Raw genomic sequence first — 60,950 nt, 5'->3', positions numbered from 1 at the left:
TTAGTGTTTTATAACTTCCTTAAACAGCTAAAAAGTGGTTAAAAGGAGTGTAAAGTGACAGCATACCTTGCAGAGTGAACAGTAGTTAAGTAAGACACAAGTTGATTCCATGTAAGTACATACTTTAAAGTTTTATTATCTTTATTCTCTTTATAATGTTTCAACAAAAGTGAAATTTAGATTCAATGTAGAAATTTTGATCTCTTGTTCAAGTTTTACCTATACATTTGAATGCCAGAATTTCTAAATAAATCCATTGATCAGAAAATTTTTTTAAGTGAAAACTTAATTTCTTCAGCTACCACCTCTTCTTATATTGGTTGACTGATTAAATCATAACATTCTTTAATTTCTCATTGTTACTTTCTTTACAGGTGGTCAGTATTTTATTAAACCTTATTTTTACATTGTTGTTTCATTACTTAGTCGTGTTCAGCTCTCTGTGACCCCAGGGACTCTAGTGCTCCAGGCTCTTCTGTCCATGGGATTTTCCAGGCAAGAATACTGGAGTGGGGTGCAATTTCCTTCTCCAGGGGATCTCTGCCCCCCCACCAGGGATTGAACCCAGATCTCCTTCATTGCAGGTGGATTCTTTACTGTCTGAGCCACCAGGGAGACACTTATTTTTTGTTCTACTTTATTCTCAAGTAGCCATAAATCTTTGCTGTTTTTCTCTTAGGGATCTTTGCTAACTAATGTTACAAAATCTTACTTGTAACACACATTATTTGGGGTATCAGTAGTGTGGAAGCTTATAAGTGTGTTGTGCGGTCTGTGTTGTACATATGTGAAACAGAGTGAGAATAAACTGCCTGAAGCTCATAGACTCAGTATTTCTTTGATACTATGTGCAAAAAGGTGGGAACCTAAGGTCTATCCCTAGAGGCTTTCTGTTAAGCCTGGCCTGAGCTCACCAAGTAAGATATACATTAATTTTTGCAGCTTTCTAAATCTGAGTAATTCAGTGGATGTACAGGCCAAAAAAATCTTCCTGAGAGAGCAGTAAGACTACAACTAAACATCTGAAATTATCGTATTGTTATACTAATTATAATTATTACTAGTTATTAAAGTCAGTGTGCCTTTTAGTATACTAATTTATAGTCTTATCATATATAAACACAGAGTTTTGACGAAGTCACAAAGACGTAATACAGAGCAACAATAAAGTAGTCCAGAGAAGTCCTTAATATATGTAAGAAGTTTGATTGGACTAATTTGTTATATGTAACAATAATAATAATCTTCTAATATATTTCTTCAGGGGAGGAAGAGCAGAGGAAACAAAACTGGGGTGGTGTTGGTATAAGGCAACCTTATATCAGGCTACCTTCCAATATGTAATTCTCAAACTGATACTGGCACCGTTTGAAAATGCTTTCACTCACCAACAGGTTGTTAACAAACTGACACCTATGCTACCATTCTTGGGCAAACATGAGCTCTGTCTCTGTAGCTTTCAATATAAGGATTCCTGAAAAGGCAGGTGTGAGGGGTGGAGTCACCTTAATCATATTCTGGTAGAACTCAGGAAATTACCCAATACCTTAGAAAAACTTATGTGAGGCCTAGGGCCCCATTCTTAGCACATGTATCTGTTACACAGTATATGCCTTAAGTTTTAGGAACAAATCCCCATCTTCCAGGATAATTGCCCTCAGGTTTTGTAGCCCATCTTAGTTGGGGCTTGGTCATGCCACTGAAAATCAAATTATCTGCTGTACAGATCCATTAGTATGTTGGGCATTCCTACAAAAAGTTCTTTTTGGTCCTTAGAAGCCTTTGGGTCTAGATCAGTCTAATTGTATGTGACTAGAATGTAAACGCATATGGACCAGAGATTTTTGTCTCTCGTTCGCTGATGTGTCTACAGCTCCTAGTGTAGTGCCTGGCACATAGTATGGATGCAGATGTTGGTTTAATGAGTGACAAGCGAGTTTCAAAAATTACTATTATTGGTTCTGTTTTGACACTTTGATCTTTTGGAGAAATTAGTCAAAAATAGTTGCAGTTTTTATCCTCATCTAACTGCTTTTTCTGTCTTACAAGAATGCTGAAATAGTCTCAGGAGAAAATTGATTTGGATCTGTATGGCAAAAATAGTTTGTTTTCAGAACTATAATCCTTATTTGGTAAAACATTGGTAAATAATGATAAGTCAGTGTTCAGTTGGTTGAAGGAACATTTCTCAGCTAGTTGCTCACTGGGGAGCACTGGGGAGATTGTCTCTTGTTCAGTATCAAACTTTGCAATATCCTTATGGTTACTTTCTTGCCTCCCCTTTGCTGCATTTTATTTAGGTTTTATTTTATTGACCTTAAAGTCATCTTTGTTGTGAGCCAGTTGAAACATTTTTAGGAAGGTGATGTAGTTTTGTGTGACACTTTGTCTTTCAAAAGTCAACCTAGTAAATGAACACTTATAACCAGGAATCAAAACTTGAAAGTGGACAGGCTGTTGCCTCAATTTAACAAATAAGGATTATGTCATAAGTAGAAGCTAGAATGAGGAGAAATAAAAATAGGTATTTTCATTACTGAACAGAGAAGTGAGGTACAGTGGAGAAAACTGGAGAGAAGTTTTATCTTTTTGATTACTGCTCAATGCTAATACTTCTGAAGAGTTTTTAACCTCTACCATATAAAAGAGCAATTAGCTGTACTTGGTCATAGTACAAAATTCCAGGAAGCGAATTCAAGCCCAGCTTGAATCAGTGGCTGGCCCTTAAGATTAATCTTTGTCACACTGTCTGAAAACATGATGTTGGTAAAATGTCGACAAATGGAAACTCTTACATAAAATTAGTACATACAGTTCCTTGGCAAATGAATTTAGTTAGCATTGATAATCTTGCTTAGTTGAAAATGTGCATACTTGAAAAGCCAACAGTTCACTTTAAAGCATTTATAGAAAAATTCCGTGTGTGCCCCATGGGGCATACATACATAAATATAAGTAGTAGTCAAAATATTTGACTTTAATACATGTGCACTGATCAGTCAGCCAACCAACGAATCAGAGCCTGTGCAAGCTATCGATAACTTAAGTGGCCTTACAGAGACAGCACAACAGATAACCAGGTCTGTGTATGGGAATACTCAGAGCAGTCATAGCAAAAAATAACCCAAACGACTTGACAGGAGCATTGATTCATTATGGTATATTTATAGAACAATCCTATACAGAATGAAAATGATTCACTGTCATGCATTAGCATGTCTAAGTCTTAAAAGTATGGAGAATAAAGAGGATGTTAAGTTTTCAAACAAGATTTATGCTTGGGAATATGGTAAATCTAAAAAAAGTGGAATGGGGGAATTCCCTGGCAGTCCAGTGCTTAGGCTTTCAGAACCCCTGGGAGGAGGAGGCGTATGGAGTGGGAGAAACAGAAGTCACCTCTTCTGGGAAGTAAGGGAAGGGAGGAGGAGCATACAGAATCTCAACAGTATTATGTTCTATTCCTTGGGTCTTAGGTTTCATGCTTTTTCGGTGGGTAGTGGTTTCTTGTGTGTTTATTTTATGATTAGCTTGCAAATATATTACTAATATTTTTGCACATATCAAATATTTCATTTTTTAAATGTGTATACAATCCCATTTATGTAAAAAATGCCTGGATTTTGATTTAAAATGGGAGACATCCAATTCTATCTTTCACTTAAACACTGTGGAGCCGCTGTAAAACTTTAACTGGACTGATTTCAATTTTGTTGTGTCTCAGGGAAAAGGCCCAAGGAAAGGGAGTGAGATGAGTGAATGGCTGGTTAGTGGAGCAATCAAAACACATTTATAGATGGGCTCCCTTTGTGACACCTCAAAATAATTAGTAACATCAAAGATCACTGATCATGGGTCACCATAACAAATACAATGATAATGAAAATGTTTGAAATATTGCAAGAATTACCAAAATGTGACAGAGACATAATGTGAGAAAATACTGCTGTTAAAGCCACGCTAACAGACTTGCACAGGTCTGTTAGGGTTGTCACAAACCTTCAATCTGTAAAAAAGAAAAGCAGCATGCCTGTAGTAGACATTCAGTATGCAGTAAACATTCTGTACCCAAGGCTGGAAACTAGTAATCACAGTAAACCCTGATATCTTGGGGAGAACCACCAGAGAAAGCGGGATGAGGCTTCAAGCAGTGTATCCTCAAGAGAATCAGTATTTAAGGTTTTCACAGCCAGTTTGTTCTTGGTTCACTCAAGAAAATGTCCAAGATGCTTAAAAAGAAAAATGAATTCCCAGATTGTATCCTCTTACACGTAGGTGGTTTTTGCCATCCTCTAAAAGGGTGAGAGCCCAAGAAAGAAGGGAACTAAATAATCGTTCTTCAGAGTTGCTGACTGAGGAACTAATTGCTAGGAAGTACCACAAATAGGGCGTTTCCCAGGCTGCTCAGTGGTAAAGAATCTGCCTGCAGGAGATTCGGTTTCGATTCCTGGGTAGGGAAGATCCCCTGGAGTAGCAAATGGCAACCCACTCCAGTATTCTTGCCTGGAGAATACCATGGATAGAAGAGCTTGACAGGCTACAGTCCATGGGGTCACAAAGAGTTGGACAGGACTGAGCTTGGATATACCACAAATAGGCAAGGCCAAATTCCTTTTTAGGTGTACATGAAATTAGAAGCAATGGCTGACTTTATGTTTTTGGGCTCCAAAATCACTGCACATGGTGGCTGCAGCCATGAAATTAAAAGACGCTTACTCCTTGAAAGGAAAGTTGTGACCAACCTAGACAGCATATTAGAAAGCAGAGATATTACTTTGCCCGCAAAGGTCTGTCTAGTGAAAGCTACGATTTTTCCAGGAGTCATGTATGGATGTGAGAGTTGGACTATAAGAAAGCTGAGTGTCAAAGAATTGATGCTTCTGAACTGTGGTGTTGGGGAAGACTTGAGAGTCCCTTGGACTGCAAGGAGATCAGTGTTGGGTGTTCGTTGGAAAGACTGATGCTGAAGCTGAAACTCCAATACTTTGGCCACCTGCTTCAAAGAGTCGACTCATTGGAATAGACCCTGATGCTGGGAAAGATTGAAGGAGAGAGCACGACAGAGGATGAGAAGTCTGGATGGCATCCCCGACTCAATGGACATGAACTTGGGCAAATTCTGGGAGATAGGGACAGGGAAGCCTCGCGTGCTGCAGTCCATGGGGTCGCAAAGAGTCAAGACACGACTTTGTGACTGAATAACAACAATGGTGGTAGCTGAAAAATCTAGAAGCAATGCAAATATCAAAACGGTTTAAACTTGGTCCATCCATTCTGGAGTAGTGTGCAGTCATTCAAAATATTTAGAAGACTACAGCAATGTGATGTATCAGAGGGGTGAGGAAGCAGGTTATAAATTAGAAGGGAAGAGGAAAAGATGTCAGGGACAAAATTAAAAAGCTATGAAGAATCCTTTTACTTATTGAACAAACATTAAGCACCTTACATCCTAGGCACCAGGCCAAGGGCTAGAATGCTGCCATAATGAAAAGGTTCCTGTAGAAGTTAGAACAGTAGATTCAGCAGGATAGAAGAACATTACCCCTTCTCACAGTGAGCCACGGTATTCACACATTTTTCAGTTTAAGTTGCCTTTTCCTGTTTTTGTAGTTATTTAACATAGCAGCTAATTTATAATTACTGCTGCAAAGTTCCTCTCTGATTCTTCGTCCTCCAGCTATTGATGTCTCCATTTTTCACATACCTGCCAGTGTATATGTTTGGTGCATTGGGGCAGAATTCCCGGCCCAGCGGTGCCTCTCTGTCTTGCTAGTGGGGAGATAAATGGCTCTAATCCAAGCCTGACTTTGGTATGTTCCCAGGGGAAAGGGATTGTATTAGAAGGCAAGAAGAGGCTGGTAGGGTCCCGCCTTTTTACCAGGCCCTTTTCGGGAGGGGAAGCAAGGAAGTTCAGTTCAGTTTAGTCGCTCAGTGGTGTCCGACTCTGTGACCCCATGAATTGCAGCACGTCAGGCCTCCCTGTCCATCACCAACTCCCAGAGTTCACTCAGACTCAACGTCCATCGAGTCGGTGATGCCATCCAGCCATCTCATCCTCTGTCGACACGTTCCCCTCCTGCCCCCAATCCCTCCCAGCATCAGAGTCTTTTTCCAATGAGTCAACTCTTCGCATGAGGTGGCCAAAGTATTGGAGTTTCAGCTTTAGTGTCAGTCTTTCCAAAGAAACCCAGGACTGATCTCCTTTAGGATGGACTGGTTGGATCTCCTTGCAGTCCAAGGGACTCTCAAGAGTCTTTTCCAACACCACAGTTCAAAAGCATCAATTCTTCAGCGCTCAGCTTTCTTCACAGTCCAACTCTCACATCCATACATGACCACAGGAAAAACCATAGCCTTGACTAGACGGACCTTTGTTGGCAAAGTAATGTCTCTGCTTTTGAATATGCTATCTAGGTTGGTCATAACTTGCCTTCCAAGGAGTAAGCATCTTTTAATTTCATGGCTGCAGTCACCATCTGCAGTGATTTTTGGAGCCCCCCAAAATCAAGTCTGACAGTTTCCACTGTTTCCCCATCTATTTCCCATGAAGTGATGGGACCTGATGCCATGATCTTAGTTTTCTGAATGTTGAACTTTAAGCCAACTTTTTCACTCTCCTCTTTCACTTGCATCAAGAGGCTTTTTAGTTCCTCTTCACTTTCTGCCATAAGAGTGGTGTCATCTGCATATCTGAGGTTATTGATATTTCTCCCGGCAATCTTGATTCCAGCTTGTGCTTCTTCCAGCCCAGCGTTTCTCATGATGTACTCTGCATGTAAGTTAAATAAGCAGGGTGACAATATACAGCCTTGACGTACTCCTTTTCCTGTTTGGAACCAGTCTGTTGTTCCATGTCCAGTTCTAACTGTTGCTTCCTGAGCTGCATACAGGTTTCTCAAGAGGCAGGTTAGGTGGTCTGGTATTCCCATCTTTCAGAATTTTCCACAGTTTATGATGATCCACACAGTCAAAGGATTTGGCATAGTCAACAAAGCAGAAATAGATGTTTTTCTGGAACTGTCGCTTTTTCGATGATCCAGAGGATGTCGGCAATTTGATCTCTGGTTCCTCTGCCTTTTCTAAAACCAGCTTGAACATCTGGAAGTTCACGGTCAAGCAAGGAAAAGTAACGGTAAAAGGTCGGCAGGCGTCGCGCGCAGCCTCGGGCTAGCCCCGCCTCAAGGGGCGGGCTCCGGGCGCTGATTGGACTGCGTTGGCCTCGCTCGGGTTGGCGGGAGGTCTCGGGGCCCGCGGTGCGGCGGTGGAGCGAACTGCGAGTAACCGTCTGAAGCGTAGGGCGTCTGTGAAAGGCTGGCCGCCGGTCCGGCCCTCGCTCACCAGGCTCAGGTTTCCGCAGGTACCCTCCGCTCGCTCTCCGGCTTACGGCCTCGCCGGCGACTGTACAATTTAGGTTGTGCCTGGCTCCTCCGTCCCCTCTTTCCTCCAACCCCGCCGGCCTAAATGTGTGAGGCTATGGCGGCGGCGTCTTGACCCCTTCCTCACACTTCCGCCCTTGAGTTTCCTCAGGTGCTGGTGGGGAGGCGGAGGCGTAGCGGTAGGACTGCGCAGAGCCGGGAGGAGCGGGGTGGAGGACGACGGTGCAGTAGAGAGAGGAGGCAGGGCGCTCCCCTCGGCCGTGTTTGTTGGAGTTTGCCACACTTTGCCCTTGGGCCCACTAGTCGGCGGGGGAGAGGACAACGGAGACGTGTCCCCAAGGGCTCGTCGTGCCCTCTCCTCAGCGGGCGCTTCCCCCTTCGGAAAGGAAGGCCTTTAGGAAAGAGCTCGCGCCTCGCCGCAGCCCGCCGGTCTTTTTACAGCTGAGCGTGGGATAGCAGTGTCTTTAATTCATCTTGCCTCTTGTGTCCCATTAAACGCATCTTTTTTTTCCAGGAGCATCTGCACCAGAATCCTGAGACCTGAGTTGCTGTATCTCAAGGCTATGCCCTTAGCCCATTTATCAAAATTTACAAATGTCCTTTCCTAACATTTCCAGTACGACTGTAGGACAGCTAGCTTCAATTAAAAAAAAAAAAAAAACAAAAAAAACTTTAGAAGTAATTGAGAGCCTGTCTCTTTACAAACTTTATTCTTTGTCGTAAGCACATTAAAATATACCTATGGTGCCTGTTACCAATAAAGTCTTAACATTTAAATTACGTTTATTAGTTGAGGTGAAATTTGGTTATCTGTCATATTGGGACTCTTTCCTTCAAAGACACTTTCTGTAAAAAAAAAAAAAAAAATACAATAATAGTGCTGCCATAGGTTGAGTTTTTGCCAAACATTCAGCACTGTGCATTATTCATATGGTTCCTTTCCTCATTAACCCTCCAAAATATGTATTATAACAATACCTGATAATAGGTAACTTTAAATGAATACTTACTATGTACCGGCTTCTAAAAAAAATAAGTGCTTTTATTATCTCAATATCACAAGCGAGAAAAGGGAGACTCCCAGAAGTTAAATAACCTAAGATCATATCACTGGTGAGAATCAGGTCTTAATCCAGGTCTCTTGTCCAGTATTTTAACATTTATTCTCAGCCAGTTCTGTCCCTTTGCCTTCAGTCATACTTTAAAATCCTGTCTTATATATAGTATGGAGAGTCCTTTAAAAATTAGGAATAAACCACCATATGACCCAGCAATCTCTTTCCTAGACATATACCCTGAGGAAACCAAAATTGAAAAAGACACATGTACCCCAGTGTTCATTTACAATAGCTAGAACATGGAAGCAACCTAAATGTCCATTGACAGATGAATGGATAAAGAAGTTGTGGTACATATACATAAGGGAATATTACTCAGCCATAAAAAGGACTACATTTGAGTCAGTTCTAATGAGGTGGATGAACCTAGAGCTTATAAAGAAAGAAGTCAGTCAGAAAGAGAAAGATAAATACTGTATACTAATGCATATATGGAATCTAGAAAGTGGTACCAAATAATTTATTTGCAGGGCAGCAGTGGAGAAGCAGACATAGAGAACAGACTTAGGGACACAGGGAGAGGAGAGGAGAGGGTGAGATGTATAGAGAGAGTATCATGAACTTATATTATCATATGTAAAATAGCCAAAGGGAATTTGCTGTATGTCTCAGGAAACTCAAACAGGGCCTGTGTATCGACCTAGAGGGGTGAGAGGGGTGGGACGGGGAGGGAGATGGGAGAGAGGTTCAGGAAGGAGGAGATATATGTATACCTATGGCTGATTCATGCTGAGGTTTGACACAAAATTCTATAAAGTAATTATCCTTCAATTAATTTTTTAAAAATTATAAAATTATCCTGTCTTAAAAAAAATTCTCATTTGACTTGCCATTCTCTTAGTATGTCTAAATGAAGAGCAAAAATTGAAGTTACCTAAAGTTGGATTTTGAACAAAAATGTGTCATTGATAGCTGCTCTCCTTAAGCTCCTTCTCCATAACTCTTTTGCCAGTGTTTGCTTATTAATCTCAACGAATTGCCTCCTGTTCCTCTTTTCTCAATTTTTATATGAGGCAGAATAATGTAAAATATGATCATTATTTTTTGATAGAAAATTTGCATTCTGTTTCATCATATATCCCAGGTTGTTTTAATAAAGCAACACTTTTTAAATTACTTAACATTAAGTAAAAATGACATCCTGGGAGAAGTTCCACCATTATTCTATTTTCTGGCACATCTGTCCCCCGCTCCCTAAGCCTAGCCCTCACACCCCAATGTGAGAAGCGTGACTAGTTTTTTTCCATCTAGATTGTAAAGCTGCTCTTTCTTTTGGGGGAAAGAAGATACAGATGAGGATCTAGGAGGAAAGAGGAGTGGAGAGGAGGGAAGCAAAGTAGAGGAGAAGGAATTATATATAAAAGTAATTGAATATAACTTAGTCTGCCTAGTTCTTCGTAATCTAGCCCTGTGCTGTCTAATATGGGTAGCTGCTAGCCATATGTGCTTATTAAACAGTTGAAATGTGGCAGGTGCAACTGAAGAATTTTTACTTTACAATTAAATATTGAAGGAATATAAAATATTTTTCCCTTACCTCCTAGATCATTGTTTTGGCAAGACTACATTTCACTAACTGTTGCAAATTTTAGCATTCAAAATTGAGATATAAGTATAATACAAACCAGATTTCAAAGACAGTGTAAAAGAATATAAAATGTTGTCTTAGTTTTTATATTGAGTACATGCCAGAATTGTATTTTGGATATATTGGGTTTCATAAAGTATATTTGTAAAATTAAATTGACTTGCTTATTTTTGCTTTTTTAAATGTGGCTTTAAAATATAAATTTATGTATGTGGCTCACTTTATATTGGGCAATTCTGATCTAGCCTCACTATATCCAATTTTATTTTCCATTCCTTCCTTCAGCAGGGAAGTTTCTAAGGGTCAGGAAGGAGAATCTGGACCTAACTCACTGAACATCGAGGGGGGCACGACTGCCTGGGTCACTGTGAGTTATGGATTCAGAGATTCTCATTAGGGTCTTAAAATAGTTTGCTGCTTTGGCTATTCATACTGCATTTCCTATTACCCTATAAATACTTTGATCATAAAAGTAATACTAGTAATTATGTGAACTAATTACCATCTAATGTAATAGTGATTATGCATATCATTAAATATTGATGGGTTAACTTTCAATTTTTATTAGACTAAAGCAGTTTACATTCATATACACTGGTAATCAGCCACTCAAATAACATAGTCATACACTCACAACTTTAGAAATTAAAGTGACCAATTTATGAGAATCCCTCAATGCATGCATTGCTTTGCTAGAATTGTTTTTAACTTTTCAAAAATATCAATAAGCAGTTGTTGAATCAGTGAGTTTTATAACATATCCAGGAATTAACCAGTTAGAAAATGTTTGTGTGTATGTGAATTGCTTTTTAACATAATAATGATATTGATAATAATTAGTTCTTAAAGCAGTTTGCCTTATTCTATAAAAAATTTGAGATGACAGGAATCATATAAAATTTGTCAGTACAAGCAGAATAAAAATTATCAGGAAAAAAGAATACCACAAATAGATTATAAACTCAGCACAGTTTCTATAATTAACTTTAAAATTTGGTTTTTAGTTCCCTAGTAGTCAAAGCAAAATAGTATGCAGTATCTTATTATTTGGGAATAGAGACATACCAGACCCAAAGGAAACATAGCTTTTCTTGAAGTGAACAAGAGTGTGATAAATAACTATGTGTTTTATTTTTACAGGAATCGTGGGAAACCAAAATGAGACATAATCAGCTGTGTTGTGAGACACCACCTACTGTCACTGTACATGTAAAATCAGGGTCAAATAGATTGCATCAGCCTAAAAAACCCATTACCCTGAAGCGTCCTATTTTCAAAGATAGTTGGCCAGCATCTGAAAAAAATGCACATAATAGCAACAAGTCTAAACGCCCCAAAGGACCCTGTCTAGTTATACAGCGTCAGGAAATGACTGCTTTCTTTAAATTATTTGGTAGGTTTAAAATATTGTAATAGAGGTAATTATAAAGTACTTAAAAGTGAGAGAATGTAAGTTTTGTTTTATCGTTTTCATGATAATCAAAAAGGATGCTGTTATTTTCTGTGTGAGATTTTCTATCTCAAACCAAATTTGTTTTTGCCTTAGTCTGTTTTGTTTTCTTCCCCAGTGCTAGATTTTTGTTTGTTTCTGTTACTTTGAGAGTAGAAATTCTGACTCATCTAGCGTCTAGACTACTTAATTCAAGTGTCAAATGTAAATTCTGGGCAATTCAAGGTCATAGCATGAGTTTTATTTGACCTAAAGTAAATACACATAAAGTCTCAGGTGAGCTAACTGACTCGTGTCACCGAGCCTGAGGGGTTTCCCAGGACTCAGTGCTAAAACTGAGCAAACTGGCAAGGTTAGTCAACCTAGAGAAGTTTCAGTATAATCTCTGGGGAATATTATTAAAAATTAACTGTGCTTTATCATAATGCTCATATAATTAAATTTTGTTCAGATCTTGAAACAGTGCTTCTTTTCTGATAATCTTAAAAATAGCCAAAAAGAAACTTTGTAGTATTTCTACTGGCCCAAGAAAGAGGACCTTTTTTTCTTTTTTTCGAGGTAAGGTAGTAAGGTAGACAGAATAAAGGGTTGGATAGATAGATTCTGGTACTTAACCTGTGGGACTGAATCAAGTAGCTATCACAGACTGGTAGATTGAGGTAACAACCTTCCTTGCTTATAGAGGAAAGGAGATGCATAAAAGAAGAGAGAGGGACAAGAGTATTTGCCCTTCTGAGAGGACAGAAGTCTTTAAAAAATGGGGGAGGGGGGTTCCCTCTCAGTTAAGAGTAGAGCAAAATTATTACCCACAAACTTTTTTGTTATTCATAACTGAATGTGGGAAATAAGGAAAAATACATGGCTCTACCATTTTAGGTGATTTAAGAAATAGAAATGGAATTAACAAGGCAGAGATTAATTATTCTCAGAAAATTGATACATATTAGAACTTTCCACTTATTTGACTACACTGATAAAATTTCTTGGATATAACAAAAAGTTATACTTAGTTATTTAACTAAAAATGAAGGGGGAAATGGAAAAAAGTGGATTTTTTTTCCAAATTATTTTCTGACAGCTACACATACATTTTGCTATTATGTACTTGAGCCTTTATTTGAAGTGAGTGCTTTTTACCTATTTTTTTGGATGTTATTCTTTTTAACAGTATTTTTGTCTGTTGATCTTTTTGTCATAACACTGTCTTTCCAAAATTAAATGTTAGTTATAAATAACTAATGAATTTTAAATCTTCCTTACATAGACATTTTCATGTGTATTTGGATAATAGATAATTGGACAGAGGTGAGATAAATATGAGGATAGAAAAAGAACTCAAAACTAAAAATATCCTATACATAAAAGGATAAAGTGTTTTAAAAAAAAAAAGATATTTAGAAAACAGTATTCATTGAGTCATTATTTCTTAATGACTGAGTTATCTTTTATCAGATTCCATTTCCACCTGTTAGAGATTTGTTTTGGAAATTAACAAAGAGCCCATCTAGAGCTACCCAAAACATTCCTAAAAGAGCTACTGGAATATTTAGTAAATCAGACACTTCTGGCATTCCCCCTCTAGTCTGGGCTATATATTAAGGCAAATCAGATAGGAAGCCAAAAAATAAAGTGGTAGTTTTCTGTACAGTGCTTGCAGTGGTAAACACACCAAAGAACCAAAAACTGTTATACTTTGTACAACACCAGTCCAGCCATTTTGTGTGATTTATAAGCATTGTTTATAATCTCCTTATGTAAAAATTAATTCTTCAAAAGGAAACCTGTTTTCAAAAGACAAGTCATAGCCTTCTTTTGTTGTAGATGACGATTTAATTCAGGATTTCTTGTGGATGGACTGCTGCTGTAAAATTGCAGACAAGGTAAATTTGATAACAGTATAATCATTAACTAGCATTTTTATGTTACTGGACTGTCCGGACTTTAATGAACCTTATAATGATTTTCTATCTTATTAATTAAGGTTAAGGAAAGAACTAACTTAACGTTGTTCCTTCAAAATGGAATCCTTATACGTTAGTATACAACATACATTCATTCCATCTATACTCAAGGAATTGTAAAATATTGATTTAGGTTCATATGATCTTAAACCCATATTTGTTTGATTTAAAACAAGAATCAATATAGACGTAATATGTTTTTTGTTTGGTTGGTTGGGTGTTTTTGGTTTGGTTTTACTTTTTATTCTTTTTTAATTGAAGTTCAGTTGATGTACAATACAGCTGTACACTATGATTTACAGTTTTTAAAAGTTACACTCCATTTATAGTTATAAAATATTTGCTGTATTAGGCTTAATATGTTTTGATCCAAATTGTTACCTTTTATAAGGTAATAACATCTGATAAAAGTGGTTGATTATACATTTTAATATTTTGTAGATAATTTAAATGAAACAAATCCCAGTAATCTTGTAGAGTAAAATTAGTCTATCTTATTCTTTATATAGGAATCAGTGTTTCATAAAAGAACATCATGATGCTGATTTATACCGTAGAGATTGTGCTATCTCTGTACTCTTTAGGTTTAGCCAAACAGTTAGAATTTCAGCTTTATAAATGTCATCTTAGACCAGTTAGTCATATCAGAAAATGCAGCATGACTTCATATCCCATTTAAGATAATGTGCCAACCAACAGAAAAGAGAATGAACAGACTACCTCAAGATTAAATACCCATTAATTTAATATTGATGTAAACTCTTTTAAGCTTAAGATAACAAAAATAAAATTGGAGGTTTTCTTTTAAAGTTTGAAATTTTAATTTTGTAAAATTTCAAACATGCGGTAGTACGTTTAAAATTATAATAGAGACAATAGAACAAAGACCATCTGTGTACCTACCATCCAGCTAACACAGTCATTAACTCATGGCCATTCTTGTTTCTTCTCATTTCTCTCCCTAAAACTGAATTATTTTGAAGCAAAGCCCAGACAGCCTAACATTTTATCCATAAATATTTAAAGACGTACTTCTAAAAAGTGAGATCTTTCTAAACGTAATCAATGTCACTAATACCTTTAAAAATTAACAGTAATGCCTTAATATCAAATATCCAGTTCATGTGGACTTCTAAAGTTTAAATTTTAGTTTTAAGTGTCTTATTGGTAATTAAAGTTGTTGGACAGCAGGGTGCAGTGCCTCTAAAGTAATTAACCAGGAATAGTGTATCTTAACAAACTAGTATCGAGTCCTCTACTGAAAGTTACCTTGAATAACTTGGAATCACCTTTGTGGTCAAACCTGCAAAGGTAGGATGAATTAGCTATCTTACGAGAAGGAGTCTAATATATTTGTATTGTAACTTGTTTTTAACTTGAACAGGCAGAACCTGGCATGGATGCTAATAACAGGCTAGACATGTCTTCCTATTAATACATTTAAAACACTTTTCCCAGTGAAAATAGAGCCAGGTGATTCTAATTTCTGGTTAGAAGTTATTTTTTAAATTATTTTGAGTATTTTGAGTATGGATGTCTACAACTAACTCAAAGAGTTGAGAGGGAAAAAATTGCATATACACATAATCAAGCCAGTGTGGCAACAGAGTAACAGTTGATGAATCTTGGTAAAAGATATATAGTTATTCACTTGATTATTATTTCAGCTTCTTTATATGTTTGAATAATAGGGAAAAAATGAGTTTGGGGTTCAAAAGATATTGGCAAGAATAAAATTTAGGAGTTGATTCCAATTATGACTTAATCATAAGTGATCCAGAACTATTTTTCACTGTTCATATGGATTAAAGGAAGCCAAAAAATAAGGACTCAAATAGGTGTTTCTGTAATAAGGATAAATAATGCTTTATTGTTTTAGCATAGAAAGACAGCTAGTTTAAAACAGTTTTACTTATGAAAGCAAAACATTAATTTTAACTTCTAACTTTTTTCTCTATAGTATCTTTTGGCTATGACCTTTGTTTATTTCAAGAGAGCTAAATTTACTGTAAATGAGCATACCAGGATAAATTTCTTTATTGCTCTGTAAGTATGCTTTCTACTAAGTGATTTTTATGGTAGTTATTTATAAGTCGTGTCAGACTCTTTGTGACCCCATGGACTATACAGTCCATAGAATTCTCCAGACCAGAATACTGGAGTGGGTAGCCTTTCCCTTCTCCAAGGGATATTCCCAACCCAGGGATGAAACCCAGGTCTCCCGCATGTGGGTGGTTTCCTTATCAGCTGAGCCGCCAGGGAAGCCCAAGAATACTGGAGTGGGTAACCTTTCCCTTCTCCAGAGGATCTTCCTGACCCAGGAATTGAACCACGGTCTCCTGCGTTGCAGGCAGATTCTTTACCAACTGAGTTATCAGGGACGCACAATATATACAATACCTCATTTAAAATAGAGGCTGTTTAAACCCTGGTATATATCTTTGAATAGGCCTTCCTGTTTAAAGGCTGTATGGTTTTTTTTTACTTTAATAGGATATTCTTATGTTCTTTTCATTGATCTTATGCCTAAGATTTATTTTTTAATATTCCACTTGAGTTTATATTGTACCTTTCACATTGTCATACTTTACATAGTGTTCCATATAAATTATCCCCAAAATTTCCTCTTTTGGACTTAGAGACTTGTTAAAAGCCAGAATATCCTCTTTGAAATTTAATATTTAGTAAAAATCATAACTATTGCCCTTTTAAGTTGAACAGTTTGTGGGAAATACTCTAGACAATCTCAGTATCAAAAGCCCACTACCTGGATACAATGCTACAGTTTGAAATATATGAATATAATTTTAAGTACCTAACTAAGGAGCTACACATAAACATATTGAAGTTAAATATCACAGCAACTATTAGCAATGAGGAATTTAAAGTCTGCTTAATTCAGAATATAATTCAAGAAATAGGACTAGAGGAAATTGATCTTTGGATGTTTTCAGGAGATACATTTCCCCATGCATAGGGAAAAATGAACTCAGTATAGAATTTGATGAGGATTGCTAAATTGGAGAAACATAATAGTATTTGCTAATTTGAGTATCATGTGCGAGGCACCAGAAAAATGTTTTATATAAACTCATTTCATTTTCCTATGAGATATATTTTTAAATTGTCTCCATTTTACAGATAGGAAAAATGAAACTTAGAAAGATTAAGTGCTTTCCAAGATCACAAAAGTTAGTAAGTAGCGGAACTGGGGCACAGATTTAGGTGTGATTTGCCAATGGCCAAATCTAGCCATTTGACACTAAGCTGTATTGCTTTTAATGTGTCTTTTAGTATTATATCGGTATATTGATGCAATATATATTTTGTAGTTTTTTTCTCACTTGAGAGTTGAAAATAAGCCAAAATAAACTTTATTTAAATTGAACCACATGCCCAAAATTGGATTTGACCAGCTTTGTAAAATTATTACCAGCAAAGCACTTTGTTAGCTTACACTGTGTAGTAGCATGTCAGGTTTTATTGCATGTTGTATTATAAGCTTCATATTAAAAGTAACATGAATCATAATTTCTACTTTTATATCTAATCGTACTTTTGATATAACCCCACTCAGTGTGAAGTAAAGTGATAGTCGCTCAGTTGTGTCCGACTCTGTAGTCCCATGGACTAGCCCACCAGGCTTCTCTGTCCATGGAATTTTCCAGGCAAGAATACTGGAGTGGGTTGCCATTCCCTTCTCCAGAGGATCTTCCTGACCCAGAGATCAAACCTGGGTCTCCTTCATTACAGGCAGATTCTTTACAATCTGAGCCATAGGGGAAGCCCACCCAACTCAATAGTTCTCATTAAATATTTTCTCAGCCACAGTTCTATTTCAAGTTATTTTCTATATATTCTTTTAACACTCTGAACTTCTACTATTATTTTTTACTCCAGTATTTTTTTCATGTTACCTTTTCTACTGGACTGTAAACTCCTTACAGGCAAGGAACGTGTACCTTACTTTTTTTGCATACCTCAATGGCTAATGTAGAATTTCTTAATTCTTTATTTGAATAAACATAATTAACCCTATGCAATATAAATGGACTCTGCTCCAAGAAAAATCTATTTCAAATTAGAAGACAACTTACATGTGTAAGATACAGACATTTCATTGCATGGAGCCTGAAAAATTGTTAATGTGGAATGGAATCATAATGTGGTCCTAATACAATATTGAAAAGTGAAAGTGAAGTTGCTCAGTCGTGTCCAACTGTTTGTGACCCCATGGACTGTAGCCTACCAGGTTCCTCTGTACCATAGTGTGTTATCAGTTCAGTTCAGTTTAGTTGCTCAGAAGTGTTCAACTCTTTGCAACCCCATGGACTTCAGCACACCAGGCTTCTCTGTCCATCACCAACTCCTGGAGCTTGCTCAAAATCATTTTCATTGAGTCGGTGATGCCATCCAACCATTTCATCCTCTGTCGACCCCTTCTCCTGCCCTCAATCCTTCCCAGCGCCAGGGTCTTTTCCAGTGAGTCAATTCTTCACATCAGGTGACCAAAGTATTGGAGTTTCAGCTTAAGCATCAGTCCTTCCAGTGAATATTCAGGACTGATTTCCTTTAGGATTGACTAGTTGGATCTCCTTGCTGTCCAAGGGACTCTCAAGAGTCTTCTCTAACACCACAGTTGAAAAGCATCAATTCTTTGGTGCTCAGCTTTCTTCATAGTCCAACTCTCACATCCATGCATGACTACTGGAAAAACCATAGCTTTGACTAGACAGACCTTTGTAAAGAAATGTCTCCACTTTTTAATATGCTGTCTAGGTTTGGCATAGCTTTTCTTCCAAGGAGAAAGCATCTTTTAATCTCATGGCTGCAGTCACCATCTGCAGTGATTTTGGAGCCCCCTAAAATAGTCTGTCACTGTTTCCATTGTTTCCCTATCTATTTGCCATGAAGTGATGGGACTGGATGACATGATTTTAGTTTTTTGAATGTTGAGTTTTAAGCCAGCTTTTTCACTCTCCTCTTTCACTTTCATCAAGAGATTCTTTAGTTCTTTGCTTTCTGCCATAAAGGTGGTGTCATCTGCATATCTTAGGTTATTGATATTTCTCCCAGCTTGTTTTCATCCAGCTTGGCATTTCGCAGGATGTACACTGCATATAAGTTAAATAAGCAGGGTGAACAATATAGAGCCTGACGTGCTCCTTTCCCAATTTGGAACCAGTCCATTGTCACATGTCCAGTTCTAACTGTTGCTTCTTGACCTGCATACAGATTTCTCAGGAGGCAGGTAAGGTGGTCTGGTGTTCCCATCTCTTTAAGAATTTTCCACAGTTTGTTGTGTTCCACAGTCAAAGGCTTTGGCATAGATGTTTTTCTGGAACTCTCTTGCTTTTTTTATGATCCAACAGATATTGGTAATTTGATCTCTGGTTCCTCTCCCTTTTCTAAATCCAGCTTGAACATCTGCAAGTTCAAGATTCACGTACTGTTGAAGCCTGGCTTGGAAAATTTTGAGCATTGCTGTGCTAGTGTGTGAGATGAGTGCAATTGTGCAGTAGTTTGAACATTCTTTGGCATTGCCTTTTTTGGGGATTGGAATGAAAACTGACCTTTTCCAGTCCTGTGGCCACTGCTGAGTTTTCCAAATTTGCTGGTGTACTGAGTGTGGCACTCAATATGTGCATTATAGATTTTTCATAATCAGCAAGCATGAAAGGGGCCAACCTCTTCCAACTCTATCTACAGTTTACTAACAATTATTAGGGATACTAAAGTGAGAAATTACTTGATGTAATTTCACAAAGGACACAATTTGACTCGAATAACTGAGTTTAACAATGAGGTACTTTATGATATTAATAATGTACATATAATATAAAATAATATTAAAATATATAATTATTTTAAGGGAGAATAAAAATATGTAACTACTCATATTAATGTAACTAAATATGAATGGGTACTTTTCAGGTGGCACCAGTGGTAAAGAACCTGCCTGCCAGTGCAGGAGATGCAAGAGACTTGGGTTCGATCCCTGGGTCAGGAAGATCCCCTGGAGGAGGGCATGGCAACCCACTCCAGTATTCTTACCTGGAAAATCCCATGGACAGAGGGGCCTGGTGGGCTACAGTCCATGGAGTCACAAAGAGTCGGTCACAGCTGAGACACACATACACACACACACAAATATGAATATGTGCATGGTTAAAAAGACTACATAGGAGTGTATACAATTAAAAGTGAGTCTTCTCGTACCTCAAAATCTTGATCTCCTTCCTCAAGGATAATTAACAGTTTCATATATATCTGTCTAGAAATAATTTTCTATATATGAACCAGTATGTATGTTACATGAATAGAAATGTACTCACACTTCTGTGTGTGCTTTTAAAATTTTTTTAATATGAAATATCTACAGAAGAGTGATTGGAGTGTATATGTATGTGTGTGTGAAAGAATAAAAGCAAAACAAACATTCATGTACCCCTGACTTAAGAATAGAACATTACCAGAATCTTAGAAGCTCACAGCACAGTTTCCCAATTAGAGCCTCTTCCTTCCACAAGTAATCATTTTTTTGCTTTCCTTTATTCTATGTATATACCTCTAAATAATATATTATTTGGTTATTCCTATTTTGGGGCTATACAATAAAAATTATATGTACGTGTCTTCTGTAAATTCCTTCATTTGCTTTATGATATTATTCTGAGACTAATTTCTATTGATATGTGTGTAGCTGTAGTTCACTTTCACTACAGAAAAAAATGCTCTTGTTTCTTATATATTTGCATTTTTTCCCACCATCTTGTTGTGTACTTTGTAAATATTCCTTTTTTTTTTTCTGTTTCTTCTTTCCCTTCCATTTTTATCTTTTTTTTAACTGAGATTTAAAAATTTTTCCCTTTGACACCTTTTTTCCTCTACTTCTTTGGAAATCTTACATTCTGCACCTATTCTTTCAGCAATTACCCTAGTTATTTTTAATTACAAGACCCAGTTTCTGTTCTCTTATCTTACAATTCCATTAGTTCTACATGATGCTCTCTAAAAAGTTAGATATTATTATTGTTGTTTTATAAATTCAACATTTGTTTAGATTTACCCACATATTTATATATCTTTCATTACTGTTACTTCTTGCATCTCACACCTTCCACTTGGGATCATTTGCCTACCTTTCTGTTTGCTTTAAGACCCCCTTTTATTGGGTGTTTGTCTATTTTTCCAGTATCTTCACACTTCACAGCCTGTTTCTGTTCATTTTGCCTTGTTCCCTTATATGTTTTGTAAATCCTTTTATTACAAGTTGCCTTTTTTTTCTTAGAAAATCATCTATGGACCTTGCATTGTTTCCAGTGAGAAATCTGCTTCATCCTTATCTCTATTCCTGTGTAATTTAATGTGCCTATTTTTTTCTCTGACTGCTTTTAAGATTTTCTCTGTATCACTGGCCGTAAGCAATTAATCAGAGAAGGCAATGGCACCCCACTCCAGTACTCTTGCCTGGAAAATCCCACGGACGGAGGAACCTGGTGGGCTGCAGTCCATGGAGTCGCTAAGAGTCAGACACAACTGAGCGACTTCACTTTCACTTTTCACTTTCACACATTGGAGAAGGAAATGGCAACCCACTCCAGTGTTCTTGCCTGGAGAATCCCAGGGACGGGGGAGCCTGGTGGGCTGCCGCCTATAGGATCGCATAGAGTTGGACATGACTGAAGCGACTTAGCAGCAGTAGCAGCAAGCAGTTAATTATGATATGTTTTGGTGTAATTTTCTATATGTTTTGTGCTTTGGAGTTTATTCAGCTTCTTTGTGGGTTTATAGTTTTCATCAAATTTCAAAATTTTTCAGTAATTATTTCTTCAGGTGTTTTTTCTGTCCACCCACCACCCTTTAGGGATTCCAGTTTCAACTTTATTAAGCCACTTGAAGTTGTCTCACAGCTTATTAATGCTCTTCATTATTTTTGTTTCATTTTCTCATTATGTTTCTTTTGGATAGTTTATATTGCTATGTCTTCAGTGCACAAAATCTTTCCTTCCCTGACATTTAATCTGATGTTACCCTCACTCAGTGTAATTTTCATTGTACACAAAGTTTTCATCTCTAGAAGTATACTTTCAATGTGTCTACTTGTCTTTTTGAACATCTAGAATAACTGTAACTGTTTTAGTGTCTTTGTGTTACTTCTACCATATATCAGTCAGTTTTGATTGGCTAATGATGATTCTTCTTATCTGTCCTGTTTTCCTACTTTTGTGCATGCCTAATCCCCCTCAGGTATTTGAGTGTAGAGAAAGACCATAAGAAAAGGTTAGAGGGAACACAGTGCCTAACATTTGCCCGCGGCTCAAATAGTGCCTGTTCACACCAGCCAGACTGAAAAAACTTCCAGTTCACACTTAATAATTCAGTACTGAGTAGGGTACTTGGAAACATCTTGCCCTAGTGGGGAGTAATTAGCCCCAAACTGAACATTGCTCCAGATCCATCTAACAAATCAAGACTTGAAAGGATCAGACTGTTTCAATAACTGCATCCTAGAGCAAAGCTCAAAATTTATAGGAATATAAAAATATCCAGAACTCAACAATGTAAAATTCATTGTATCTCTAATTTTTATATACATTTCTTTAATCATTCATAAGGCTTGAATATCTGTTACTGTGTTTATAGACAAGCTGGATTTTTTATATGTGCGTAAACTCTCTTCCTGTCCTTTACCCATTTCTTTTTTGAGTTGTTGGTCTTCTTTTTTAGGTATCTCGCTAATACAGTTGAAGAAGATGAAGAAGAATCCAAATATGAAATTTTTCCATGGGCTTTAGGGAAAAACTGGAGAAAATTATTCCCTGACTTCTTAAAGTTAAGGGACCAACTCTGGGATAGAATTGACTATAGGGCTATTGTAAGCAGGCGATGCTGTGAGGAGGTAAGATTTTTAAATGCTTTATATATATAATCTCTGTCTTCTCTTTATGTAATTTTCCCTGTCTTGTTTTTTAATGTGCTTCTAATGCTTCATTTTTTGTAAATGAAGGGTAAACTGCTAACCTTGATGATTACCATGAGTACAACTTGTATATTAAAATGTTGATATTTTAAATTTATAGCACAATAATTTAAAAGTGTTATTTCTTTTTTTCTGAACAGCCTACTTCCATAGAAAGTATTTTTATTTTACTGTATCTCTCTTCTCTAAAAGATCACCAGTCTATTAGGAAGAAATAGTGTGCGCATTCCAAAGTACCTCAGGGTAATAACATTGGAGCTAAATAATAATTTCTATTAAATAATTTCCACTAAAGTATCAAAATTTCACATTCACAAGGTTGAAATATAAACAGTGTGGTATTAAAATTTAAATAAATTTAAATAAGCTTAAAAACTATACCTCTGTTCATATAGCATACCTAAAGTAAGTTTCCTTGATGACAGATTCTATTAATGTAAAGCAGAAAGACACTAAATTAAAAGATCAGTTATTTTATCTGATGTTCTGGTTTTCAGTAAAGAAAGTTAATGTTTCAAACTAAAAATATTAGAATAGAAAATTAATGGAAGGCAGTAACTAGTTCATGTAATTAAGTTAATTAATATAAGCCAGAACTAGTTCAGAAAAGTCTGGGCAGATAATGCTGTAATTAAATGAAGTCATATCTAGTTTAATGACTACAGGCCAGAGAACCCAAATAATGGATTAGTGTCTAACCTGAGGGAAGACTTTAGAGGTGTGTCACAGAACTCTGTCCAGAACTAATCTTGTTCATTATATTTATTAATGAGATGAAGTTATAGAAGTTATACATGGTTTTGGATTAAATTAGAATTGTTGAATATTGGGAGAAATGCAAAGATTCAGAAATAACTTAGAAGACTGTACAGCACATGATTATATTCAGTAGAAAAATATGAAAGGATGAGTATGTATGACTACCTCCCTTCCATTAGTGGCTCTTCATTAATGAATTTAAAGGACTCATTCCAATTACAGGGCATTGAAAAATTCCTGTCTTGTTACTTTTTGTCACAGCTTCCCCAGGTCAGGAGTGGGTGATTTGTGCACCTGTTGCCATCCTTGGTATGATAGTGCCCTTATTTGAACACTCTGATTTTATCAAAGTAAATGCTTCAGGCTCCATGGAACACTCAGCCAAGTGCATGGAGGAGGCACTGGAGGCAAGAGGTCAGGATAGGCAATGCTTCCTCATGGTAGACTGCCCACCACTCCTAAAATACAATGACTCACATTTTAACTACAACAGTTTTATTCTGTTGGAGCTGGAATTACCTTGGTTGCTGGCACCAGACTGTTAGAGAATGATGTGGCTTATAAAAGACTACAGTGTTTTAGACACCTGAAAAGTCAGTTGTTGTAATGACTTTTTCACTGATTTTTCACTGACTTTTTCACTCATTTCACTGACACTGAAAATGTCAGTGGGATTTACAGAAAAGTTCAGTCTCTCAAGGCTTCAGTACTGAGAACTAACAGAGTTCTCCCCTAATTCCAGATTGGCATATTTAATTTCCTACTTCATATTTCATTATCTAGTAGATACCTCAGACTTAACATGTTGAAAATTGAGTTTTTGATTCTCCTACACAGACCTCCACACTTGCTCCTCCTATAGTCTTGCACATGTCAATAAACAGTAACTTCATCATTCTAGTTGTTGGCCAAAAACTGTCACCCTAGGTTTGTTGTTTTTTTTTTTCAGATCTATACCTTAAAGAAATATCCAGCATCCCACCATTTCTCACCTCTGCCACTAAACCCTACTTTGTCATCTCTTGCCTCAACTATTTCCATAACTTTCCAAATAGACTCCCTCACAGTCTTTCTCTCTATAGTTTATTCTTCATAGCAGCCAGAGTAAATCTTTTAGGAAATCAAATCATGTCTCCTCTACTCAAAAACCTTCAGAGGTTTCTCATCTCACAGAGCAAAAGTCAACATCCTTATCTTGCTCCACATAGTCTGCCAGCTCTCTTCCCTTATTTTGTTGACTTTATCTCCCAGCTTTGTTCACTTCACTTCAACCACACTGGCTTTCTAGCTATTCCTCAGATTCATCAAGGACGCTCCCACCTTGGAGTCTTTGCACTTGCCATTTCTATTAGTTAGGTATTAGTTAGTATGCTTCACTTCCTCACTTCATGCAGAACTCTGCTAAGTGTCACCTCAGAGAAATCATTCCTTACCGCCCTATATTGCATAGTATCTCCCTCAATGGAATAAAAATTGAAGAGTCCAGAAATTTATGTTCAATTGACTTTTGGCAAGGATACCAAGAAAACTCAGTGGGGCAAGACTAATCTTTTCAACAAATTGTGCTGAAGCAACTGGATGTCCACATGCAAAAGAAAGCACCTGGACCCCTGCTTCATATTATATATAAAAACTAACTCAAATGGATCAAAGACCTATATTTAAGAACTAAAAACTATAAAATTCTTTTTTTTTATGATCCTGAACTATCTTTATTTTTTTTTTTAATTTTAAAATCTTTAATTCTTACATGTGTTCCCAAACATGAACCCCCCTCCCACCTCCCTCCCCATAACATCTCTGTGGGTCATCCCCATGCACCAGCCCCAAGCATGCTGTATCCTGCGTCAGACATAGACTAGCGATTCAATTCTTACATGATAGTATACATGATAGAATGCCATTCTCCCATATCATCCCACCCTCTCCCTCTCCCTCTGAGTCCAAAAGTCCGTTATAGACAGCTGCGTCTTTTTTCCTGTCTTGCATACAGGGTCGTCATTCCCATCTTTCTAAATTCCATATATATGTGTTAGTATACTGTATTGGTGTTTTTCTTTCTGGCTTACTTCACTCTGTATAATCGGCTCCAGTTTCATCCATCTCATCAGAACTGATTCAAATGAATTCTTTTTAACGGCTGAGTAATACTCCATTGTGTATATGTACCACAGCTTTCTTATCCATTCATCTGAAAAACTATAAAATTCTTAAAACATAGGTGTTAAATCTTCATGACCTTGGATTAGGTTTCTTAGATGTAATAACCAGAAGCACAAGCAAGAATAGAAAATACAGATTAAAAACTGAGCATCATCAAAATTTAAAAATTTTGTTCTTCAAAGGGCACCATTAAGAAAGTGAAGAGACAGCCCAGAAACGGGAAGAAAATCTTTGCAAATCATCTATCGTATAAGGTACTTGTATCTAAAATATATAAACAGCTCTTAAAACTCAGAAGTAAAGAGACAACCCAATTTTCTAAAGGGCAAAGGATCTGAATGCACATTTCTTCAAAAAAGATATTCAGATGGGCAAAAAAGCACATGAATAGATGCTCAACAGCCATCAGAAAAATATAAAATCAAAATCAAGGAGATAATTCTTTACATGCACGAGGAAGGCTACAATTTAAAAAAAAAAGACTGATAATAACATATTGACAAGGATGTGGAGAAATTGGAACTTTCACTTCTGGTGGGAGTGTAAAATTATTTAGTTGCTTAACGGTCTGGCACTTCCTCAAAAAAGCTTAACAGAGACCATATGACCCAGCAATTCCACTCTTAGTTTTATACTCTAAAGAAATGAAAATTGTGTTCACACAAAAACTTGTACATGGGGCTTTCCTGGTGGTCCAGTGGTTAAGAATCCACCTTACAATGTAAGGGATCCCAGTTTGATCCCTGGTCCAGGAAGATCCCACATGCCATGGAGCAACTAAGCTCGTGTGCCGCAATTACTGAGCTTGCACTCTGCAGCCCAGGAGCAGCAACTACTGAAGCCCACGTGCCCTTAGAACCTGTGCACTGCAACAAGAGAAGCCACCACGGTGAGAAGCCCATGCTCCACGACTAGAGAGTAGCTCCTGCTCGCTGGAACTAGAGAACGTATAGCAATGAAGACTCAGCACAGCCAAAAATAAATAGATATTTTTTGAAAACTTCAACAGGAATGTTTATAGCAAGCGGCCTTATTCATAATAGTCAGTAGTTGTAAAAACAACTGAAATGTCCAGCAGCTAACGAATGGATAGACAAAATATCAATACAATGATATATTACGTGGCAATTAAAAGCAATAAAGGATTGATACATGCTACAAAGTGGATGAATGCTGAAAACCTTATGCAAGTGAAAGAAGCCAGTCCTCAGAGAGCCACGTAGTTCATTTACATCAGCTCTGAAGAATACATAAATCCAAAATCATAGAAAGTGGTTGCCTGAGGCTGAAGGGAGGGAGGAATGGAGTGTGACTGCCTTCTCTATGAAGTGATGAAAATGTACTAAAATTGATTGTGGTAATCATTGTGCTACCCTGAAGATATCAAAAGCCATTGAATTCTGTACTTTAAACCAGTGAATTGTATGATATCTGAGTTATATCTCAATAAAGCTGGTAAAATAGCAAGTAGTACACATCCCTCTGTTACTCTCTACTCCTTTTCCTGGTTTTCCTCACAACACTTAGCCATTGTATAACACTCTATTTTACTTACTTACCTTGCTGATGTCTATTCCCCCTACTAAATATAAATTCCAAGAAGGTCTTTTTTTTTTTGGCTGCATTGTGCAGGTTGCAGAATCTTAGTTCCCTCAACCAGGGATTGAACCTGAGCCCTTGGCAGTGAAAGTGTTATGTCCTAACTAATCACTGGACTGCCAGGGAAGTCCCCAAGAGGGTCTTTATTCTGTCCTTATTACGTGTACAGTATCTAGAACAGTGCCTGACTTATAGTAAGTACTCAGTAAATACAACTGACTGACACAATGAAACTTGAAGCTTCCATTTCTTTTTCATATTGTCTTATCCATGAAAACCAACAAGGACCTCTACTATATAACAAGGAAACTCCATTCAGTATCTTGTAATAATAATGGAAGATAATCTGAGAAAGCGTACAACTGCATCACTTTGCTGTACACCTGAAACACTGTGAATCAACTGTACTTCAATAAAAAAACATTAAAAATAAACAAGACTATGGAACAATTCTTTACTGAGTAGCCTTAGCACTGACCCTTATCCAGATATCCAGATATATAATTTTTTTGGGGGGGTGGGGGTTGGGGATACATGCTAAGAAATTTAGTTAAGTGTTCTATGCATTTGTTACTAAGAGCCCAGTACTGGCACACTGCCAACCGATTTTTTAGTCACGTATCTGAAAGTAAACGCAAGTTACAATACTAGCTACAAACTGGCTTACAATAATTATACTATACATTAGCATTGTGCTTTACAAATTTATATTTTCATATAAATTAGCTTCTTATCCTCACAAAAGTACTTTTGAAGATTGTAGCATTCTCATTTTATAACTGATGAAACTGAGGACCATGGAGGTTGAAATTTACTCAAGATCATACATAGTTAAATGGCAGAACAGAGCTTGACTTCACATCTGATGGTTTCCCAATGTTCTGTGTTCTCTGACATCTGTCATTTCATTAAGTGATGTTTAAAGTTTGGTAGTAGATAAAAGATCCACAATGAAAGTAATGTTAATACTTTCTGAGCAGTGGTCTCAGTGCTGCACATGTGTTAACTCTCACAGTTCTTACAGCTAACTAGGTAATCCAGATAAGGAAACAGACACAGAGAGACTAAATGACTTCTCCAAGGTCACACAATTAGAAAAGCAGCACACCAGTATTCAAACCTAGGCAGTCTAACTCGAGAGTCATTGCTTTTAACACCTTATATTATACTGCCGCTTGAGATCACAGAGAAGTAGAATGTATAGAGAGAAGAACAGCCAAATATTAAATTTTTAAAACTCACTAAAGCTCACCTCCACCCCCCACCAAGAAATCACTAAAAATAACAGAAGAGTGAGATGAAGTAAAAAAAAAAAAAAAGACTAGGATAATGTTTCTGATAGGTCAAGTGCTACCGATGCTTCAGAGAAGTCACTTTCATAGAATTGTAGAATTTGATAACTCTAAGTGACCTATTTCCTTATGTATAAAAGGCCTTGTGGCTCAGAAAGTTAATGCAATTTACCTAAGATCATAGGAACTAAATAGAATTAAGACCAAAATCTTGCTTTTTTGACTGTGGTACAGTTTTCTTTTTAATTCACTGTTGTTATCACTGTAACATTCTAATGTGTGTGCAAAATATATGTAGACCTTACATATATTTAAAAGAGTGTGCACTTGCCTGCACTTCTCTGGGTTAGCATGTGGAGAGACTATGATGCCTAGTTTATTGCAGAAAGAACAATATCAAATCATCTGTATTGTGCCCTTTGCTTCAGAATTCCCTTTACTTCATAGTTCCCTCTGCTCTGTTCATTAGACTTTGCTGTAGGGTTCCTACAAAAGTTATATTGTTGAAGGCTAGTAATGTCAGTGGCCTCTTAATTTCTTATTTTCATCTATCATTAAGAAATATTTAATGACTGTGTACTGTTGTGGAGAAGGGAGCTGGCTACCCACTCCAGTATTCTGGCCTGGAGAATTCCATGGACTGTATAGTCCATAGGGTCACAAAGAGTCAGACACAACTGAGCAACTTTCACTTTCACATTTGTGGAGGGGGCATTTGAGAGAGCAATGTACAAGAAGCTGTTCCTGTCCAGAAGGGGTTACATGCATAAAAAGATACCTGAGTACTAACATTTATATGCTGAGTCCTAATATAGGATTAACAATAAAACAAAATTTGAAACCTGGAGTTTCTAGAAAGGTGGGATTTATGCCAGGCATTGAAGGAAAAGCAATGCTAAGACAAATAAAGGGAAAGGCCATTCCAGATATGGGAAATAGAGAAATACTGAGGAAAAATTATAGACAAATTTGGAAGGAATAAGGAAAATTGACATTTTACTTCCTCACCTTGTGTATTTCTTAATAAATTTTACATTGTCATAGAAATATATATGTTTACAGTTAACGTCTTTACTTCTGCCTTTTAAAAGATATATAACTTTAATTACATGTCTTTGGTTGAAAACTTTTTTCAGGGATTTAAGAAGTAGATTATAAAATAAATCCAATCCTAAAGTACACTTAAAAATTAGCATAGCTACATGGAACTCTGCTCAAGTTATATGGCACTGTGGATGGAAGGGGAGTTTGGGGGAGAATGGATACACATATATGGATGGCTGAGTCCCTTTGCTATTCACCTAAAACTATCACATTGTTAACTGGCTACACCCTAATACAAAATAAAAAGTTTAAAATTAAAAGAAACAGTCATAAAGTTAGCATAGCTAGTATTCTTTATTCATTGCCTTGAATGAGACAATAACTGCAATAACCCTATTTTCTGAGAGATTTGGCTTTAACCGGGACTGGGGTTGGGGGGTGCGGTTAAGGTTTTCATTCTTAACAACAAAAGCTTCTTTCCAAAAAAATTTCCAAAAAAATTGAGGTTCTCCAAGCTGCTCTGTCTTCCCTTAGCCCCTCCTGGGATCCCCAGCGTTGTCTGTGAAACCAAGGGCTCCTCAAACCAGTCTGAAAAATCACTTGACTAGACAATTAATAAAGCACTGTCTATCTTTTTGAATTATAGTTTTGTCCAGAAACTTAAATATTTTTTAAAAGCACTGTCTAGCTCTCAAATTCTACAATTCTAATTTACCTTGGGTCATTGATAACTGCAACTAAACATTTTTTTTTTGTTTAGAAGTAACATTCTATCTAACATTCTGTTTTGAAGTTTTAGACACCATGAGGTCAGCAGGTAGGTACATTTCCCTAGCTTGTCTTCTTAAATGGCTATCATTTGCTTTCATTGGCCAGATGTTTACTGTGTGATAAGGATTTTATACATATTTAACCTTCAGGACAATCCTATGAAGCAGATAGTATCCCCAGTTTTAGATATGAAGAAATTGAAGCTCCTAAAGGTTAAGTAACTAGCATCATACAGCTAGCAAGTGGCAGAGCCAGGATAAGAAACTAAGTCTATCCCGACTCTAAAGGCAGTACCTTATCTAACACACCTTAGAGAACAGTGTCTGACATGTAGTGCAGAATCTTCAGTACTTTCTAAATAATTCCTCATCTAATACTTGCAACAACCTGCTAAAATAGACAGTATTATTCTCTCCATACTACAGACAAGAAACAGGTACAGAGAGGTTAAGCAACTTACCTGTGTTCTCATTTACCATATCTCTTGCTATTGCAAACATGCTAAGATAAACATACGTAGGTGGAAACCTCAATTAAAAATATTCTCAGCCCAATACATTCCAAAGTTAAGAATGATGTATTATTTGGGGGGCATTATCTTTCCCAAACCTAGAATATCTGAGCAAAACCTGGAAAGTTGCTTCAGTTCTATTTCCTGTTAGAAATAATTTAAATATTCTACCAATTGTTATCTTAAGGATCTGAGCAATGAATCACTTTATAGGTAATACTGCCCTATCTGGAGATGCTTTTTTTTTAAACATTTTTTTAGATCTAGTTTTAGAGATAGTATTTCTTAAGTTATAACTTTTGTTTTTTAACTAAATTTTAAAATCTTATTAAAAATTCTAAAAGAAAGCTTTCCACTATAGGTTATGGCCATTGCTCCAACCCATTATATATGGCAACGAGAACGCTCTGTGCATCACAGTGGAGCTGTTAGAAACTACAACAGAGATGAAGTTCAACTGCCCCGGGGACCTAGTGCCACACCGGTAGATTGTTCACTATGTGGTAAAAAAGGAAGATATGTTAGGCTGGGATTGTCTTCATCATCATCTTCATCCAGTGATACACTAGAGGTGGTGGAGAAACATTCTCAGGAATCACACAACTCATTCTCAATGGACAAAATAGTTGATACTTCTCAAGCTTATAGCTATTCTCAAGGTATGATTTAGCAATATGGCAGATCTATGCACCTTAGTAATGAATCGAAGTTATCTATTGACCTGTATGTAGTCCTTGTAGGCAGCGGTATGTAATAATTTTATACTATAACAATATGAGTTAAATTAGTATTGAAAAATTTCCCCTTTTCAGTTGCTACTTTTTGTTTTGGTATCTGTTTTGTGGTAGCTTACCTAAACTAAGAGATTTTTAACGTGACTTTTGTTAAATTAAAACCTAATTCACCATGGATCCCAAGTGTTTTAAGAGCCTGAACCATTTTCTTTGAAGTGTTTATTTTATTCAAAGCAAGTTTTAAGAAGAAAATAAATTTACTTCTAATCTCACCATCCAGCTTTATCAGTGAGTAACTTTGGTTTCTTTTACACACTTTTAAAAACTAAAAGTAACATGTAACACTGTATTAGTTTTAGGTGGGTGACATAATGATTTAATAGATGTTGCAAAATGATTAACACAATTTTAGTTGACATCCATCACCACACATAGTTTGTTTTTGTTTTTTTCTTGGGATTTTTAATTTTAGGATTTTCTTCAGTTCAGTTCAGCCGCTCAGTCTTAGCAACTCTCAAATATAGGATCTTGTCAACTATAGTCACTGTGATGTACATTATATCCCCAGAACTTACTTATTAGTCAGTTCAATCACTCAGTCGTGTCCGACTCTTTGCGACCACATGGACTGCAGCACATCAGGCCTTCCTGTCAATCACCAACTCCCAGAGCTTACTCAAACTCATGTCCATCGAGTTGGTGATGCCATCCAACCATCTGAACCTATGTCGTCCCCTTCTCCTCCTGCCCTCAATCTTTCCCAGCATCAGGGTCTTTTCGAATGAGTCAGTTCTTTGCATCAAGTGGCCAAAGTACTGGAGTTTCAGCTTCAACATCAGTCCTTCCAATGAATATTCAAGACTGATCTCCTTTAGGATGGACTGGTTGGATCTCCTTGCAGTCCAAGGGACTCTCAAAGAGTCTTCTCCAACACCACAGTTCAAAAGCATCAATTCTTCTGCGCTCAGCTTTCTTTATAGCCCAACTCTCGCACCCATAAATGACTACTAGAAAAACCACTGACTAGACGGGATCTTTGTTGGCAAAGTAATGTCTCTGTTTTTTAATATGCTGTCTAGGTTGGTCATAGCTTTCGTTCCAAGGAGTAAGCGTCTTTTAATTTCATGGCTGCAATCACCATCTGCAGTGATTTTGGAGCCCAGAAAAATAACGTCAGCCACTGTTTCCACTGTTTCCCCATCTATTTGCCATGAAGTGATGGGACTGGATGCCATGATCTTTGTTTTCTGAATGTTGAGCTTTAAGCCAACTTTTTCACTCTCCTCTTTCACCTTCATCAAGAGGCTCTTTAGTTCTTTGCTTTCTACCATAAGGGTGATGTCATCTGCATATCTGAGGTTATTGATTATTTCTCCCGGCAATCTTGATTCCAGCTTGTGCTTCATCCAGCGCTGTATTCTCATAACGTACTCTGCATATAAGTTAAACAAGCAGGGTGACAGTATACAGCCTTGACGTACTCCTTTCCAATTTGGAACCAGTCTGTTGTTCCATGTCCAGTTCTAACTGTTGCTTCCTGACCTGCATACAGGTTTCTCAGGAGGCAGGTCAGGTGGTCTGGAGTTCTCATCTCTTTCAGAATTTTCCACAGTTTGTGGTGATCCATACAGTCAAAGGCTTTGGTATAGTCTATAAAGCAGAAATAGATGTTTCTCTGGAACTCTCTCGCTTTTTAGATGATCCAGCAGATGTTGGCAGTTTGATCTCTGGTTCCTCTGCCTTTCCTAAAATCAGCTTGAACACCTGGAAGTTCACGGTTCACATATTGCTGAAGCCTGGGTTGGAGAATTTTGAGCATGACTTTACTAGCATGTGAGATAAATGCAATTGTGTGGTAGTTTGAGCATTCTTTAGCATTGCCTTTCTTTGGGATTGGAATGAAAACTGTCCAGTCCTGTGGCCACTGCTGAGTTTTCCAAATTTGCTGGCATATTGAGTGCAGCACTTTCACAGCATCATCTTTCAGGATTTGAAATAGCTCAACTGGAATTCCATGACCTCCACTAGCTTTGCTCGTAGTGATGCTTCCTAAGGCCCACTTGACTTCACATTCCAGGATGTCTGGCTCTAGTTGAGTGATTACACCATTGTGGTTATCTGGGTCGTGAAGATCTTTTTTGTATAGTTCTTCTGTGTATTCTTGTCACCTCTTCTTAATATCTCCTGCTTCTGTTAGGTCTATACCATTTCTGTCCTTTATTGAGCCCATCTTTGCATGAAATCTTCCCTTGTATCTCTAATTTTCTTGAAGATATCTCTTATCTTTCCCATTCTATTGTTTTCCTCTATTTCTTTGCATTGATCACTGAGGAAGGCTTTCTTATCTCTCCTTGCTATTCTTTGGAACTCTGCATTCAGATGGGTATATCTTTCCTTTTCTCCTTTACTCTTCGCTTCTCTTCTTTTCAAGCTATTTGTAAAGCCTCCTCAGATAGCCATTTTGCTTTTTTTGCATTTCTTTTTCTTGGGGATGGTCTTGATCCCTGTCTCCTGTATAATGTCATGAACCTTTGTCCATAGTTCATCAGGCACTCTTATCAGATCTAGTCCCTTAACTCTTATTTCTCACTTTCACTGTATAATCGTAAGGGATTTGATTTAGGTCATACCTGAATGGTCTAGTGGTGTTCCCTAGAAAACCACTTTCTTCAATTTAAGTTTGAATTTGGCAATAAGGAATTCATGATCTGAGGCACAGTCAGCTCCCAGTCTTGTTTTTGCTGACTGTATAGTGCTTCTCCACCTGTGTCTGCAAAGAATATAATCAGTCTGATTTCAGTGTTGACCATCTGGTGATGTCCATGTGTAGGGTCGTCTTGTTGGAAGAGGGTGTTTGCTGTGACCAGTGCATTCTCTTGGCAAAACTCTACCATGAGCTCATTCCCCTGGTGGGGGTGAGTTGTCCCACCATATCAGACTCAAGAGCACTGCAGGAAAAGGGGCCCAGTCAGCTAGGGGCCAGGAAGACACTGTCATTTATCTTATTACTGGAAGTTTATACTTTCCTCTACTTTCACCCATTGCCCCTTTCCTTGCCACCTCTGGCAACCACCATCTGGTGGAGTATCTATGAGTTTTTGATTCCACGTATAAGTGATATCACACGGTATTTGCCTTTCACTATCTCATTTATTATTTCACTTAGCACAATGCCCTCAAGGTCCATCCATGTTGTCACAAATAGTAAGTATTCTTCTTTTAAAGATGTGTGTGTGTGTAAAATATTCTCATTTTATTTTCTTTATCCACTCATCTGTTGATGGACAATTAGGTTGTTTCTGTTCCATTTCTTGACTATTGCAAATAATGCTACAATGAACATGGAGATGCAGGTATCTTTTCAAGATAGTGGTTTTGTTTCCTTCAGATAATACCCAGAGGTGGAATTGCTGGATCATATGGTAGTTCTATTTTTAATTTTTTGAGAAGCCTGTATACTATTTTTCGTAGTGACTGCATCCAAAAGTGCACAATGGTTCCCTTTTCTCCATATCCCTATGAAAACTTGTTATTCCTTGTTAACCGCCATTCTAACAGGTGTGAGATGTTAGCTCATTGTGGATTTAATTAGCATTTCCCTGCTAATTAGTGATGTTGAACACCTTTTCATGTACCTGTTGGCCATTTGTATGTCTTCTTTGGAAAATGTCTGTTCATTTCTTCTGCTCATCTTTTGATTGGATTTTTTTTTTCTGTTGAGTTTTATGAGTTCTTTATATATTTTGAATATTAACCCTTTAATAGATATAAGATTTGCAAATGTTTTCTCCCATTCTGTGGTCCCTTTTCATTTGTTGATGGTTTCCTATACCATAGAGAGCTTTTTAGTCTGATGTAATTCCACTCTTTAGTTTTGCTTTTGTTGCCTTTGCTTTTGGTATAAAATCCAAAAAGCAATTGCCAAAACCAATTTCAAGCGCCTTACCCTCTGTTTCTTCTAGGGTTTTGTGGTTTCAAGTCTTAAATCCATTTATTTTTGTGCATGGTATAAGATACTGGTCCAGTTTTAAACTTTTTTACATGTGGCTATCCAGTTTTTCCAACTCCATTTATTGATGAGACTATCTTTTCCCAGTGTGTTTTTGACTCCTTTGTCATAAATTAACCATATGTGTGGGTTTATTTCTGTGCTCTCCATTCTATTCCATTGATCTATGTGTCTGTTTTTATGCCAATATCATACTGTATTAATATTGTTTTGTAATATTATACACTTTTCTATTTTCTGTTTTTTTCCATGTTTGCTTTTTTTCACTTATCTTAAAGCAACTTGTCATTATTTAGTCTTTGAAAATCTGATTTTTAGTCATGACATGGTATAAGTACCACAATTTATTTGCATATTTCTTTGGGGTGATTTACATGGTTTTGAACAGTGGTTGTTGCTCAGTTGCCCAGTCATGTCTGACTCAGACCCCATGGACTGCATCACACCAGGCCTCCCTGTCCCTTACCATCTCCTGAAGCTTGCCCAAGTTCATGTCCATTGCATTGGTGATGCCATCCACTTCTCATCCTCTGACACCCTCTTCTCCTTCTGCCCTCAGTCTTTCCCAGCATCAGGGACTTTTCCAGTGACATTCGTAACAGCCATTCACATCGGCCATTCACATCAGATGACCAAAATACTGGAGATTCAGCTTCAGCATCAGTCCTTTCAACGAGTATTCACGGTTGACTTCCCTTAAGATTGACTGGTTTGATCTCCTTGCTGTCCAAGGGACTTTGAGGAATCTTCTCTAGCACCACAGTTCGAAGGCATCAATTTTTTGGTACTCTGCCTTCTTTATGGTCCGGCTCTCACAACCATATGTGACCACTGGGAACACCATAGCATTGACTATACAGATATTTGTTGGCACTCTATGAACTGGAACATTCAGGTTTGACCTAAATCAAATCCCTTATGATTATACAGTGGAAGTGAGAAACAGATTTAAGGGACTAGATCTGATAGACAGAGTGCCTGATGAACTATGGACAAAGGTTCATGACATTGTACCGGAGACAGGGATCAAGACCATCCCCAAGAAAAAGAAATGCAAAAAAAGCAAAATGGTTGTCTGAGGAGGCCTTACAAATAGCTATGAAAAGAAGAGAAATGAAAAGCAAAGGAGAAAAGGAAAGATTATACCCATTTGAATGTAGAGTTCCAGAGAATAGCAAGAAGAGATAAGAAAGCTTTCCTCAATGATCAACGCAGAGAAATAAAGGAAAACAACAGAATGGGAAAGACTAGAGATATCTTCAAGGAAATTAGAGATACAAGGGAAGATTTCATGCAAAGATGGGCTCAATAAAGGACAGAAATGGTATGGACCTAACAGAAGCAGGAGATATTAAGAAGAGGTGACAAGAATACACAGAAGAACTATACAAAAAAGATCTTCATGACCCAGATAACTACAATGGTGTGATCACTCACCTAGAGCCAGACATCCTGGAATGTGAAGTCAAGTGGGCCTTAGGAAGCATCACTACGAGCAAAGCTAGTGGAGGTGATGGAATTCCAGTTGAGCTATTTCAAATCCTAAAAGATGATGCTGTGAAAGTGCTGCACTCAATATGCCAGCAAATTTGGAAAACAGCAGTGGCTACAGGACTGGAAAAGGTCAGTTTTCATTCCAATCCCAAAGAAAGGCAATGACAAAGAATGCTCAAACTACTGCACAATTGCACTTATCTCACATGCTAGTAACGGAGAAGGCGATGGCACCCCACTCCAGTACTCTTGCCTGGAAAATCCCATGGACAGAGGAGCCTAGTAGGCTGCAGTCCATGGGGTCGCGAAGAGTCGGACACAACTGAGTGACTTCCCTTTCACTTTTCACTTTCATGCACTGGAGAAGGAAATGGCAACCCACTCCAGTGTTCTTGCCTGGAGAATCCCAGGGATGGGGGAGCCTGGTGGGCTGCCGTCTGTGGGGTCACACAGAGTCAGTCATGACTGAAGTGACTTAGCAGCAGCAGCAGCAGCACATGCTAGTAAAGTAATGCTCAAAATTCTCCAACCCAGGCTTCAGCAATATGTGAACCGTGAACTTCCAGATGTTCAAGCTGATTTTAGGAAAGGCAGAGGAACCAGAGATCAAATTGCCAACATCTGCTGGATCATCTAAAAAGCAAGAGAGTTCCAGAAAAACATCTATTTCTGCTTTGTTGACTATGCCAAATCCTTTGACTGTGTGGATCACAATAAACTGGAAAATTCTGAAAGAGATGGGAAAACCAGATCACCTGACCTGCCTCTTGAGAAACTTATATGCAGGTCAGGAAGCAACAGTTAGAACTGGACATGGAACAACAGACTGGTTCCAAATAGGAAAAGGAGTATGTCAAGGCTGTATACTGTCACCCTGCTTATTTAACTTATATGCAGAGTACATCATGAGAAATGCTCTGCTGGATGAAGCACAAGCTGGAATCAAGATTGCTGGGAGAAACAGCAATAATCTTAGATATGCAGATAACACCACCCTTATGACAGAAAGCGAAGAACTAAAGAGCCTCTTGATGAAAGTGAAAGAGGAGAGTGAAAAAGTTGACTTAAAGCTCAACATTCAGAAAACAAAGATCATGGCATCCGGTCCCATCACTTCATGGCAAATAGATGGGGAAACAGTGGCTGACTTTATTTTTCTGGGCTCCAGAATCACTGCAGATGGTGATTGCAGCCATGAAATTAAAAGACACTTACTCCTTGGAAGGAAAGTTATAACCAACCTAGACAGCATACTGAAAAGCAGAAACATTACTTTGTCAACAAAGATCTGTCTAGTCAAGGCTATGATTTTTCCAGTAGTCATGTATGGATGTGAGAGTTGAACTATAAAGAAAGCTGAGCACCGAAGAATTGATGCTTTCGAACTGTGGTGTTGGAGAAGACTCTTGAGAGTCTCGGACTGCAAGGAGATCCAACCAGTCCATCCAAAAGGAGATCAGTCCTGGGTGTTCATTGGATGGACTGATGTTGAAGCCGAAACTCCAATACTTTGGCCACCTGCTGCAAAGAGCTGACTCATTTGAAAAGACCCTGATGCTGGGAAAGATTTAGGGCAGGAGGAGAAGGGGATGACAGAGGATAAGATGGTTGGATGGCATCACAGACTCAATGGACATGAGTTTGGGTAAGCTCGGGGAGTTGGTGATGGACAGGGAGGCCTGGTGTGCTGCAGTTCATGGGGTTGCAAAGAGTTGGACACGACTGAGCAACTGAACTGAACTGAACCATGAAATGGAAATACATTGAGTCAACCACATTCTAATTTCCATTTAAATTATATTTAGAAAGGTTGTTTTTCTCTGACATTTCCCAATTTGAAACAGAACCAGAATAATATTCTAGCAGCAGTGATCCTTTTTACTTCTTATAGTACCTTTGTCCCAGATTTTCACCCATCTGAACATAGGACTGCAATTTCTTACGGCTCATTATTTCAGAATATCACCTATTTATTTTTACCACATCCTTATAGCAGTAGCTACTGAAGTTTTACTAAAAGAGAAACTAATCTCTTAAGACTCTTGAAGGTAAGAGTCATGCCTGTCATTGTTCCCTTCCTTGCTCAGACGGTAAAGAATCTGCCTGCAATTTGGGAGACCTGGGTTTAATCCTTGGGTTGGGAAGATCTCCTGGAGAAGGGCATGGCAGCCCACTCTAGTATTCCTTCCTGGAGAATTCCATGGACAGAGGAGCCTGGTGGGCTACAGTCCATGGGGGTCACAAAGTCAGACACGACTGTGCAACTAACACTTTCACTTTCACTGGCCATAGTAATCACTAAATATTTTGACTGATCGTTTAGTCTCTTCCCTTGTAACATCTTCAAGTGTAATTTTTATTCGTTCACTCATATTGGAGGGTAAATAGGACCTTATAAAATAAGAGTTGCCTTTAAGTATCCCTCCTCTCTCCCAGCTTTTTGCTTATACTCTTTTATCCTCATAACAGGTAAGATTTACTAGATGTTTAAAATGTTCCATGCAATGTGCTGATTGTTTTACATTCATAACCTCACTTAATACTCACAGCCAAGCCTAAGGTAAATATTAGTATTTCCACTTTGTAGATAAGGAGGCAGAGGCTTAGAGAGGTTAAATACTTTCCCTAAGGTGATAAGAGTGACACTTGAACCCAGGTCTGAATCTACTACAGCCTGAATTCTAATGATGCTATACTGATCTCTTTGATGAAATCCTGCCTTCTGTGGTAAAAATAAGTTGCCACAGAAGTCCTAGCTGACTGCCAAGGACTAAGGAGTTGATGAAAGCATTAAGAACGAAGTCCCTGATGGAAGGCTGTATGAACTAGAAGAGAATTCCAACCACAATTTGAACAAATATTTAAAGAAAGAAGAACAGAAGCACTTATATTTTATTCAAACTAGCCCCTCAGATATCAAGAGTAGTCACAGCCTATGCTTAGACTTTGATATTTCAACAGGAAATCAGAGTGCAGCAAGGGAGGAAGAAGCTCTGCCAGTCAGCTTGCTTCAAGGAGAGGGAAAAAAAAAAAAAACAGGTCTTTGACGGATTTTAGGTGAAAAGGGGGGCACTTGATTTAGGGCAATTGTAAATGGAATCGTGCTTTCATCTGTTTCTGGATGAACACTCTGACACCCTGGCTTAGGATATATAAGTCCTATATAGGAAGAAACAGTTACTTTCTCATTTCTGTTTTGTTCTCAGTATTAACTCAAGGCTAATGTAAAACCTATTGTTTCAGGATGACAGAGGGTAGGCAATACAAAGAAAAATTATTGTTGATACATACATTTGACCAATAAACATTTATATTCATTTTCCCTCAATAGGTTTAACAAGAGAGTGAGCTAATTGGGGCTGGGGAGGTTTAAGGATAACATGATAAGATCAGGACTGTGGTCATTCTCTTACTGCCTCAGCAGCTGTTGATGCCAGTAGTGTCCTCTATTCAGCAAAATTCTCTTCCTCCAGTTCACATAAGGTTGTTGGAATCACCTAAGGTTTGTGGTTGCAGACAATTCATTGCAGACAATTCATTCTCCAGGAGAGATACAAAGAACTGATGCTCTGCTCTGGGCTTTTATGCTAAAACTAGCGATAGATGGTATCCATGCTTCCATCCTTCTTTCAAATATAAGCAACTTCTTGCTTTGCAGGTTAAGATCATGTTTTTCTACCTTAACATTTTTTTTTCTCAAAACAACATGTTCAACAACAAGTTTATATAAACATTTATAACATTTATTAAGAATAAAATAGTTGATTTTGATAAGGTTGTGGGAGATAGATGAAGCATTCTGTACAAATTTACATGCATCACAATCACCAATCATGTGCTAAGCTACCTTATAAAGGTTTAAACAAATAATTTTTCCTCAGAAGTAAATCCTTCTCATTTAACACTTGACTTCACCAAGAAATCCTGAAGTGGCAGTATGACATTCATTTTACTGATGAATAAACAAACTCAGAAAAGTCACGGTTGCATAGTAAAGCAGCAACAACAAAAACACCAAGACGGAACCCAGTTTATCTGAAGAGATAGTACGTGTTTATACCAACTAAATTACCTTAAGCTATTTTAGGCTCATCTATCTGAAACATGGGTACATATTATTATGTATTATCTGAGGACTCCCCAGAGTTTAGAGTGAAGCCAAGGGAAAGAAAGCAATATACCAAACCTTACTCCTGGGTCCTGTAGGCAGGCAGGAGACATTCCAACTGCTATATAATCTAAAAGCAAGTAATTTTCCCTCAAAAATAAATCATTCTCTGAATTTGCTTATTTACTTCTGTCATTACCACTGTTCTAGTCATCCCATTTAAAAATCCTTAATGAAGGCATAATCAGGGCTTATAAATTACCAATGCTAATTATATAATCAACATTTACGAGCACAAAAGATTTCAAAATTAACTCTGCCGGGTAAAAGATATAGTGCAGCCTGTTCCAAGGAAGTAATTTATGAGCTGGGTGTTGACTGAATCCTGTCCAGCCCAGAGAAATAAGGGAAAGGGCTTCTGAACAGTGGATGAAAGTTTGAGTATATATAGCTTCTCTCCCTCTACATCCAGTGAACCACCAGCTTATCTGGTTCTTCCTTTACAATAATTTTTTAGATTCTCTGTTCCACCATTCCTAGTTGTATATTCTAATCACCTCATAGTTGTACACTATGTATTACTATGAAATTTCTCATTTAATGGTTTTCCTTCCTTTAAATACTCAGACACTGCTAACAGACTTTTAAAAAATACCTGCTTTTGCATAAACACAGAAACTTAACTTTCCTACTGATTCTGAAGTAAGTTCAAAATCAAAGTTTTCCACAATCCATGAGCTACATACTTACATTTCCCCCTAGAACAACCAAGTCAACATTGATGAAATAATACCTGATCCAGTGTAGGCTTCAAAGCCATCAGCAAACTTTTACTGACCATTTACTGGGTGGAAAAGTCAGGATTTCTGAAAGTTACTAGGAAGACAGTTGTGAGTCAGTCACAGATCTTTAGAAGTATTTTATGGTAAATGAGGGCCAGACATGAACCGAGAAAGCTAACTTTAGAAGAAGGCATCTGTTCCACAAACTGAATTATAAAGATGCTTAGTATTCAATGAAGAGATGGATAAAGGGCTTAAACTGGACTTTGATTAAATATACAAATAAATGTTTGTTTGCTTCTGTAGTTTTGTTTTCAACTCCTTGTTCAGTTCAACGTCTACTGAGCAGTGTACCAAACCAATTATTCTACATGAAACAGGAGAAAGTACAACTTTTCTCTCTTCTTTAAGTCATCCCCTTCTCCAAAAAGTACAATTAGGGCCTGTGTTCAAAACAATAAATGAAGGACAGAATTTCACTAGCAGTAAAATAGAAGGGCAGAAGAATGGGGAGTATTCCATGACGGAATTTAAAAATGTATGTTAGAACTTCTATACACCTGGAAATCTTATAAAAACTTTAAAGCCATTATTATTATATGAGTGTTCAGATACCTACCACACAGAAATAGTATGAGAAGACTTCTGTGCTTATGATTTAATCACTTCTCTAAATGCAACCAAAGTGATTTTTTTTTTCAAAACACAGATCTAAGCATGTTACCCCTTACTTCACTAAACCCTTCAGTAGCACCCCATTTTTCTTGGGTTAGACCAACTCCATAACAGGTCTACAAGATCCTGCATGGCTTGACCCCTACCTTCTTTTCAGTCTCTTTTCAGTCAACCACAATATCACTGACCCTTTTTGTGCTCATTTCCCTTGCTGTAATTAACTCTTACCTACCCTTCAGGTCTTGGCTCAATTGTCACTTGCACAGGTAATTACTTTACCTGATCAAAATCTCTATTGTACCCTGTACTTTTCTGAAGCATTTACAACAGTTTTAGTTTTATATTTGTGTGATTTTTCTCATGTCTATCTCTATTACATGGTATAAAATCTAAAAAGGCAGAGATTTTAGACTAGATTTTTCCACATAATGAAAAGTATGTAAAATGTTTTTTAGGATATGTATATTAAGTAGTTCTAGCCTAAGAGATAAGTAGCATTTATCCTTACAGGCACTACTTCAAAACCTATAAAAATCTGTATTTAAATAATAACTCTAAGCTTATGTTTATCTGTAAAATACGGATAAGGATGAGCAACACATATTAAATAAAAAGACATTATAAAGTCCTTAAGACATGTAAGGCACATGGTAAATGCTAAATGACTGGTACCTATGAATAATAAAATCTAGTCCTAATTAGTTCATATATATAAAGTGTATCTCTCCAAACTTTATTTTAGCTGCATCATGCAGCTTGCAAGATTTTAGTACCCTGACCAGGGACTGAACCTGGGCCATGGCAGTGAAAGTGCCAAGCTCTAACAACTGGACCGCCAGGGAACTCCACAAACATTTGACTTACATAACAGAATAATTCTGATGTTCTTTCAAACTGTTAAAATAATTCTGTGAAGGGCAAAAGAGAGTCAAGAATTGTTACATCTTTTGTTACAATTTTAAAGAAAGTGATATCATTATCATTTTTCCCCTATTATTTACTATAGCCTAGACTTGTTATTTTTTAAGATACATACAAGCCATTAAGGTATATATTTAAAATACACAGATACATAAAATTTACCTCAAAATGCATATTTTATTTTGGTAGCCAATGACCATCAATCAAACAAAGAAAAGAAAACTAATTTCATGAAGAAAGACAAATCTATGGAGTGGTTTACAGGAAGTGAAGAATGAAATGGCTCAACTAAACCAACTTGGAATCATTTACTACAAAATGCCAAACTGCAAGACAAGTGTCAAAATGAGACATTTAAGCAGTTTTGAAATGTTACATGTTTCTCCAGCTTTTATTACTTTTCAAAGTTACATGTAAAAGTTATACAAATCATAGTGATAGCTAAAAATACCAATCTATGAAAGTAGTGATTTGCAATATAAAGTTCTATTTTGATACTTTTCAAGTCTTCAAATCAGTTGTCATCTGAGGTACTCAGTTAAGTTGTGGTTTGCACTTCCTCAACTTGACAAGAAAAGCTAAATTAAGGGGAGAAAAAGGTAAGGTGATTGCAATAATGAGAAGAAAACACCATATAATATAGCCTGAAAAAAATTACTCACCTGTATGACCAATTTGCCAGTGTATAGGTCTAGCAATATAGGGAAACGATCCATAGGGAAAATCAGAATGTGATTCTTCTGTTATAGAACAAAATATGTATTATAAGCAACATAAAATATTTGATAATTTGTTTACAAAACTGTTAAACAACAAATTACTGTCCCTTTCTTGTAAGTTTTTTCTCTCAGGTTTTTTTTTTTTTTTAGTGTTTGTTTTGGAGCTATTCTGACAGTTATCTTACAGAAACAACTTGTCGAGGATTACATGATAAACTTTATATATGGTTTTATTACCAAATGAATAAGCCAATATCATAAATCTATAGATGACTGAAAACTTGTTTATGGTCTAAATAATGTGTACATGCAATAAGGAACTAAATTTAGTTCTTGGAAAAATTCCAGCAGCATACTAGAAGTTGCTTTTTGGAATATTAGCTATTTGCATACCAAGTCCTATTAAATTCTTTCCCTTCAGTGATAATCACTGATCTAAATTTAAAACATTCTTTAGTATATTTAAAGTATTTCATAAGCCAACCCCCTTATCACAAATATGAATATTATAAGAAGTTCAATTCTTCAAAGGTATCAGAGTTTTACATAAAAGGCAGGAAAAGTCATGATTCTTTCTCTTAGAGATTTTAACTTAATAGAATAAATACATTTCAATTTCCATAGGATAAAATAATAAATCCCTGAGAAATATTTTTATAATGTATTACTCATACACTCAGGAATATATTCTCCATTTATTATTGCAAACACATGCATAAAATAGAATCGAAGCTCACCATGGTCATCATATTGAAACATCTCACCTTCAATTCTAACTTTTTCTTGAGAGTGTGCTTGTAAATCTGTGTTGATTTTAGGTTCTACTTTTTGAGCTAAAATTCCATTTTTCTGTCTTGCAAGGCAAACCAACCAATCTCTGACAATAACTTCACTTATCTTTTCACATGAGAGGGCAAGTTCACAGATGCGAATTCCATCTAAAAGTTCAATAACCTGTGTGATGCTTTCAAAAAAGTGAAAAATGTACTTTAAACTTCTACTACAGCAATAACTTTAAGTTCATTATACCACTTATCCCAATTTAAATGCTATACTGAAATCAAGATGGGGGAAAAAAGTAAAAACGCAAGTTAGGGCACAAAAGAGAATACTAAATAAAAAAATATAGATTACACTTTTAAAAACTTTTCTTCTAAATTGTCAGAAGAACTAGCCATCTTATATTACTGTTTATGTAAAGAATGATTTAACCAGAAATATAACTAAATTTGGGACATATGCTCTTTCATAACAGTTTTACTAGATAAAATATACATCTAACTCAGTTTTAAAACAAAAGTGTGTTTAAAATAACATTAAACTATGGCTGATTTATGTTGATATATGGCAGAAACCAACACAATATTGTAAAGCAATTATCCTGCAATTAAAAATAAATTAAAAAAAATAACATTACAAAAAAGAACAGCCACATTACTCACTTTGCTAGATATACGGCACATATACCACCCTGTTTAAGATTTGGGAATAAAACAGGCAAAGCAACTTGAGGATTCAACATATCCAAAGCTACCTATAGTGGGGAAAGAGAATCAGACTGAGTTTTGTTTAAATAAAACATGTATTTCTTATTGTGGTAAAATGATACACTTTGAGAAAGCAGTTAAAATACCCACTTAAAGTATTTCACTTTTTAGAATACAGTACTGATGATGATCATTTTACTTCTCTCAAAAAGGCACATTTATTATACATTTTGTCATAATTCTTGACTACATAAAAACTAATGGCAAGTCTTGTACTTGACAATATTGATAATACAGGAATCTTTAGCTTCTTGTATACATAAACACACACAGAGTTGCCCCTTGAATAATATGGATTTGAACTGTGCAGGTCCACTTACACAAGGATTTTTTCAATAGTAAACACTACAGAACTACACGATCTACATTTGGTTAAATCTGAAGATGTAGAACCCTTGGATATAATGGAACCATGGAGAGGGAGTCCTGACTGTAAGTTATACTCAGATTTCTGACTGCAAGCAGGATTGTTGCCTCTAAACTTCGTGTTGTTCAAAGGTCCACTGTATATATAAAATTTCAATGCTTTATTTCAGCCTTTTGCAATAGAAATTCACACTATGTCAAATGTGTATTTTTATGTTCAAAAGAAAACTTCTGAATATTAATTTTAGAGACTCTAAAATATAAGAATCATGTCCCTTATTTCTTTACTCTTCATTCAATTGCAGAATACAAGGCTATATACTCAAAAGATGTCAAATGAATACAATGAGAAAGTGAAATTTTCAAAAAAATTTCATTGAAAACAAAAATAAATAGCCAAAATAGAAAATAACTGACTTACTGATAACTCCAGAAATCTAATCTAGTTGGCACATCCTTAAATTTACTAAATTAGAAAGTATTCTGTTCACGTTTTTTTAAAAAAATAATAGGTCATCATTCATTAATAGTTTATTAACCAAATATTTATTGAGCAACTTCCATGTGCCAAGTATCTTGCTAAGTGGTAAAAATAAAATGGGAGCTTACATTCTATTTTGTTTCATAGGAACTTATATTCTAATTAAGGGATAGGCATTAAACAAAAATTCAATAAATATGTAATTCAGGGAGTAATGAGTGACATGAACTACAAGATTATAAAGGAGAATATGAAGGACAGAATGACAGGGCAAGGAAAGGAAGTGCTAATTTTATACATAAGCTGGTCATGGAGAGACCTGAAGAAAGTGATTAAGCTCACCGTGTGGAAATTTAGGGGGGAAGTGTACTCCAGATGGAGAGAAGAGCAAATACAAATGCTCTGAGGCTGAAGCGTATTTGGTGAGTCTGAGAAGGCTACTATCGCTGCAGTGGGGACAAAAGTGGGAAAGTGGCAAGAGAGAGTTCTCAGATGATGGGGATGTGGTGGAAACGGGGGAGGGAAAAATTATGCAGAATCTTACAGACTTTAGCTTTATTCATGAAGAGAGAAGCCACTGGAGAGTTTTAGACATGATCTGACTTTCTAAACTTTTTTGAGTGTCGTAAACATACCATAAAACTTGGCATTTCAAGTGTACATAGTTCAGTGGCATTAAGTATATTCTGACTTGGGCAAGGAAAGACTTGCAATAGCAAATAGCATTGAATGGGATAAGACAGAGCCAATTTCAATTAGGACTGGCTGTGAGATATGAGAGAAGTAAGGATAAATTCAATGTTTTTAGCTTAAGCTACTGAAAGAATAGAGTAAATTTTCCTCATTTACTATTGAGGAAAATGACTAAGACAATGGGAAGAACAAGCCTGGGGAGAAATATTTGAGAATTCAGATTTGGACGTGAGTTTAAGATGCCTATTAGATATCCAAGTAAAGATCTCAATGACTAATCAAGGGGCCAACATTGTAGACATAAATGGATTTCTTTGATTGTAGTCTTATATTATTGACAAGGACCAAAAGTCAGACTACCAAGCAGCCTGCCGATCCAAAGCTCTTAACAGTATTACCATTCATTAGCCACTCAAATCAGAAATTTAGAGTCATTATTTTCTTTACCTTGAATTCTCTTTTAAGAATCTGTAGACTTATGATGCTTCTGTTTGGATTAAAATCACCTAGTCCTACAAATCTATCTCTTAGTATTTCTCAAATTCATCCTACTGCTAATGCATAGAAACCAAACTTATGGTTACCAAATGAGAAACAGGTGGGAGTGATAAAGTAGGAGTTTGGGATTGCCAGATACAAACTATTATATATAAAATAGATAATCTAAACAACAAGGTCCTACTGTATAAACACAGGGAGCTATATTCAGTGTCTGTTGTTGTTCAGTAGCCCAGTTGTGTCCAACTCTTTGCAACTCCGTGGACTGCAGCACACCAGGCTTCCCTGTCTCTCACCATTTCCCAAAGTTTGCCCAAGTTTATTCACTGAATCAGTGATGCCGACCCCCATCTCACCCTCTCTCACACTCTTCTGCCTTCAATCTTTCCCAGCATCAAGGTCTTTTCCAGTGAGACAGCTGTTTTGCATCAGGTGGACAAAGGATTGGAGCTTCAGCTTCAGCATCAGTCCTTCCAATGAGTATTCAGGGTTGATTTCCTTTAAGATTGACTGATTTGATCTCCTCACTGTCCAAGAGATTCTCAATTGTCTTCTCCAGCACCACAGTTCAAAGACATCAGTTCTTCGGCACTCAGTCTTCTTTATTGTCCAGCTCTCACATCCATACATGGCTACTGGAAAGACCACAGCCTTGATTATATGGACTTTCGTTGGCAAAGTGATGTCTTGGCTTTTTAATAAACCATCTAGGTTTGTCATAGTTTTCCTGCCAAGAAGCAGTCATCTAATTTCATGGCTGCAGTCACCATTTGCAGTGATTTTAGTGCTCAAGAAGAGGAAATCTATCACTGTTTCAAACTTTTCCCCTTCTATTTGCCATGGAGTGGTGACGCTGGATGCCATGATCTTAGTTTTTTTAATATTGAGTTTTAAGCTGCCTTTTTCACTCTCCTCTTTGACCCTCATCAAAAGAGGCTCTTTAGTTCCTCTTCACTTTCTGCCATTAAAGTGTATCATCTACATATCTGAGGTTGTTGATATCTCTCCAGAAATCTTGATTCCAGCTCATAACTCATTCAGCCTGGCATTTCACATGATGGACTCTGTATATAACTTAAATAAACAGGGTGACAATAAACAGCCTTGTCATGCTCCTTTCTCAATTTTGAACAAGTCAGTTGTTCCATGTAAGTTTCTTACTGTTGCTTCTTGACCCGCAGACAGGTAAGATGGTCTGGTATTCTCATCTCTCTAACAGTTTTCCAGTTTGTTGTGATCCACACAGTTAAAGGCTTTAGCATAGTCAATGAAACAGCAGTGGATGATTTTCTGGAATTCCCTTGCTTTTTCTATGATCCAGCAAATGTTGGTAATTTGATCTCTGGTTCCTCTACCTTTTCTAAACCCAGCTGTGCCTCTGGAAGTTCTTGCTTCACATAACTTTGCGAGTTACAGTCCAGGGGTTGCAAAGAGTCAGAAGTGGCTGAGCATGGCACGCACGGCATAGGCACATTTATTAACAACTCTGGCACCTAATTCAGTATATATCTCTGCTCTAAATCCCACCACGATATTAAAAGAAAATATTCCTCCCACTCTTAGAAATGGAAATTGGACAAATAATGAAGGAAGATCCTTTTCCATACAAAAGAAGTGTGGTCTTTGTTTCCTTTGTACTCAGTATTAGGTAATATCATAGGACCCACTTTAGAAAACTTACCGCATCAAATGTTAAAGATTGTATGTCCTCGGTTGCTCCTAAAATATCCTTATGAATAAAATCTACATTGTCTGGCCAATCTTCTACATGACTTATTTTCCATGAATCACACCAGTGCCTATAATTCTTCATAGCCAGTTTGTGGTGGTCCTTTCGAATTTCGAAACTTATGACTCGTCCTTGTGATCCAACTTAATTAAAAACAAATTATGACAGTATATAGTATAAATCAGTTTATTAAAAATGTCAAAAATTTATTTTTCAAAGATATTTCATGGGCGTGAAAAAATGATTCAAGTGGTTCAAGATTTAAAAAGTCTCTATCCTATCCCAAATCCCCAGTCAGTCTCCCTCTTCAGAGGCAACCATATCACCACAGTTATTTACCCTTCCCAAGATAGTCGGTGCCTCTACAAGTGTGCAAGTATCTCTTTTTCTGTTTTTAACACAGTGTCCCATCATACATACTGTCCTGTACCTTTCTTATTTACCAATGGCATTTCAGTGATTAACGATCTACTGAATTTTTTAAAAGAGCTCTTCTGTTCCCTTGTATGGCTATGTTTATTTAACCAGTCACCTGCCAAAGAACATTTAGCTTGTTTCTCATCTTACGCAATTACAAACAATACCCCAGTGACAATTATTTTGCCTAGGTCTTTGTAAACATAAGCCAGTTATATATATATAGGATAAAGTCCTAAAAATGGAATTGCTGACTCAAAGGATATGTGAATTTTTTTTTATTTTGAAAATTATTACCAAATTGTTCTCCAAAAAGATGATACCAATTTACATTTGACCAATAATGTATTAGAGTGCCTATTTCTCCATACTGTCTCCAACAGTTATCAAACTTTTTATTAACCTAAAAATTGCATACAGTTTATCACTATAGTTTTAACTTGCATGTCTTTTGTTAGGATGAAATTAGGCCTTTTGGATACTTAAAAGATACTTGGGGCTTCCCTTGTGGCTCAGCTGGTAAAGAGTCTGCCTGCAATGTGGGAGACCTGGGTTCAATCCCCGGGTTGGGAAGATCCCCTGGAGAAGGGAAAGGCTACTCACTCCAGTATTCTGGCCTGGAAAATTCCAGGGTCACAAAGAGTCAAATTAGACTGAGCCACTTTCACTTCACTTTCAAAGATACTTGTATTTTTGTGTGTGTCTGAAAAACTTTCAAACTATCATAGTAATACTGCAGTCTCACAGAAAACTACTACATTTTAAATACAGCAATTAATTTTCTATCACTCTCTATATGAGGTGATTTGATTTGGAGGCTGTCCCAGGTCAATCAGTCTATAGTTAAAATGAGTTTAAATTCCAGCATGTGTCTTTAAAATGTAAGTCCAGCTGTAATTCATCATGTTCTCAAGGGATAAAAATTAATGTTAATAGCATAAGCTAACCGTTTAGAAAATTATGGAGCAAAAATATCCATCCTGAAGGTAAATAAGCAATGATTTCTTGATCACTCATAGGTTGGGATTATTCATGCTATGTGACCCTCCTCCCACTATAGCTATTAGAAATATGGACACTCCTATCTCACAAACTTTTATATTTTTGTCAAATGCATTTAGGAATCAGTCACAGACTGTGAAGAAATGGCTGCCTTTATGCACAGAAAAGAGTGCAACAAAAGATGTGGGGAGCCCAAAATGAATTTCCTGACCCAGTATAAGCTGGATTATGTTTGTATGTGATGACATTAGGTCAAAAAACAAAAGGTTTAAGTTTAATTCAATATATGTCTATCTGTAATCTTTATAAAATCTACCCACATACACCTACAATTGCTCTAACAATGTTTATTAGCTTAAAAAGAATACACTAATAAAAACAACATGAATGATTTTTTTTTTAATTTATCCAAAGAGAGTGCTGTCTATTATTAGGTGAGAAAGGGAACACCGCAGAGGCAGTCAAACAAGCCAAAGCAACCTTGACAATCAGAGGAATTCAGTGGCCAAAAGGAGCAGTAATCAGCTACAACAGTAACCAGAATTCAAGTGGTGGTAACATGAACAGATATTTATGTTTACTATATACCTCTTGATTTTTGACCTTCAAGCAGTACTTTAACCAACTGACAATTTTTAGAGACTTGGTCTAAGAAAGGAAAATTCTTCATGATCTAGTTTTATTTTAATAGTTTAATTAATTTATTCATGAACAATGATAATTCTTTGCCTCTAATAGTATATGACTCTTCTCCAGCAGCTGACAGCTCTTTTCCCCCTTCTATAGTTTCTGATACTGAGTATTCATTTGGCAGTATTATTAACAAAAACATGTACACATGTGCCCCAAAAGACAAGCACAAGAGTGTTCAGAGGAGCACTGGAGCACTGTTTACAACATTCAACTCAAATGCCTATCAACAGCAGAATGGATAAACTGTGCTTTACTCACAAAATGGCAACTAAAATGAAATAACCACTGCTACATGCAATGACTGAACCTCACAAACAGAATATTGAATGAAAGTAACCTGATTCAAAAGCGTATAGTACTCAAGGATTCCTTTTACGTAAGATTCAAAACAGGCAAAATTCATCAATGGTGATTAAAGTCAGAGTAGTGGTTACCTTCTACTTTTGGATAGGATAAGGACTGAGAGGGATTTGAGGTTTCAATAGTACAATAATATTCCCTATCTTGATCTGGGCAATAACTACATGAGTGTGGTCACTACATAAAAATTCAATGAAGTATACACTAATGATCTGTGCACTTTTCTGCAGCTGTGTTATGTTCTAATAAAAATTTCAGTTTAAAAAAAAGCATGGAAGGAGCAATAGAAAGCAAAGAGAGAGAGGGTTAGACAGAAAATGACTCGAATAAATGTACAAAATAGAAAAATCATTGCTTACATTTGATTTCAAGGAGAATGCTCTCTATCACAAAGTTATGTGAACATTTTCTGAAACATCTGTATCTATTTAACTTTCTGTTATTATGAACAGATTGAATGTTTTCTTTGTCATCTAAATTCAATTCATTTACCCTAATCTCTTACCTGCTTTGGATAAAAATAAGCTCATTCCACCAGAGCCCGAGCCAGCTTCCAAAACAGTATCACCTGGGTGGATATTCATCATCGACAGTATCATATTTATATCCTATGATTGAAATACAGCAAGAGTGATTGTGTGGCCAATAAATATGTACTAAGCACCTACTCCTTCAAATACTATGTTGGGCTTGGAGAAAAGTGGAGGGGAAAAAAAAGGATTAAACTCTCGCCCTTTCTACCAAGAGTTTACTTGACAAAATGAGAGATTGAGGAATCAATTAGCAAATACAGAAGGACTTAAGTATAATACTGAAATTACAGACAATAAGTAACATTAAGAGCTCAGAGAAAGGAGAGAAATCAGCAGACTATCCTAGCTTAAAGACACAGAAAATGTAAGGAAACAGTCACAAGGTAGGGACAGCTTTCAACAAAAAAGAGGTAGAATAAAACACAGTTTGCTTATCTGAATCCAGGCTAAAGCATTTAAACTTAACATGGTAAGTAACTAGGATGTGTCACTGAGGTAATATAAATGGCATTTTATAAAGACTCATCTGTCAGGGCAATACAGGATGTACTAGAACTGAGAAAAATTAGAGGCAGAAAGACAAGTTAGGAAGTTATTACATAATCTGCATTAAATGATGAATTCTCATTTAGAATTAGGATACCAGGAACAGACAGGACACATTTGCCAAATTTCATAACTAAAGAATTGTTTTGTTAACAGGAATATCATGGATGATAGTAGTAATAGCTGTTTATTGAAACTTCACCAGGTGCCAGGCTTCTGTTAACTATGCAAACTGCTTTCAAATATTATCTTGTTTAATCAGAATAATAATGAGAAAATGATCACCATTGCCATTATAAGGATGAGAAATCAGAAAGTTTAAGTAATTTGCCCAAAGTCACACAGCCAGGAATTAAGTGGGCAAGTAATACTGATGCTGAACTCCCAAACACCATGCAGTTGACTGTTACACTATTTGTTATAAATGCTATAGAGAGAAAAATGTAAATGTTAGCTTTTATTTCATCATTCCCCCCAATAGCAAACCTTTCAAAGTTGCTAATAAGCAGCAAATCAATTAAGTTTTTACTATCTTTTTCTTCTCTGGGAAAAGCTGCAGTGAAAATTCTAAAAAAAAAAAAAGATCCTCTGTTGAATCACACAAAAAACTGTGTATTAAATATGGGTTTGGCTGCATAAGAAACTATTAATATTTAACAGGTACAGTGGTCCAATTGAAAGCCAAAATTTATTTTCTGAAATGATGGACTAAGACTTGAACCCAATGATACATATACATAATATTTAAGGTGTACACTTCAAAAAGTTTCAGTCACAAATTCAAAGTCTTTCAGACACACATATCCTTTCCCATCTGTCAGGCACATGGGAGCAGAGGTGGGAGGGGGCACAGATAATTTCACACAGGAGTGGGAGGCAGCTCCAGCAATCATTTCAATGAAATGCCCATGAGAAGCAATTCTGTTTCCTTGGCTCTTTCATATAAGACATAGAAACATTTCATTATATATCACAATGTAATAATAATAGAAATAAGCACACAATAAATGTAATGTGCTTAAATCAACCTCAAAACACCTCCCCCCACCCCCATCCTAGTCTGTGGAAAAATTGTCTTCCATGAATCCGGTCCCTGGTGCCAAAAAGGTTGGGGACCATTGCTCTAGGACATGAGGTCTATGTTGAAAGCAAGGACTATAGTTCACTACTACACCTCCCCGAAAATAGTGCCCTGAATGTATAAAGTTGGTGGTTATTTGCTGAAGAAAAAATGAATGATTCTTCATCTAGGACTGGAGGAAGAGTTGTTATAATTACAAATGAACATTCTACTCAAGGACAGTGACTATGATGAATGATTAATCCACTAGCAATGGATATAAAACTGTAACAAGGAATTGGTAGATAATTTCCTTTAAAGAATATCCCTTTTATGTTTAGTGTCTAATTTTAGCTGTTTTAATACAAACATTTTTCCCTAATGATAAAAGCATAGTAATAAATCTTTTGTTAATAAAATATATTTTGGTCACCTGATGTGAAAAGTGTAATCATTGGGAAAAAATCCTAATGCTGAGAAAGATTGAGGGCAGGAGGAGAATGGGGAGACAGAGAATGAGATGGTTGGATAACATCACGCAATCAATGGACATGAGTTTGAGCAAACTAAGGGAGACAGTGAAGGGCAGGGAAGCCTGGCATGCTGCAGTCCGTGGAGTTGCTGAGTCAGACACAGCTTAATGACTGAACAACTTCTAATAACTTACCTCATTAAGTATGCTGCTTAAAATATCACCACAGTGGTACTAAACAATTGTCCCCAAGAGTTCAACATTCTCTTGAAGGCTGAACCTGCAAACTTAAGTATTATGGGGAATAAATGTATATTCTTATTAAATGCCTAGTGAGTCCACACCACTCCATAATAGTAAGTCACTTTACAGATCAGAGAATCGAGGCTCCCAAGTTAAAATTAAAATCTGGGTGTTTCTTCCTGGAATTAGAAATCAAAATATATGTAATAGCCATTGGTTATAGCCATTGGTTTAAAAAAAAAAAAAGTGAGAATAGAAACTTGAAATATTCTCAGAGGTGCTTTAAGTACATTAATCAGGTCTGTAGTACTGCATCCGTTTTGCTCTTAGTAACTCCCATGGCATTACCTTAGGATACGTTATGGCAGGCCCTCTTTGCATCAGTAACACATAATCCTCCAATGCCGGCCTCCTCAGCATGAAGTGCTTACCAGAGGAACTCCTCAGAATCTGGCCGGGAAACTTCCCCACGATCTCGCTGAACGGGACTGTCCCCCAATTACTATTTAAGTGTCCGGCGTTGCTCAACCTAAATAATTTTTTAAATTGTGTTTCTCTCTTCCCAGTCTCAGCTAAAATCAGCTCCCCAACCCGAAAAGGCACCACTCTGGAAGCGGACCAGGAGGAGGAGACGTGAAAGATTTCGTCCTTGGTGGCAGGCTGGACCAAGGCGGACACTGAGGGACTCCCGGATCCCGGGTGTGCAGGATCCGTCCGGCCCTGGTCTCCACTCGAGCCCTCGCTCTCTTGAGGGGGTGACTCCTCTCGCGGCGTCGGGAGTCCGAAGCTTTCCGGCGACGATAGACATCTGGTCCCAAGTCCCCGGACAGGGGGAGGGAGAGATGGAGGCGAGTCTGCGCCTGGGGCTTTCCTCTGTGCCGCCTCGCGCTCTCCTTCTTCATTTGCCGTGTCTCTAGGTGAGGCTTTAAAACACAGTAACCGGCCTCTCTCGAAGGACTCTCGCCCAAGGCCGCGCAGGAAGAGACAAGTCCTGAATCCTGGAAACCTCTGGAGGGGCCGCAGCGGTAGTAGGACCAGACCCACACACCTGGTTGACAGCATGACGACCCGCGCAGGCGCAGTCGCAGGCGAGTGACGGAAGGCCCGGCGAGGCTCCGCCTCTCGCTGCGCGTAGCAGTGACGCAGCCTCCCTCGGCTGGACAACTATTGAGCGGGAAGAGCACAGCTACCGCGCTTGTCTCCAGAGGAGGCGAGGTGGCCGCCCGTCCTCGCTGACTGTCCGTCCCATGAGTGGGACCCTTTCCTGCACGGGGGCGCGTTTTCCTTTTTGGAATGTGTTCAGGCTAAACAATTGACCGCTGGCACATCTCCACCAGCCTCGTCCGGGGACGAGAGGATTAACAGAGACACGGCCTGTCAAAGTGCTGTCTAAGCTGAAGTCTTGTATCAGAGTTAGCTCGCTAGTCATCAGGAACAGGAACGTCACTCAGTCACCATCAGTAAAACTGGCCGCGAGATGTGTTTTACAGATTGCATTTGTACCTACCACCAGGTGACTGTCCTTTCCTGGCTGACCGCCTCCTTCTTCCCCTGGTCTTAGCGAGTCCCTTTTGACGGGGCTCTGACTACTTGCATGTCCTCCCCAGGCCCTGGGAATAGGCCACCCTAGATTAAAGTGATTGCATCCACCGTGTGCTCATTTAACAGAATTGTTTTCAATAACTAAAATATAATACTTAGTTTAAGTATTTTACCCTCCTCAAAACTAAGCAAAATTTTAGTGTCTTAAAATGGGCAAGTGAAAGTCGCTCAGTCAGGTCTGACTCTTTGCGACCCCCGTGGACTTCTCCATGGAATTCTCCAGGCCAGAATACTGGGGTGGTTAGCCTATCCTTTCTGCAGGAGATCTTCCCCACCCAGGAATGGGACTGGGGTCTTCTTCATTGCAGGCGGAGTCTTTACCAACTGAGCTATCAGGGAAAGACCTTTGCTAAAACAGGAGTGGCAGAGTAGAGGGGTGTTATAGGCTACATTTCATTTCCCACACCATCCCCCAGCCCCCGCCCACTAAATTCACGCACTGAAGTCCTAACCTTAAATACTTCAGAATGGGACTGTATTTGGAGACAGGGTCTTTAAAGAGGTAATTTACTTAAATGCCATTAGAGTGAGCCCTAATCCAGTATGACTGCTGTCCTCATAAGAAGAGATGAGAATCCAGAGGGAACACCATGTGAAGACATAGGCCGAAAATGACCATCTACAGTCAAGGCGAGAAGACTCAGAGGAAACCAGACCTGCCAACACCTTGATGTTGGACTTCAAGCTTCCAGAACTGTGAGAAAATTAATTCAATTGTTTAAGAAAAAAAAAGAAAGAATTGACTGCTTTCTAATTCTCTCTTGCTGAATCTCTTAAAACATTTTTATTTCCAGGTTTTGGCACACCCCCCCCCCCCCATTTTTAAATAAAAATGAATTTAACCCTGAAAACTAAACAAAATTAATAACAGGGGGAAAGTTATCTATGGAGTCCAAAATCTCATTTGACATTAAATATCACTAACTTGTTTGCTTAATGTTAATTCAGTCGATAAAAGTTCATTGAGGGTTCGGCATTACAAGGCACATTAGATATTTATTTAATATAAGTTTACAATAATCCTGTGTCATAAATAAGTATTCCAGTTTTATGCATAAGGAAACTGACCCAGGGAGATTAAACGATTAGGGCAATAGCCCATAGCTGACAAGTGGCATGACAGGGTTCCCTATCTAGGTCAGTCTGGTTCAGCAGTCCATGCTCTTTGTACTGTAACACCCCTTCTCAAAGACCAGTCAACAGTACGACTGAATTCAGAGTTGGCATGGGAATGAATATGTTCAGAGAGCTACTAATTCAATTTAAATTTGAGAAAATAAGTCTTACTACTTTCAAAGACATAAATTATTTTTAATCTGTGCTTTCGAAAACATCAACCATTGTAAACTCCATCATCAAGACTTCTCCCTTTTAATCCTAAACATGAAAAGACAAAACAGCCCTGCTCTCCCTTTCCCAACTGCATGTGTCACTTTTGTTTCCGATTTGTTTTAAGAAAAGTTCCTTTTATTATCACTGCTAAATATGGGTCTGAGTTGGAACCTTCTGAATCTTAAGCCTTACAATTGTTTTAAAATTTATCATTCCTACCTTATTATCTCTTAAATGTTATTTAAGATATTTGGATGTTATTTCAGAAGGAGTAAGAATTAGAAGGTACATTGACAAAATATGCGAAGTACATTTAAAAACATAATTTCTGAAATTGTGTACAGTAAATAGCATTCCTTTCTTTCTGTTGTTTGAATAACAAATACAGTGATATAAATATTTTGTCCTGCACACATCTAAAAGTATCAATATTGAGTATGGCTGCTCAACCTCCAGCCATTTCATCTCAATTCTAGTCAGTAAGAAGGGAGAAGCGGGAAGGAGGTCATGCCCTCTTTCTTTAAAAACACTTTCCTAAAAACACAAATATCACTTCTGCTTACATTTCATTCACCAGAACTTAATCGCATGGCCAGGTCTAGCAGCAAGGAAAGCTGAGAAATTTAGTCTTTATTACAACTGAATATCACCCTAACCAAAAATCTGAAATTATATTAATCCTGAAGCAGAGGTAAATGGATTTGAAGGCAACTAGCATTTTCTCTCCCAGGTTCATGCTAGTGAAAAAGCTGGCTTAAAACCAACATTCAGAAAACAAAGATCATGGCATCAAGGCCCATAAAGGAAATCAACCCTGAATATTCTTTGGATAACTGATGCTGAAGCTGAAGCTCCAACCCTTTGCCACCTGATGGGAAGAACCAACTCATTGGAAAAGATTCTGATGTTGGGAACGATTGAGGGCAGGGGAGAAGGGGACAACAGAGGATGAGATGGTTGGATGGCATCACGAACTCAATGGACATGAGTTTGAACAAACTCTGGGAGATAGTGAAGGAGAGGGAAGCCTGGTGTGCTGCAGTCCATGGAGTTTGCAAAAAGTCAGACAACGACTTCGTGACTGAACAGCAACAGTGAAACAGTGAATGAATTAGGGATCAACTGTTTGATGATCTGGTTAGCACTGACTTCCCATGTGAGGTTTGTGATCAATTTAAAGTAGATTAAGAGTCATAAGAAGGTGGTTGTGGCTTTCTTCTAGTCATCTTCAGTTGTTTGTGGGTGGAGAGTTAGATTTTACCAATTTTACCAGGTTTGTGTTATTGTTTTGGCCCCACCTTGCAGCTTCTTAATAGTTCCCTGACCATGGAGGCAATGCCAAAGAATGTTCAAACTACTGAACAATTGCACTCATCTCAGTCAGTCAGTCAGTTCAGTCGCTCAGTTGTGTCCACCTCTTTGTGCCTCATGTACTGCAGCACACCAGGCCTCCCTGTCCATCACTGTCTCCCAGAGTTTACTCAAATTCATGTCCATTGACTCGATGATGCCATCCAACATTCTCATCCTCTGTCGTTGTCCCCTTCTCCTCCCACCTTTAATCTTTCCCAGGTCAGGTGAAGTCACTCAGTCGTGTCCGACTCTTTGCGACCCCGTGAACTGTAACCTACTAGGCTTCTCTGTCCATGGGATTCTCCAGGCAAGAATACTGGAGTGGGTTGCCATTTTCTTCTCCAGGGGATCTTCCCGACCCAGGGATGGAATCTGGGTCTCCCGCATTCCAGGCAGACGCTTAGCCTCTGAGCCACCAGGGAAGCCCCCCCAATCTTTCCCAGAGTCAGGGTCTTTTCCAATGAGTCAGTTCTTCGCATCAGGTGGCCAAAGTATTGGAGATTCAGCTTCAGCATCAGTCCTTCCAATGAATATTCAGGACTGATTTCCTTTAGGATGGACTGGTTGGATCTCCTTGATGTCCAAACGACTCTCAAGAGTCTTCTTCAACACCACAGTTTAAAAGCATTAATTCTTCAGTGCTAAGCTTTCTTTATAGTCCAACTCTCACATCCATGCATGACTACTGGAAAAACCATAGCTTTGACTGGACAGACCTTTGTTGGCAAAGTAATGTCTCTGCTTTTCAATATGCTATCTAGATTGGTCATAACATTTCTTCCAAGGAGCAAGCATCTTTTAATTTCATGCAGTCACCATCTGCAATGATTTTGGAACCCAAGAAAAGAAAGTCTGTCACTGTTTCAATTATTTCCCCATCTATTTGCCATGAAGTGATAGGACCATATGCCATGATCTTAGTTTTCTGAATGTTGAGTTTTAAGTCAACTTTTTCACTCTCCTCTTTTACTTTCATCAAGAGGCTCTTTAGTTCTTCTTAACTTTCTGCCATAAGGGTGGTGTCATTTGCATATCTGAGGTTATTGATATTTCTCCTGGCAATCTTGATTCCAGCTTGTGCTACATCCAGTCTGGCATTTTTCATGATGTATTCTGCATATAAGTTAAATAAGCAGGGTGACAATATACAGCCTTGATGTACTCTTTTCCTGATTTGGAGCCAGTCTGTAGTTCCATACCCAATGCTAACTGTTGCTTCTTGACTTGCATACAGGAGGCAGGTCAGGTGGTCTGGTGTTCCCATCTCTTTCAGAATTTTCCAGTTTGTTGTGATCCACACATTCAAAGGCTTTGGCATAGTCAATAAAACAGAAGTAGATATTTTTCTTGAACTCTCTTGCTTTTTCAATGATCCAGTGGATGATGGCAATTTGATCTCTGGTTCCTCTGCCTTTCCTAAAACCAGCTTGAACATCTGGAAGTTCACCGTTCACATATTGTTGAAGCCTGGCTTGGAGAATTTTGAGCATTACTTTACTAGTGTGTGAGATGCGTGCAACTGTGCGGTAGTTTGAGCATTCTTTACTGTTGCCTTTCTTTGGGATTGGAATGAAAATTGACCTTTTTCAGTCCTGTGGCCACTGTTGAGTTTTCCAAATTTGCTGGCATATTCAGTGCAGCACTTTCACAGCATCATCTTTTAGGATTGGAAAGAGCTCAACTGGAATTCCATCACCTCCGCTAGCTTCGTTCACAGTGATGCTTCCTAAGGCCCATTTGACTTCACATTCCAGGATGTCTGGCTCTAGGTGAGTGATCACACCATTGTGGTTATCTGGGTCATGAAGATCTTTTTTGTATAGTTCTGTGTATTCTTTTCGCCTCTTCTTAATATCTTCTGCTTCTGTTAGGTCCATACCATTTCTGTCCTTTATTGAGCCCACCTTGGCATGAACTATTCCCTTGGTATCTCTAATTTTCTTAAAGAGATCTCTAGTCTTTCCCATTC

The 60,950-nt window shown here is 37.5% G+C and overlaps 2 protein-coding genes across 2 annotated transcripts; one reads left to right on the top strand and one right to left on the bottom strand.

Annotated features, from left to right (window-relative positions):
* The first annotated feature begins 10,284 nt into the window (after positions 1-10,284).
* Positions 10,285-43,613, top strand: SPDYA (speedy/RINGO cell cycle regulator family member A). Its single transcript, XM_052649141.1, has 7 exons — positions 10,285-10,446; positions 11,220-11,472; positions 13,351-13,409; positions 15,451-15,536; positions 22,221-22,392; positions 30,974-31,271; positions 43,525-43,613. The coding sequence occupies exons 1-7, from the start codon at positions 10,285-10,287 to the stop codon at positions 43,611-43,613; spliced, it is 1,119 nt and encodes a 372-aa protein (XP_052505101.1).
* On the bottom strand, positions 43,595-55,762 carry TRMT61B (tRNA methyltransferase 61B). Its single transcript, XM_052649142.1, has 7 exons — positions 55,043-55,762; positions 52,346-52,448; positions 49,321-49,511; positions 45,497-45,588; positions 44,792-45,018; positions 43,998-44,075; positions 43,595-43,913 (listed from the first exon to the last, which is right to left on the bottom strand). Exons 1-7 carry the CDS (start codon positions 55,754-55,756, stop codon positions 43,870-43,872), a joined length of 1,449 nt encoding a protein of 482 aa, XP_052505102.1. The 5' UTR covers positions 55,757-55,762; the 3' UTR covers positions 43,595-43,869.
* Between the last annotated feature and the right edge of the window lie 5,188 nt (positions 55,763-60,950).

This window comes from Budorcas taxicolor, chromosome 11 (genome assembly GCF_023091745.1).
Source record: "Budorcas taxicolor isolate Tak-1 chromosome 11, Takin1.1, whole genome shotgun sequence".
NCBI classification, from domain to species: Eukaryota; Metazoa; Chordata; class Mammalia; order Artiodactyla; family Bovidae; genus Budorcas; species Budorcas taxicolor.
Note: the sequence above shows the minus strand (reverse complement) of the source record. Positions and strands in the feature narration are given on the sequence as shown.

Bases quoted from the DNA above. Each gene is read 5' to 3' on its own strand.
- TRMT61B (XM_052649142.1), bottom strand. From the start codon at position 55,756: ATGCTGTCAACCAGGTGTGTGGGTCTGGTCCTACTACCGCTGCGGCCC. The intron at 52,449-55,042 runs GTAATGCCATGG...TTTCAATCATAG, and splicing joins CTGCCATAACGTATCCTAAG to GATATAAATATGATACTGTC. The intron at 49,512-52,345 runs GTAAGAGATTAG...TTTTTAATTAAG, and splicing joins CTTATTTTTATCCAAAGCAG to TTGGATCACAAGGACGAGTC.
- SPDYA (XM_052649141.1), top strand. From the start codon at position 10,285: ATGTATGTGGCTCACTTTATATTGGGCAATTCTGATCTAGCCTCACTA. The intron at 15,537-22,220 runs GTAAGTATGCTT...CTTCTTTTTTAG, and splicing joins ATAAATTTCTTTATTGCTCT to GTATCTCGCTAATACAGTTG. The intron at 22,393-30,973 runs GTAAGATTTTTA...TTTCCACTATAG, and splicing joins GCAGGCGATGCTGTGAGGAG to GTTATGGCCATTGCTCCAAC.